The sequence below is a fragment of the Erythrolamprus reginae genome, chromosome 2 (genome assembly GCF_031021105.1).
Source record: "Erythrolamprus reginae isolate rEryReg1 chromosome 2, rEryReg1.hap1, whole genome shotgun sequence".
Taxonomy (NCBI): domain Eukaryota; kingdom Metazoa; phylum Chordata; class Lepidosauria; order Squamata; family Dipsadidae; genus Erythrolamprus; species Erythrolamprus reginae.
This window is the reverse complement of record NC_091951.1, coordinates 207363101-207434462: the sequence shown is the minus strand read 5'-3', so window position 1 is coordinate 207434462 and position 71362 is coordinate 207363101. Positions and strand designations below refer to the sequence as shown.

Here is a 71362-nt window from a genome sequence, read left to right as displayed (position 1 = left end):
TGAGCATCAGTTGATCTCTCTGCTAGCATTCTCCAAACAGGTGTCTTTCAGATGTGCCAGTCACGTTGGTTCAACATATTTGGAGGACACTAATTAAAAATGGAGGCCCATTGCTTGATGCTGTCCTTGCTACTCCCATAAAGTAGATTCTAATTACAAACCTTGGAAGAAGACACTCCATCAGATTGCACCACCACCCCACACACATTCCACCTGCCCCCAGCAGGATGCAATCCTAATATCTGCAGACCGGATTGGAGATTGAGGTCCTAACTATGGAATTCTCTTGACACAAAGCCAAAATTCCTGAGAACTGGAAAATTAATTATGAGTGTGATTCTGAGCTCCATTATTTCTCCCACCGATTAGGACCCACAGAGTTGGCCTTCTCCAGGTCCTGTCAGCCAGACAATGTCGGTTGGCGGGGCTGCATGGGAGGGCCTTCTCTGTGGTGGTGCCGGCTCTCTGAAGCCAACTACCTCCTGCACTTTCCTGGCCTTCTGGAAAGCCGTGAAAACCTGGCTCTGCCGAGAGGCCTGGGGCCATTGAGCAATACCACCTAGCTCCAGCTGGGGAAGAAATGATTTTATTCTTATTTATTTGATTCGACTACTATGCTGCCCAATCCCATGGGACTCTTAACGGTTTTAGTTGTTTTTGTATTGTTTTTAATTGTTGTATGCTGCTGAGAGTCCAGAAGGAGTTGGGCGGCTTATAAATCTACTAAATAAATAAGTAAAATAAATAAATTAGAGGCCCTGCCTTGGAAGTGGGGGCAGCAAGCACGGCCTCCTCATTTCACAGAATGTATTTTCAGTTGATTGTGCCCTGTCTTAAATCAGAGGGTGCATTGGTAATAGAATCAATAAAGAGGAAGTCACAGGCAAGGATATGATGGGAAATTATAGTGGAGCGAGAACATTGTGTAACTTTGAAGAGGCTGTGGTTTTTGCAACCTTCTTTGTGCTCCTGCTCCTTCATCCAGCTCGAATATCACAGAGGTTTTGGTTCGGAAAGTTTCTTGTTTAGCTGAATCAGTGAAAGCAAAACTCAGCGCCTCCTCCAGCATTGTTCCCACTGATAGCCTGACCTGGAGCACTACAGAAACACCGACATTCTCAAAAAATGCATGGCAACCTGTTCAACAGACGGCTGGCCTGCTCCACAAGCTTTGCTCAACCCAATTGTGGGGCAGCTGAGAAAGCATTTTTTTTCTCCTAGGTTGTGCTTTGCCTAGGTTGGTGCTACAGAAGCACACATCTCTGTACAGATTGAACTAGAAGAAGCAGCAGCCACAGGAGGGAGAAGCTTTGGAGGAAACATTCAAGCTGGTAAATGTGTTGAACCCTCTGAGCCCCACCCAGCTAGGAAGCGAGTTTCCGGAGCTGCCACACAGCCCTGGTGCTTTTGAAGCCTCTATATTTAGGGTTGCTTTTAACTGATCAGGAATACGCTGCTTGCCCTTGACCCACTATCCGGTTAGGCTGCAGTGGTGGGCCGGGAGTGTCAGGGCCCCCTCCCCAATTCCTGTGCTAGCCTCCCACAGTCTGGGAGACAAATTTGCAAGGGAAGAAGGGAGGGAGCAAATGCTCACCTTCCCTCTCCTGCAGAGGAACTGGGCACAGGAGCAGTGCTGGCATAATATCCCAAAGCCTGAACCTTTCCCCACTTCAGGTGAGTCTCGTTTCACTTACGGTACTAACCTCTGCTGCTATGTTATTTAGCACTATTGCTAAGGGACAAGGAGGGCTGAGGAAGCCCTCTGAGAGACCGTTCCCCCATCTTCTTTGATGATTCTCTCCTGTGGGGGACCCCCCCCTTTGCTATTTTCTCTATTTCCAAGTGGGCTTTGCTGTATGCAGGCAGTTGGCTCAGCATTGATGCTCCCCCAAAGAACAGCAAGGAGACCTTAATTTCCTTACAGTGTTGCCTCTCTCGCAGTGTTGAACTGCATCAGGATTTCTGTGGAACATGGCAAGGGGGACCGTCTTGCCTAAGCTGCATGGATGTAAGGATATGAAGCTTGCTAAAATATCTCCCATTGAATTCATCAAGAAATATACAACACTTGGTCTTTGAAGAGAAGTGGAGGGTATGCAAGGTGCAAAACTTTTCTCACTCAAATTTGGGAATTACAAAAGTAATTTCCAAACTATGCTGCACACATATGAAGAGATCTTTCTAATAATTAAAATTGCCATGTTGCAATTGATATTCCCCTTCTTCTTGGTAGTAGTCTGTTGTACCGTTCATTCATTCATTCTCTTTCTCATCTGTATGTTAGCATTTTAATATTTATCAGTGAGCAGAAAAGGGGACAGGCGTGTAAGAAAAGCTAATGCTCCATATTTACATTTAGAAATTATCAGAAGTGGAATTGCGTGGGTTTTAGTGAGGATAACATTACCTACTGTATGTACATGAGCTGGATGCCTACGGAGCCTGGTGCTTTCAGTTTTCCTATTGCTCTAAAAGCAGGCAACCTTTATATAGTATCAGGTCGTCTTTGACTTACAATAATTAGTTTAGGGACCAGAGTTACAGCGCTTAAATAAAGGGGCATGACTATTTTTCACATAACCATTGTGGCATCCTCATGGTCATGTGATCCTTGGCAATTGGTTCATATTTATGATGGTTACAGTGTCCTGGGCTCACGGGATCACCTTCTGGACCCTTCTGACGAACAAAATCAATGGGGAAGCCAGATTCGCTTCACCACTGCCATGGTTCATTTAACAGCTGTGGCAAGGAAGGCTGTAAAATGGGGCATGATTATTTAACATTCACCTAGCAACAGAAATTTTGGGGTCAATTGTGGTTGTAAGTTGAGGACTACCTGTATCATGAGCTGTACTGCAGGCCACTAAAGCTGACTGCTAGATCTGCAGGTCAGCAGTTCAAATCTCGTCACCAGCTCAAGGTTGACTCAGCCTTCCATCCTTCCGAAGGGGATAAAATGAGGACCTAGATTGTGGGGGCAATATGCCGGCTCTGTTAAAAAGTGCTATTACTAACATGCTGTTATGCCCTTTGTAAAAAGGGGCACACTATAAATAAACATTTATTATTATTATTATTATTATTATTATTATTATTATTATTATTAATTACTCCTCCCCTTCATATACATGTGCAAAATAGTGGTTGAAAAGAGATCCAAATCAAGGATTCATCTGATAGAGACAAATGTCTTCTATGCCCAGAGAAAGCAGAAAGAGATTCCAAAGACACACAAGTGGAATTCAGAAGCATCCAGTTAATATTCTTAAGTTATACATCAGGAATTAGATCTGTGGAATGCTTCAGATTCAATTCAGAAAAGGTGGTTTTAGAGAGCTTGAGAAGGTGACTTGCCTTTGCATGCAGCTTGTTTAAGCAGCAAGTACCTCCTATAATGATAATAATAATAATAATAATAATAATAATAATAACAACAACAACAACATGTTTAATAATAATCTATGTTTAAAAAACATCTAAAAACGTCATTAAAACAAATTGGATTGGAAGCATTTGCACGGAGGGACCTGTTAAAAGCACCAAGGCTGAGAGGAAAACGTTAAATGTAAATGAACTAGCTTACTCTTCCAATCATTGAAAATCATTACTGGTAAATTATAATCTACTTTTAAATTACTCCTGAAATAGGGAACATATAGTTTAATAGGACACACAGCTGTTCTCATGTTTAAAATGGGCAATAGATTGACTGTTAGAGTGCAATTCCCATAGACTTAACTCTTGATTATTCTAGCAGGGACAGGTGCCGGCCAAAATAAAAAGGGCTGATTGGAAAATCCTATTTGTATCCACTATTCTTTTATTAAAAACTAAGTTGGTTCCCAATATAGGAAAAACAACATTTGAGATAAAAAGTCGTAGAAATGTTATAATTAAGCCTAAAAGAAGACTGCTTCCCTAGGTGTAAAATTCTGGTGGTTCTCTGCTGAAAGCATGGTCCGCCTCCCTCCAAATAATTGTACAGTATTTTGAAATTACATCAGGGATGACGCAGTGTTCTTTCTGATGGGTTTTTCAGATTGCCTAAACCAATAGTGATTCTTTTCCAAAGCAAGATTCTCAAGAGAAAGCAAATCCTATGAGATGAAAGGGATGGAGTTAAACTGTGTTTCCCAACCTTGGCAACTTGAAGATATTGGGACTTCAACTCCCAGAATTCCCCAGCCAGCATTTGCTGGCTGGGGAATTCTGGGAGTTGAAGTCCAGATATCTCCAAGTTGCCAAGGTTGGGAAACACTGAGTTAGAAGAATGTCAACACTGGAATCATTTCCATTTAGATCCATTTCCATATAGAACCCTTTTTTACCTCAGGGTGGAGATCTTAACGGTGTTATTTTTAACAGCTGCCCAGGATCCAGGGACAAAGCGGGTTTCTTCACTAATCATGAGGAAGCACATTTACAGAATGGTTGCCAGGACTTTAATCAGTATTTGGAACAACACTTGCAGATCGGTCACAGGTGCAAAATCAAAGAGTTGATCAATTTGAATGCTTCTTTCTGCTGTTATCATCGTTCCACCTTCACCTGGAAAGATACACCTGGGCCAAGGTGGAGGCTGTTCTACTGGTAGAACGCGGCTGAGGGGACTTCCAGTTTTCAGAGTCTCCTGAGGAAGCTGTGCCTGCTAGTGTCAAGCCGAAGCCATCGTTTTGGAGGCTGACAGCTAGTTTATTAGCACTACTGCTTTCTCCAGTTGTCCACAGTGGGCTCTCACACCCTTTCGCTCTCAGGTTAGGGTGACTTCTAAGAAGGGGTAGGTGTCGTTTGATGAGGTGTATTCCAGGTAATGGTCGATCACCATCTGCTTCTAGTATGGCTTCTTGTACTTTCGTGGCCTTCCTGAATCTAATGCTGTCCAAAAGCAACCAATCAGACCAGACAAAGTTTTATATATAAAGTTCTTAAACAAGAACTAACCCGTCTGCATCATACGAGCAGTGGTTAGAGTGCAGTACTGCAAGCTGCTTCTGCTGACTGCTGTCTGTAGTTCACTAGTTCAAATCTCACCAGGCTCAAGGTAGACTCAGCCTTCCATCTTTCCAAGGTGGGTAAAATGAGGACCCAGATTGTTTTGGGGCGATATACTGACTCTGTAAACCGCTTAGAGAGGGCTGTAAAGCACTGTGAAGTGATATATGTCTAAGTGCTATTGCTATAGAATCCAGAGACCATGAACAGGAAGGAGATAGAACTCTTTCCTGCTATGTGCTGGTTTGGGTTAAAACTGTCCTATCTGCTCTCGTTAATGGGAGTCCCCAGAGTCCACCCCACTATTACAGCAGGACATTGTTGTCTAGACGTCTGTATAGAATGTTGGATTTCCTTCTAACCACCTGGTGTTTATTCCCTATACCCCAACTATATTAGCTGCACAAAGTTTGAAAAGATAAATCAGTTACAGGAACACTTAATGGAATCTGGAACTTAAATCTATATAGTTGCCTAACAGTACATAACTTTCTTGCATCATAGTTGTAAAGCAGTTTTCAAATGTGTATCCAGATGGGAATGTGATTGAAGAAACTTGGGGGGGCGGGGGCCCCCTGCGAAATGGCCTTTCCTGTGTGTTGGTGCCCCAGACATCAGGGTGGATTCTTTTGAATGATAGATAGCCAGCCTGTCTGGTCATCTCAGGACCCTTCCCTTGCAGACTGTTTTGCAATCCAGTCACCGATCCTATCTTCATCTCCTTTTTCTTTCTTTCTACAGCCGATGCTGCCTTCCAGCTTCTCCTTCCTTCTCCTGCTGCTGCTGCCTGCTGGGGTTCCTGGTGATGTGATTTTACCTTGATGTTCAGAATCACATTGCCAGGGATTTCCAACCGTTGGCAAGCTCCTCTGCCTGGACGGAAACTCCATAAACTGAGGCTCCGGATGTCATTTGCCGAGAGGAGTCCACCTGGAGAGTGCAAGGACTCACGGCAAGCCGCCCAGCTGCACAGACAAGCGCATGTGTATCCAGGAGAATAATTGGGCAGGGAGGAGGGAATTCCTCAGGCTGCATAGGGTAGGGCTTAGCTCACTTGTGAACAGTGTTTTTCTCAGCCATGTTCACAGTGGCTAAGTTCCGCCACTTGGAGTCCATTCTCTCCTCTGCGCATTCAGTCCTACCTCAGTAAGAGGGGATCCCAAATGAGCAGAAAGGAAAACACAGACACGGCCCTTCTCCGAGATTCAAAACAGCCAAGAGTTTCCTGCTTGATTACAGCGAAGAGCGTGAAAGAGCTTTTTCCATAGGGGCCCAAGCCTCCCGTGCCTACTGAGCTGATACTCAGTTGTTTTGGAAAAACTGGCTCAGTTCAGCAGGAACAGGAGTCCTGCCCAGGTTTCGCCAGGAGCCCAACGCTGAGCCCAGCAAAGGTCTTTCTCCTCCCTTCCCCACCTGCCCACCCAGGCCCTTCTGTGCAACTGGGGCCGGTGGGGGGTTCTCCACACTGAATCCAACCCAGGAGATGCCCCCCATCTTCCACAGCCTATATTGGACTGGATTGCTTGCTTTTTTTCCTCTATTACAACCTGGGGGGGGGGGCAGAGAATGGAGGTCTTCACCAAACCTCTGGAAGAATGAGGGAGGGGGGCAATAGGGAATAGCTGGAAAATCTCCCACATCACAATTCCCGACTTCTGTGCTTTCTTCAAGTAATTCAAAATGTCTGTACAGTACAGTATCGTAAATAAAGAATGGTGGACAAATGCACTTCTTGCTGTGAGCTTTTTCACTTCTATCTGTGAAATGAAGAAACAGATGAAAGTGGAGGATCAGAAAGTATGAATCTGATGTTCTAATATACCATAATTTGTATGGGGTGGATTTGATTTGAAATCTGAATGTATGCAGTGATTTTGCTGGGCATAGCTTAGTGCAACCTGCTACAGCTGTAGAATCTCCAAGATTAGGATGCCATAAACATTTAACATTAACATTTGTTCGTTCGTTCATTCATTCATTCATTACATACATACATTCATTTATTAGATTTATAGGCCACCCAATTCCTTCCGGACTCTGGGTGGCAAATACATAATTGCTTTTCAGCATATGAAATTATAACATAGTTGGAAATCATGTTTGAGCGGGAGCTTTGGAGAAAGAATTAAATTTAGAGAATTCAGAGTCCACTAAGAATGTTAAATGCAAAACAAGTATAAAAGTGGGCAACCGTAAATGTTGCCACATTTAGATTTGCGGTGCCATTTAAACAGACCTGTTGGTAATGGCTGTGAATCTGTGATCCCTATGCTGTGAAAAGTATCACCTGTCACTTTCTCAGAGTTGAAACTACAGTTCACAACAGGCAACAGGCCCTAGCTGATCTTGCTGGATTTTCACAAAGCTAAACAGGGCTGAACCTTCTTGGTTCTTGGTTGGGACACCACCAAGAAGTCCTAAACGAAAGCAAATGCTTTTTTTGTTACCAACCCCCTCCACCCCAAAGATACAGATGTCCATGGAATTAACATTAAGTTCCACCTAACGCAAAAGGTTTCAGCTTTTTATAGGTGATCAGATTGCTTTATTTCCTCATTGGGGAACCAAAAGTCATTATTCAGGAGAAAGCAAAATTTCCTTCCCAGAAACCCAGAGTGATTTGCAGGGCCCACAGAAAAAAAATCCCCTTTCCACCCCATAGCCACCCCATGCGCTTCCACTGCAAGTCCAGGCTTCGTCGGCAATTAAAGGATTAGCAGGGAGGAGCCGTGCCAAAGATCCCACCCCTCTGAGTCATATCGGAGTCAGCACTCTACCCATGAGGCCTGGATCCACACCCCTGCCCTGTAGGTATGAATGGTGGGTGATGCTGGAATGGGAATGCAGAAGCGGATCTGTTGGGGAGCCAGGGGCCCTTCCTTCCTCCACACGCGCCCCCGCATTTGGGGCCAAAGCATTAAGCAGGAGGCCAGGATGGAACGACGGTGGGCTGGGGAACTTTAAATATAAAAACACGGTGGGAAGAGGTTGGCCTGCCTATTGAGATCAGCTTTCAACCAGCCCAAACACTGACAGGTGGCATGATACGAAGTGGGACGATAATAAGGGGTTGATTTTCTTATATTTTTATTAATTTTTATAATATCAATAACAACACACAACAACACACAACATATAACAATGTGTGCAGTGTTTTTGTGCCCACAACCAGGCAACATTCAAACCCCTCCACCAAAATGGGGGCATATTGGCATTGGACCAGAATATCTCAGAGACCGCCTCCTGCCGCACGAATCCCAGCGACCGATTAGGTCCCACAGAGTGGGCCTTCTCCGGGTCCCGTCAACTAAACAATGTCGGTTGGCGGGCCCCAGGGGAAGAGCCTTCTCTGTGGTGGCACCGGCCCTCTGGAACCAACTCCCCCCGGAGATTAGAACTGCCCCTACTCTTCCTGCCTTCCGTAAACTCCTTAAAACCCACCTTTGCCATCAGGCATGGGGGAATTGAAACATCTCCCCCTGGGCATGTTTAATTTATATATGGTATGCTTGTGTGTGTGTCTGTTAGTACATGGGGTTTTTAAAGCTTTAATATTTTAATTGATTGGACTATTTGTGATTTGTACTATTTGTTGTGAGCCGCCCCGAGTCTTCGGAGAGGGGCGGCATACAAATCCAAATAATAAATAAATAAAATAAATAAATATTTTGTACATACCATTTTAACTCAAGAACAATATATCTATTTACATATTATAAAGTGATTCTAATTTATTCTTTTTATTATAGATTCTAATTTATTATAGCTTGGTCTCGAATTCTACTAACCACGTATCCTCTTACCTTGTCCCATAGTCCCATCGGTTCCTGCAGATTGGTTTCCTTGGCCGAATTCATCCTCTTATCCACAGTCTCAAAATGAATGTGATCCACCATGTACCGATACCAATTTTGTATTGTCCATTTTGTGGCATCCTTCCAGCCAAGGACTATTACTGTTTAACTTCCTATTAATGTCCTCTTGCACTTCTTTCCAAAAGTTCTGCACTTTAGCTTCAACCGCAACAACACAAGAGCACGCAACAGATTCAAACTTAATACTAACTGCTCCAAACTTGACTGTAAAAAATATGACTTTAACAATCGAGTTGTCGAAGCGTGGAACTCATTACCGGACTCAATAGTGTCAACCTCTAACCCCCAACATTTCTCCCTTAGACTATCCACGATTGACCTCTCCAGGTTCCTAAGAGGCCAGTAAGGGGCATACATAAGTGCACTAGTGTGCCTTTCATCCCCTGTCCAATTGTCTTTCCTTTATCTCATATATCACATATATTTTCTTCCTTTCATATATCTTCTCCTCTATTTTTACATTTATCTTTATATATCTTACTTCATGTCTATTCTCTTCCTATGTATTTGTGTATTGGACAAATGAATAAATAAATAAATAAAATAAATACCGGACATTCCCAAAACATATGCATAAACACCCCTTTATCTTGACACCCATACCAACAATTATTTTTAATATTCTGTTGAAAATATGCAAGTTGAGCAGGTGTGATTCCATGTGTGTGTGTGTGTATTTTTCTTGTTGAAATCACAACGCAAGGAAATCATCGGCTTTATTCAATCATCATGGTTCTTTATCCCAATTCCTTCCGATCATGCCTTCCGCAGGGAAACAGATTTGGAGAAGCTTTAAAACCATGGAGGGGGCATGTGCGCTTCTGTGTGTGCACATGGACAACATCCTTTCAGGTCAGGCTGGACTCTTTGTGATTGTTTTGGCAAGATAAGTGGTTTGCCATTGCCTCCTTCCCAGGACTGAGAGAAAGTGACTGGCCCAAGTCACCTAGCTGTGTGTTTAAGGTGAGACTAGAACAGTGTTTCCCAATCTTGGCAACTTGAAGATATTTGGACTTCAACTCCCAGAATTCCCCAGCCAGCGAATGCTGGCTGGGGAATTCTGGGAGTTGAAGTCCAAATATCTTCAAGTTGCCAAGGTTAGGAAACACTGGACTAGAATACAGGCAGAGGTGAGCTTCTAAGGTGGAACAGTGACGTGGCTCACCCTCGTGGCTCTGAGTGTTAGCGGAGTCCAGCACATGCGCAGAAACAAAAAAACACTCCAAAACACGGGTGCACCTGTGTGTCCGCGCACCAGTTTGCTATCTGCCTAGGTAGCGTAGCATAATTGTGCCGGACTCCACTAGCACTCAGAGCCACGGAGGTGAGCACCTGTCACCGTTCCACCTTAGCAGCCCACTTCTGAATACAGGGTCTCACCATTTCTAGCCTAGTGCCTTCACCACTACTTCAGACTGGTCTTCACAGTTCAGAAATCAGACAATCTCCCTGGAATTTTGCAGGAGTTTCAGATAAAACATCTTCCACTTGGAATCCTCCTGTGCCTTCCTTAGTTGTTCACCCAACAACAACAACAACAACAAGAAAATCTGCTGAAGGGGAAAAGAAACCCAAGCATGTCAGGATGATTTCCATGGCAGATTAACCCCTCGATCCTGAAAGGAGGTGTGTGAGAAATTCCTCTGCAGGAGAAACCAGGATGGAAACATTTTAAGATGTTGAGACTCTAGAAAAAGTGCAGAGGAGAGTAACCAGGATCATTAGGGGAGACTAAAACATATGCAGAACAGTAACAGGAATTGGACATGGCTAGTCTAGTGAAGAGAAGGACCAGGGGAGACATGTTCCAATATCTCAGGGGCTGCCACAGAGAGGAGTGGGGGGTTTGTCAAGCTGTTTTCCAGAGCACCTGAAGGTCAGACAAGGAATAATGGATGGAAACTGAACAAGGAGACTCAATCTGGAAATAAGGAGGAATTTTCTGACAGTGAGAACAACCAACTAATGGAGCAGCTTGCCTTCGGAGGTTGCAGGAGCTTTATAACTTGAGACTTTCAAGAAGAGATTGGACTGCCACTTGTCAGAAATGGGGCTGGATTAGATGACCTACAAGGTCCCTTCCATATCTGTTAATCTGTAAAATGCCTTCCAACCTTTAAGGTAGCCTTCCCTAAACAGAGGTGTTGTGAATACAAACTGCCAGACCTTTTGTCAAAGCATCCTGGGCTCCGGACCACATACTTGTCTCTCATGATGTGGACAGCAGGCTGACCCTGTTTAGCAGTTGTAATTCCAAGGCGGGTGGGGGAAGGGAGGACAGGCATCCGCCCAGCAGCTGATACAACACCCCCCCTCCAGAATTCTTGTCTGTTCGGAGCCCTTTGATGCATGCCTCGTCTATAAATAGGCCTGCAGAAAATGGAGCTATCCTGTAAGTGCTTCCCCCATCTCTCCAAACCGGAATCTATATGCCCTCGCTAGGACAGCCTGAGCAGAAATCTACTGGAACATGGGGAGGTGGAGGGAAGGAAAAAATGGGGCTTTTGACCGAAGGGGCTGAAGATCAGGGCAGAACAACAGAGTCTGGGAGTTTGAGGAGTTTCACAGCTCCGGGAAGGAAATCTCTGCTCCAAAGGCTGCCCTTTCTTCAGGACGGAAGATGGCTGTCTGGAGTGAATTCCATATATAAGTATTGCATTAAAGTCCTGACATTTTACTACCAAAAAAGCCAGAGGGGACTTTACATGCCTCTTGGGGCACTCGTTCCTTCTAGGCAAATTTCTAGTCTGACCTGAGCACCTCGTGATCGAAACAAGTCCTGGGATGATGCCCAGCATTCAAATAAAAAGTTGGCTTGGACAGTTCAGCCATATGCCAAGGACCTGATCCAGGAACCCCAGCCAGAAAAGAGCAATTTTGGGGGGGCATGAGGCTTTGAAGACATTCAGGGGGCTTCCAGAGAGAGGGACCCCATATATCGGGCACCAATTCCACCCTTTCTCCTAGCCAGCTACTGGTAACAAAACAGAAAGCTGAAAAAGGAGGGTTGCAATTGGAAGATAAGGTCATCTACAGCAGTGGGCCTCAAAGGGTTTGGGCAGCAGGGGCCAGTTTCATGGAGAGCGATTTCTCCATGGACCAGAGGTTTTATGGTTTTTACATGCTGCCTGCCCCATCTCATGGATGGGGCTTCGCTTATTTCTGGCCTGCCACAGACCACCCTTGATCTAGAGATCTAATAGAATTCCATGAATAAGAAAAGAGTAATTGCATGCACAATAAAAACTTGGATGGCTACACATTTTTCTGGGAATCAGATGGTAGCACTGGGGAGCCCAGACAGACCTGGGAGAATCTTTCTCACCCTGCACCCTCTTCCCCACTATCAATCAGTGATCAGGCGATCAATCAGTTTTCTTGCAAGGCTTCCGGGATGGAATACATGAGGCTAGAGCTATTTTAATCTACACTATTGACACTGCTGAGCAAGAACTGGCTGAAAATCCATTCCAGTTCAACACACAAAGCTCCATATTTCTCCATAGGTTAAAAAACAGTCAACCAAATTGACCGGATGATTAACTTGACCCTCTTCTCAGCAACTACATATAAACTGTGCACATTCGTGTTGATTTCATACCATGTGCATCCTCCTGGTTTTCTCCAAGGATGGTGGAAACTCTCTTTGGGTGATAGAAATGATCTCTTCGCTAATTCCCTCTCCCCATCCCAAATGCAACTGCCAGGAATGATCTTCTGAAGGGATGGACTGAGAGCAAAGTTTTAGAGCTCAAAGGGTAAGACATCCAAAGAGGCTTCTACGATAAGCAGAGCCTTTTTAGGAATGATTCATTCCCTGCTAACACCTACACAGACTTATCCCAATATGGACAACTCAGTCGATAGGCCGATGCCTCCTACACAAAGGCCAAGCTAGCCAGTGGACCCTTTGCTGCAAGCAATCTGAGCGGAGACATTTCTGTTATTTATTTAAAATATGTTCATCCTGTTTTTCGACTTGCAAGGCCTGTTAAAAGGAGGGGGGGGGATTCCTTACATCTTTCCATGCAACGTCCCCTTCTGCCTGTCTTTCCAGCTCATTTATAAAGTGAACAGCTCCAGAAAGCAGCCAGGAGAAAAATTTAAGCCCGACACTGCATGCTCTGTGCTTCAAAAAAAAGTGGCAATAGGAAGAAGACCTTACTGATTCTACACAATAGCTGTGGGAGTATGGGATTCTGAGGCCCCCAACCTATGTCCACCCAGAGTGACACACTGGCCAGAGACAGTCTGCGCTCCCAAAGGTTGAGGCATTTCTGCAAAGGGTGGTTTGAGATACCCCTGTTCCACCTGCAAAGGAAAGGCAGGAAGGAGCATTGGCCACAGACCACTGCCACAGAGAGGAGGGGGGTCAAGACGCTTTCCAAAGCACCAGAGGGCTAGTCAATGAACAACGGGTGGAAGCTGACCAAAGAGAGATTCACAACACTTATGCATTTCCAGGTTGAATCTCTCTTTGGTCAGCTTCCATCTGGGAAGGCCTCAGAGGCTGAGAGCCCAGGCAATCATCAGCCAGCTTAGCCTGATAGGGAAAAATAGGCCGTGGACAGGCAGGCAGCTGCACTTGTGCTCTAACAGGGAAATATCTAAAGAAAGGGAAAGAGTCCAGCCTGGTCTGCATTTTTTGTAACAGGACGGAGCAGCTGCAAAGACTTGCAACCTCCGACCCTCACCCAAAAATGAAAGAAATCGCCAGCTGGAAACTAAGGACAAATGCAGCCTCTAAAATCCAGTACTGCAAGCTACTTCTGCTGATCACCAACTGCCAGCAGTTTGGCAGATCAAATCTCAGTAGGCTCAAGGTTGATTCAGCCTTCCATCCTTCCAAGGTGGGGAAAATGAGGACCCAGATTGTTGCGGGCAATATATGCTGACTCTCTGTTAACCACTTAGAGAGGGCTGTAAAGCACTGGGAAGCCGTATATAAGTCTAAATGCTATTGCTATTTTTTCCTTCTCCGTCCTACTGCTCTGAAACCGAAAAGATTTTTTTTCCTGCCAAAGGGCCACGTCGGAATAGAGACCCTCAGCCACCCTACGGCCCCAGCTGCCCACAGCCCGGGAAATCCGTATAACTCCTCGCCTCAGCTCCGGAGCGACTTCAGTCTCCATTAACTGTCCAAACCCCTCCAGCCGCCGCCGCCCTTGCGTGCAACTCCGGCTGCCTGCCCCGCCCCAGCGGCGGATGAGACGAGCCCAAAGCGTGGGCTGCGGAAGAGGCAAAGCGGCTGCTCTGGGACAGCCGCGGGCGAATGCAGCGCCCGCCTGCACGTAGTGCACGGGATGGGGGTTTTGTGTGGGAGAGGCGCCCTCTGCCGGGTGGTTCCCGCCACTTCTGCCGCCAAAGACAACAAAGAGCCCCTCTGGCGTCCTCGCCGGGCATCTGGCGCTGATGCGCTCTGAAGGGGGGAATTTAACAAGAGGCTCTGGGGTTTTTTTAATTGGATGGAGTGGTGTGGAGGGGGGGGGGAGAACGACTTCTCGCGATGACTTCTCGCGTGGGACCTTCGGGCCGCTTTGTCAAGTTGAGGCAAAACTAACAAAGCGCCTCTCGAGAAAGAAACAAAAGCCGTTGGCCTGAAATGCTCGCCTCCATAACAGACGCCCTCCTCCCCTCCCACTTTTCGGTCGCCTTCGCGGCCCCGGAGGTGGCCGAGTGAAGAAGGCGCTTCGTTGGAGCCGCCCAGAATGAGGGGAGGGAGCCCCACCGAGATCCCCACTTCTTGACTCCAATCGGGAGAAAAACCACATGGCACAAGCACGTTCGGGGAGGCTTCCTCCTGAAAGGGCGATCGGGCCCCGTCTGAAACTGGGGCGGCCGGGTGTGTGTGAGAGGGTGTTTCCTGGCTTTGAGACCGAGCCCCGCGCAATGAAGAAACCTGAGGGGGTGGGGGTGCTCCCGTCCCTGCCCTACTGTTGCCTTAGTGTCGTCTTTTATTGTCTTTTAATCTTTTTACTTTTTACTTATGTTTAAATAAACTACTACTATCCTATCAATGTTTGACAAATAAAATAAAATAAATGCCTGGAGTAAGCTATGTGGCCTGAAGGTGATGACTGGCACAACTATTACACACACACACATACACAGAGTGTGTGCGCGCGCACACAAACTCATATACTGTAATGTATAGTCAGTTGAAATTCTTATTCTGGTCCTCTATTGGAGCAGGAAAAATACTTTCTCCTGATTGATTGATTCGTTGGTTGGTTGGTTGGTTGGTTGGTTGGTTGGTTGGTTGGTTGGTTGGTTGGTTGGTTGGTTGATCAGTTTCATATAAAAGGAACTGTCAGCCCGGGAGTCCAGTTGCCTCACAGGCAATATTGAGTAAAGAGCTGTAAGAAATCACTCTGGCCACGTGGGATGGAATGGAAACAGGCTGCAAAGAGATGATCCCTCAGAGTGGAATCACCGGAACTGATCCACAGTTGCTGCTGCTTCATTGACCATGAACGCCTCAGCTCACATTGGGGCTCACACTGGTCTCTTGGGAAATGGCTTTGTTTTGCGAGGGGTGATATCTGGGTGTATCGGTAGCATTGGCAGCTGGAGGTTTCTGAGAACTGGTAGCGGTGGCAGCATGAGGCTCTGTCCACCCACCTGGGTGTTGGCATTTTCTTGTTTAAAACCCTCTGTGCATGTGCAAAGGCAGGGATGGGCTACTGCCCGGACGGGTGAACACAGTGGGGTAGTAAAAATAGAGCTCCACCCCAGACCACCAAATTTGCAATGAAAGATGTTGAAAGAAAACGCAGGGCGTCCTGCATAAGCCACACCCACCACGTGGTAGTAAAAATTTTGGTAGCCCTTCACTGTGCAAAGTGTTCTGCTCATGCGCAGAGACTGAAAAAGTGCGCACACACTTCCAAACTGGTAGGGAAGGTAAGTAGATTTCACTGCTGATTTTTGCCCCATTACAACCCAGTTTCTGAAACAGGATTCCTATCTTGCTTGATTCGACTGCTTCCTCAAAGCCAATGACTTTACTGAAATCATTGACAACAGGAAAAGGGCACTTTCCCTAAACTTCTGCGGCCCAGAGATCTTTGAAATGGACTAGTTCTCCTCACTCCATTGACAGTTTAGTCTTCAGCATGGGACCTGCTGCAGAGCAAGCTACAGACTATGCACCCAAACCTTTGTGAATCGCATATCGGCATGCCTTCCACCCTCGGAATCAGGCTGAAGGTGAATCCATCAACAAATAAGTTGCCACCCTCTGAAAGGCAGCCCTGTATTGTGAGTTCAGATACTTAGATAACGCTCTCTTGGACAGTGGTCTATGGTGTGAGGGACGTCAAGTTACAGCGGTGCCTCCTTACAAAAATAGACTTCACCCTGCAGATGGCGCTTGACAAGACACAAGCAGCTGAAATATCCAATTAGTGAATGGCTGAGATTCAAAAGTCAAACAGCCCATCAACACCATCTTTTATTAATTGAAGACATGTGTCCATCCCCATTACAGTATCTGAGATCGCTGAACACTACTCCGCCAAGGACCATGCCATCGCCCAAGTGCTCAACTGAGTGTGGAAGGGATGGCCAAAGGGGCCAGTCAGTAGAGTCCCTTCCATACCCGGCAACATGAACTGTCTACTCAATGGGGCTGTCTAATATGGGGGAGTAATGTGGTGGTACTCCGGAAGCTGCAATCACAGGCAGTTTTGGAAGCTCTTCATGTAGACCACCCAGACTACTGATAGTTTGGGACAGATAAAATGCACCCTGCCTACCTAAAGGACTACCTATGTTAAATTGTTATTTTGATCATCACAATGCTCCATCTTGGTGGGGACATGTGTTATGTATTGTATATAGCAGTGATGGCGACCCTATGGCAAGGGTGCCACAGGTGGCACATGGAGCTATATCTGCTGGCACGCAACCTGTTGCCCTAGCTCAGCTCCAGCGTGCATGTGTATGCCAGCCAGCTGATTTTTTGCTCACACAGAGGCTCTGGGAGGGTGTTTTTGGCTTCCAGAGGCATTTTTATCCTCCCCCGGCTCCAGGGAAGCCTTTGGAGCCTGGGGAGAGTGAAACACGAGCCTACTGGGCCTACCAGAAGTTGGGGAAAAGGCCATTTCTGGCCTTTAGAGGATCTCCGGGGGGGGAAAGCTTTTTTCGCCCTCCCCAGGCATTGAATTATGAGTGTGGGCACCGTCCCCTGTAAGCTGCGTGTGCGCGCACCCCAAAATACCCCTGCGCGTGCCCTTTTCCATGGGTGTGCGCTCCCCATTCCCCTGCCAGCCTGTGGGGGTGGGGCAGGGGCGGGGAGGGGCGGCAGTAGGAGGAAAGGGCGCCACAGCCGCCCCTGCCTCCCCACGGTGCCTCCAGCCAAACGCGCCCCTGGCTTCTCGGTCCTGCCCCCCGCCCACCCGATCCGCCCCCTCTCCTCCTCCACCACCTCCTGCCTTGGGGCGCGACTTCTGCCGCAGCGGTGGCAGCTGCGGAATGAAAGCGCTGCCAGCCAGCCAGGGGGCTGCGAGAGAGGGCTTTCTCCGCGGGCTTCGGGAATGCCCGCCCCGCCCCTCTCGCAGCCCCTTCGCTGGGAGCGCTTTCGTCCCAGACTTCCAGCAAGGGGGCTGCAGTAGAGACAGGGCAGGCGTTCCCGAAGCGCTCGGAGAAAGCGCTCTCACAGCCCCCTCACCGTCGGTGCCTCAGTTCCGGAGCTCTGCCTAACAGCTGATCACCCTGCCGCCGCCCCACGGCTACTACCGCTGCTGAGAGAAAGAGAGAAAGGGTGGGGGGAGAGAGAGATAGCAAGAGAGAGAAGAGAAAGCAAGCAAGAGAGATAGAAAGAAAGAGTGAGAGAGAAAGAAAGCAATAGAAAGAGAGAGAGAGAGAAAGAGGGGGGAGAGAAAGAGAGAGAAATGACTCTTGATTTAAAGCATATGGTAAAAAGCACCCAAATAATAACAGAGAAGAAAAACCCCAGCCGTGTGTGTGTGTGTGTGTGAACTCTTGAACCATTTCCAATAGCTCACCTCTAATTGGAAATGGTTCAAGAGTTCACATACACACACACACACACACACACACACAAGGGGGGAGGAGACAGGGATGGAAAAAGAGAAGATAATAATAGTAATAGATATTGGTTTTGTTTTATTATTAATTTCTTTTAATAAAAAAGAAGGGAATTTTTTTCTTATTTATTTATTTATTTATTTTTCTATGCCGCCCAGTCCCAAAGGGACTGTCGCTCAGACACTATACTTTTCCACGCACACCAAAAAAAAATTAGAGGGCACATTGGGTGTGGGCACTCGGAAATGCACGATTGCGTGCGTGCACATTCGGCACTCGAGGAAAAAAAGGTTTGCCGTCACTGGTATATGGTGTATAATTGTCAGCTGAAGTTCTCATTCTGGTCCTCTGTTGGAGTGGGAAAATACTCTCTCCTGATTGGTTGTTTGCTTGATCAGTTTCATATGAAAAGAGCTGTGTCAGCCAGGGAGTTCAGTTGCCTCACAGGCAGTATTAAACTAAAAAAAAAATCACTCTGGCCTTGCCCCCATTCTTCGCCCAGAACTTAATACACACGCTGCATAATAGACTTTGATTCTACCCCTGAAGCCCTGATCTGCTCCCTTATCCTCAACTTTAGATAGATTAATACATAGACCTGACTACTGATTCTGATTAATTAAACAATCATGAAGGGAGTGTGGCTGTATACATGTGATTAAGCTCATGAAAGCTTACTCTAATAAAATAGTTGGAAAAGATTATTCTAGAATTAATTTTTAACTGGACTCGGTCATCTTTTTAGCATACACTACTGTTCAGCATGTATGTCCTTCAACCACAATAAAGGAAGTGTGCCTTAACATGGTTAGCATCACATCCAATGTATTCATACATGACTTGCTGAATATGCTTAACGAATGCATTTTGGATTTGGATAGCTCATACTAAGGTGGATTGAAGCATAGGCAGCTGAATTCATTTGCAGCCCAGAAATTTGAATATACCAACTTACAAGGAAGCTACTACAGCTAGTCCGCAACTTATGACCACAATTGAGCCAAAATTTGTTAAGTGAGTTTTGCCCCATTTTACAATCTTCCTTGCCACAATTGGTAAGTGAATCATTGCAGATTTTAAGCTAGTAACACAGTTAAGTGAATCTGGTTTCCCAGTTGACTTGTCAGCAGGCCGCAAAAAGTGATCATATGACCCAAAACACTGCAATTGTCATAAATATGAACCAAGCATCTGAATTTTGATCACACGACCATGGGGATGCTGCAAAGGTCATAAGTATGAAAAATGGTAATGCCACTTTTTCAGTGCCATTGCAACTTTGAAAGGTAACTGAAAAAATGGTTGTAAGTTGAGGACTATCTTTATAAATTCCTAGAAAGATTGGTATCCTATATGACAGGAATTACTGATCCTGAAACTTTTTATATATTGGCAGGACTGCACTTAGAAGGGGAAAGGCACCATAATATTCGGATTATGATCCCAAGATCATCAAGAGAAAGTAACAATTTTGAACAAGATTGAGTTCTGGGAGATGCCATATTTTTTGGAGTATAAGACACAACAGTGTGTAAGACATACCTTAGTTTTGAGGGAGGGAGGAAAATAGGAGGGGGTACCAGGAATTCATCTGGCTAGCATCCTTAGTCTGGTCAGCTTCAGCACATCATTTTATCCCCTGGTTAGGGCTGAAAAAGCCTTTTTCAGAGGGAGCAGGAATGAAAAAAAGCCTGCAAAGACTTAGGGTAGGGAAAAAACTTCTTTGGAGGGAATAGGAAGCCAGGGAGACCATGAGCACCTAGTCAGGACTGGAGAAAAAAGCTTTGAAAAAGATGCATTCAGAATATAAGACACACCCAAATTTTCATCCTCTTTTGGGGAGGAAAAAGGTGTATCTTATACTCCAAAAAATACAGTAAGTCATGATTTAATGAATGAAAATAAGTTCAACTAAAGGTTTAAAATGAGTTATTTAAAAAAATTCAAAATCATGTTAATTCATAGAATAAAAACAAATATCAAAACATTAACAGGAAAACAAATACCAAATTTGTCCTTCAGAGAAGATTGCATCTTAAACAAAAATAGCAGAGTGAAAATCTCTTGAGTATTTTGGTCATAGTAGTAATTTCAGAAATTTCACTGTGGGCCATGATCTAATTTTGGAAACTTAGAAAATATAATTTCAGTTTTAGAATAGACAAATGCCTTCATGGCTCAGGAAACTGGATGTAGAGGATGAAAATACAGTGTGTAGGATGGGGATCTTTTATAAGATTAAAATAGCTACTATGCTACAGGCAGTTCAAGAGGCAGGACAAATGAGATTTGAAAATGTTTCTTTAGATACTGTTTTTAAAAGAGTACTTTTGTTGGGCAGCTTCAGAATGCTATCAAATTAAATTAGGCCCAATATATGAAAATGCCCTTTATGTCAGACATTCTGTTTTCAAAGTTGGTGGCGAAGACAGGAACATGAGATCTTTCATCAAACAGGTGGGAAAGATCTGAAATGAAAGCAAAACCACCTTTGCCAGAATGGAATTATGCTTTTCCATAAGCTGGGAACTGAAATACGGTGGGATCCCAGTCCTATAGTGCAGTGTTTTTCAACCAGTGTGCCGTGGCACATTAGTGTGCCGCGAGATATGGTCAGGGGTGCCGCGAAGAAGGAAGCTCAGGTCCCAGTCTCGCAACTTTTTGCTGAGAGAGAGAGTGAGAGAGAGAAAGAGAGAGAGAGAGAGAGAAAGAGAGTGATAGAGAGAGAGAAAGCAAGAGAGAGAAAGAAAAGAGAGAAAGAGAGAGAAAGAAAGAGAGAGAGAGAGAAGGAGAGGAAGGGAGAGAGAGATAAATGAGAAAATGATTGAGACAGAGAATGAGAGGAAAGAGAGAGAAACAAAATAGAGAGAGAAGTGACTCTTGATTTAAAGCATATGATAAAAAGCACCCAAAGAATAAGAGAGAAAAAACCCAGGCCTCACCTGTTTTTGGAAATGGTTCAAGAGTGTGTATACATACACACACACACACACACACACACACAAGGGTGGGGAGGAGACAGGGATGGAAAAAGAGAATAGAGTGTCTTAGGGTGTCATTTTGTGTCATTTCGGTTGGTGGTGTGCCCCAGGATTTTGTAAATGTAAAAAATGTGCCGCGGCTCAAAAAAGGTTGAAAATCACTGCTATAGTGGACCCCATTCAAAGAAACAATATTTTACTATACCTGGTCAAAGCTCAATCTCTGCTGGGCAACTGAGGAGGCTGTTTTCTGGGAGAAAATGGATAGAAGGGAAGGCTTTGTGGTTAAATAAGGTTCAGGAGAGAAGTGTTTTTAATAGGAAAGTGAACATAAGAACAAGGGGGCACAATCTGAAGTTAGTTGGGAAAAAGATTAGAAGTAATGTGAGAAAATATTATTTTACTGAAAGAGTAGTAGATGCTTGGAACAAACTTCCAGCCAACGTGGTTGGTAAATCCACAGTAACTGAATTTAAACATGCCTGGGATAAACATATATCCATCCTAAGATAAAATACAAGAAATAGCATAAGGGCAGACTAGATGGACCATGAGGTCTTTTCTGCTGTCAATCTTCTATGTTTCTATGTAATAGCGTTGTGTAGGTTTTGACAGATTGCAAAAGGCTTAAAAGTGAAAAAAGGATGCGAGATGTCCCTGTCGTGTCATATGTGCTCCCATGTGTTCCCTCATATGTTTGGAACAAACTAACTTTCCTACGCCTACAGGTGACTCTACAACAGGGGACCTGATTTTGCAGCCTTCAAAATGGGCACGGGAGGTGGAGGAATGGACACAAATTGAATTTCCAGCCCAGTAGTAGTTTCCAACTTTCTTTCACGCATCTGCTAAAACCCTCTTCAACGCTGTTCCAAAGGATTGAATAATCTATTTCCCAAGTGGCCTTGTGCTTCTGCATTAAGGCCGGCCTGTAAAGCAGTGTTTCCCAACCGTGGCAACTTGAAGAGATCTGGACTTCAACTCCCAGAATTCCCCAGCCAGCAAATGCTGGCTGGAGAATTCTGGGAGTTGAAGTCCAGATCTCTTCAAGTTGCCAAGGTTGGGAAACACTGCTGTAGAGGATTCCCCACAGCCACATTATTTGGTAGTCAGGGTGGGGAAGCTTGATTTTGTTCACTTCGGGGAGATTTGTCAGACCACACTAGGTGAAGGTTTTCATTGGAATAGGAAGACTTGTATAAATAACAAGTTGTTGTTGCTTTAAATCCTGGTGGGAAAGGGTAGATTTTCTTCCACATGGCCTGATCTTACCAAGACGATTCTGTTTTTCCCACCCAAGTTCAGGAAATTGTTGTATGCATCATCCAAACAGAACTGCCTTTGGGGAAGATACAGCCAACATTTCCAAATGGAACCACAAGCTAGTAAATCCTGAGTTGGCCAATCAGAACATGAATCATCTGTGTTATATGGCATCCAGACTCACCTGATGACTTCATTTTTTATACCTACCGTATTTTTTGGGAGTAAGTATTGCATTGGCATCCTTCAGTCTCGAATGACCATAGTATCATGCTCTGGATTCCCCAGAGCATGAAGCCTGGGTAGGATAGTATTAGATGCACCTTTTCCACTCCTAAAAGAGGCTGAAATTTTGGGTGCATCTTATACTCCAAATGTAGCTTTTTAAAAGCTTTTTTCCCCCACCCCAGGTGCTAATGATCTTCCCAGCTTGCAGGCTTGTTTTCATTGCTACTCCGAAGTATTTTCCAGCCCTAAGTCTTTGTAAGCTTGTTTTCATTGCTATTCTCTCTGAAAAAGGTTTTTTTGCAGCCCTAACCAGGGGATGAAATTATATGTTGAAGCTGACAAGACTAAGGATGCTAGCCAGGTGTATACCTGGTAGGTAGATTTCCCCCCCCCTATTTTTCTCCCCAAAACAAAGGTGTGTCTTATACTCTGAAAAATACAGTAACCAACTTCCTGGCATGGAAGTTGGGTAGGTATAAATCTCAGTAGGAAATGGAATGAGAGAGAACTAGTTTTGCCTAACAGGCGTGTTTCTTTGTTTAAAAAATTTAGAAATAATTTGGAATGGAAATGCACATACAACACAGGAGAGATGAACTAACTTGGGATTTCAATCAACGTTTCCAACTCTCAAACTATCTGATTGTATGCAAAGGTTTATCCCTCACCCTACTCCCATCCCAAGTCAAATTGTGTTTTTCAGTCATTCTGTAACTGAATAGAAAAAAATCTCTCAATAACTCATATTAATCCCCTTAGTTTTCATCAGATTTGAATGTGCAGTTGGTTTGAAGGTAAAACATAAACAGTGAATATGAAGAAAATTCAGTTGCATGGAAGAACAGGAAGAAAATCCAAAAACAGAACTAGTTTTTAAGCAGGATTACAGGAAATGTTTGATACCTTTACTTTTGCAGAGGAGGCATTACAAGATACTGAGTAAAAGGGTGTCCTACCATCCTATTCATTTGCCATATTCATTGATGCAATATTTGAACTTGTAAACAAGTGGCACAAAAATAGTTAAGTATACAGTATAGTGAAACTTTCAGGAAGTTGTGCATTTAATTTTCATCATGAGGGTGTGTCAGTTTCTGTTGACTGAACATTCATTGTTGATTTTGCTTCAATAACCTTTCCTATATACACGTCATCACTCAAAAAACTGTATATTCTGTGTCATAGAGACAGCACAATATGGCATACTTAATGGGAGTTTTGTCAACTGTACCATTTTTATTTTATCTGTTTAAAATACTTTAAAATACTTTTAATTGTCCAGGTCTGGGGGGGAGGCTTGGGGGGGGGGCTGCTCAAAGAGATACACTGACACTGGATGAAGCTGCGCCGATTGATCAAAGCCTCTTGCCAAAACATGGAAGAATTATACTAATCACTGTTGTAAATATTGTCTAAAGTTGTGTAACCTTCTCCAAAAATGGTGCTTTTAAATCAAGCTTTTATTTTACTATTTTCATAGTTGAAAGAAAATAGAATAGCAACATCCAAGTGGTCTTCAACTTATGATCACAATTGAGCTCAACATTTCTGTTGCTAAATGAGAGTTAAGTGAGTTTTGCCCCTTTTTATGACCTTTCATCCGCTGTTAAGTGAATCACCAGTTGTTAAATTAGTAACACCGCTGTTAAGTGAACCTGGCTTCCCCATTGACTTTGCTTGTCAAAGTCACAAAAAGTGATCATATGAGCGCAGGAGACAGCAACTGTCATAAATGACAAGTGATCAAATTTTGATTATATGACCATGAAGATACTGTAACTTCAATACTATTGTACTGTTGTAGCTGTAAATGGTCATTACATGAAGTGTTATAGGTTGAGGACTACCTATGGTGTTTTCTGACCAAAGTCATCTCGGGGGGGGGGGGGGGGGGGAAGCAACACCAGGAAGCTTATAAAACAGATGGCAAAAATATGTGAGCTCCACACCACATCTCACATACTGTACTCACTCCTTTCCATATAGTACACTCACAATTTCTCTCTGTCCTTCGGCCCCCGACATCTTTCTTGGTGGACTAAGAAACAGTGCTATCATAGAATCATGAAGACTGCAGGAACCTGGTACACTTCATTTGGGCTGGAGACCATGGCGGTTATGAGAAGAACATGACCTGAAGAATTCATTAGTCCAAGACTCTTAAGTGCTCAGCCTTAAGAGATACTTGACAGATTTGGTTCAAAGGAAGGAAACACCAGGACATTGGATTGTTTTCCTTCCATTTGTTTTCCAGGAACAACCACATACAGTCTTTGAAATGGAATCAGCATTAGATTTGTGTTTGTAAACTAAGTTGGGAAGGTAATCTTGGTGGATATATATAAATCCAAGAAAAGGAAGAAGAAATCCGCCCTGAGTCTGTGGAGAAGGGCGGCACAGAACCCACCTCTGCCGTCAGGCATGTGGGAACTGAGATATTCCTTCCCCCTAGGCCTATACAATTTATGCATGGTATGTTTGTGTGTATGTTTGGTTTTTAATAAGGGTTTTTTAGTGGTTTTAAATATTAGATTTGTTACATGCTGTTTTTATTATTGTTGTTAGCTGCCCCGAGTCTACGGAGAGGGGCGGCTTACAAATCTAATGAATAAACAAACAAACAAATATCTAATAAATAAATAAGAAGAAATGTTAGGCAAATCTGTTTGATTTAAATATTTTACTTTTATAGATTGCCTTTCACTACTGTTCTATTTTCTCCACATTAACACTTTGTGAATGCTGTAAGAGTGGGAGAATCCACATCAAAAAGGTGACCCACAATCTTAACAAAATGATGAGAAATGATGGATATGGTGGTAAATGGGGCAGGGAAGGTCAAGACATCTAAATAACACCATGGACATGAATATTGCATTAAATAAGCCTTACTAGACAGTAATCCAAATCATCTTTAATTCACAACCTTTCTACTCTGTCTCTTTCAAAACCTAAAAAAAAATCTGTTGAGGGGAAAAAGGAAGAGCTGCAGAATAGATGGAAAAGGTTAGTTCTCCATCTAAAAGAAGCTAAAGTGAATGTCAATTCATAAAACAAGACTTTTGAATATTCTTAGCAATGGTGAAGGAAGTTGTTGTTTCTTAACATCACACAAGCCCAAATATTCTTGACTGGATTTCTTTGGGAACTTTTTAGTTTGATAATGGAATTCTCTTCCCCATTCTCACTCCAGCTCACAGCTCAGCTCAAACTCTTTTGAGTTTAAGATTTATATATTTAATAAATAAAGTAAGCCAATCAATAGAAGCAGTTGTGAGAAGTTGAAAATAGTAGCAAAATTATGGTAGGATTATTTGATTACAAATCTCACTTGTAAAGTTAGATGGCAGAGATAGCAGATGCATAGTTTTAAGTGCTGATTTTACTGTGACCATGAATACAATATCCTATTGCATATTGACATCTCTGCTTTTATTTAATTTTAACTGATTCTTGTTTTTGCTTATTTTTATTGTGTTTGGATCATACTCTGGGGGATGTTATTTTTTCCCTATGATTTAAATATTATTAAATAATAAAATAATAGTAATTTGATTTTTTTTCCAATTTAAAGTATATGGGATAGAGCAGCCCATTACATAAAAATTTATATGCATTACTATTTAGGAAATTATGATTGTTAGATAGTACCAATGCATTTAGGCAGTCTTTGAAGCATCCTAAAAACCAATTAAAATTATTTTAAAGTAATGTTTTGATTAATTTAAAATAGTTGATTCATTCTTGTCCAACTACTTGTTTTCTCTGCCCAAGCAGCTCCCGGTCCACCTAATAATTAAACCTGGGTGCTAATCATTACCTGCTATACCACTGTGACTAAGGACCATGTAACTTGGAAGTAAATACCCAAACTTGTATTGTTGAGTTTCATTCAAAGAGTATTATTAGAAACAAAGAGTTTGTCATTTCAGGACATTGTTGCAGAATTGACAGAGACCTCACCCCAACCCATTACCAAAAGAACCAAAAATCTTGAAATAGACAGTCATTTAGCTGATTAAATCAGTCTGTGCCAGGTCCGGTGGGGAGATTTAACAAAGAACACATCATGGTACAACTAACCCATGATCCACCCAATAGGGCAGGCATAAGAGGCCCTTGGCAAAATAGCTTTTTCTTGGCTTCTCCTATGCTGACCTGTCTTAGATGGGCTTCCTGGAAGGCGATTGGAAACAATCTGATGGACCTTCTAATTTTTTCAATGACCTGAAGCAATACTTTCAGAGCCATTGTGACAAATAAAAATGGCAGTGGCCTTCTACGAGGTACCATTGCCCTCAATCATAGCCTCAAAGGCAGGTTCTCCCCTCTATGATCATGGCGGTGATCCGCCAATAGTGGTTATTAAATAAATTATTAAAACTTATTTTGTTCCAGTGGTTCCACATTAAATATGCAGTACCATTAGTATGAAAAGGCTGCATGGTATTTAGATGCTGTACACATTTATCTCCAATACCTACTGATTAATCTTGGATTTTCAATCAAGAGTTACTGCATAACACCATGAATGTATCCAGCCTGTGTTCTCTCTGCCCATTTGCTAGGCTGAAGAAATTACACATGGGGCTGACTTAGATGAGCAGACTTTCCTGTGCCCTCTGAAAAGAAAAAAACAGAAACAAAGACCACACTGTATGTCCAAAAGAGAAGCCAAAAGGAAAAAAAAGTTGCCGTTTATGTTAAACCTTTACAAAATAATACAATAAATGATTCAATAAATAGAAAAAAATTACAAAATTACAGGATTTTTTTTAATACAGAAAAACAAAGAAATATCCTTCCCCCCCACCCTCCCTTTTTCAACTAACTGACTAGCTGGCTCCAAAGTGGAGCTGTGCAACACACCAACATCTCCACCAACACTAAGGACTGAGAGGTGCTGAGCACAGGACACAGCCCAACGCGCACAGAAAGGAGAGCCGCCTGGACCCCTTGCCTCTTCATATAAGATATATATATATATATATAGTTATATATATATTAACTTTTTAAACATAATCTTGTCTTCACAATAATCTAATTAGTAGCATGAGTTTGTTGTGGTTTGTTCCTGAGTAGGTTTTATCCAGCAGAAAACAAGTGGGATTTTGGAGCAAGGTGTTTGTGGAAGTATGGAACACCCTGCTAGTGGCCACTTAGAACTCCACCACCACCACCACCACCACCTTTGCTCCATGGGGAACATCAGTCATCTGTGAAGAGGCAGGCCAACTGCATTGGCAGCTCAACCAGTTGCTTAAAGTGGCAACGTTTCAAGGATGCCAACACGCAGATAACAATCCAAAAGTTGCAACCACAAGATCCTCAGCGCTTCCAAGGAATACAGAAGGTGCACTTCTTGGATTGCCTGGTAGAGTTACTCAGAGTGGCAAAATGCCTCGTGTCCCACTGTCTTGGCCCAAAAGAAGGGAGAGGTTTTGAGGTATGAACTGCCTATCTACCAGCAACTCCAGAGGAATAGGTCGCTGGAGAAGGCAGGGTAGGAATCCTTCAGTCGTAGGAGTCTGAGGGGCATTAACTGGAAACAAAGCTAAAGAGGGACAGCTACAGAATAGGACACTAGCCCCTTTGAATGTCCTGGGTCCCTCTCCCCCCAGTGCAAGCCAGGGTCTGGAGCCAGTCTGTGACCCCTGAGCACAGTTGAGAGAAAGCTGAAATACTGACAGATTTGTGAGAGGATGTAAGAGTGTTCGGGCGACATGTCTGACACAATTCGGGAGAGAGGAAGGGTCTCTGTCTATACAGCCAGGACAGAAAAGTGAGCGACTGAGTCACTCCTCTGGAGTGATAGATTATGGTTACCATTACGTGGATTAACATGGGGGTTTGGAGGAAGGGGAGGAATGCAATGTGCAACCGAGTTCATGCTGAAGACTGGTGCTCCTCTGGTCTCGTCCAAAGCTACCATTCCATGAAAAACTAGAAAAGTCCCTGGGCTGAGCACATCTAGCCTATCTACCTCCTTTGTGGAATCCAACCAGGTCAACCTTAGAACGTACCCCATTTCTGCAGTCTAATATTAACTCTGCTGCCGATTCTCTCAGCAAGAAACAATTATCAGCTCACTAGTCTTGCCTGAGAAAATCTTAGACATGAGGGATTTTGTACCAGCTGCTTGAATGCTAGGGGTGCACAAAGGCCTTAGGTGACATCCCAGTTCTATCAAGGTATTCTAGGCCCCCAGTGTCTTCTCAACAAGCAGAGGTTGTTCCTTCGGGTGCACAGAGGTGTGGGATCATAGAGAAGAGAGAAGAGAAGAGAGAAAGCTTTTGGAATTTTAACTAGAAAAGAAGGAGGCACGATCCTATCTATCTTCCTCTAACTTGCACACCTAAGTCAAACCTCCACCACCATTTGAAATATACGATCAGAACAGCAGCTGTGAAATTTCATGGGTCTTTCATGCCCACCATCTGCCAAGACCATGCTAAGTCCGGAGCCTTCAACAACCAAGGCGGGAAATTACTCCTACCTTCCTACAAGTTTAATACTGAAATCGGCAATCTTATAACAAGTTCAGGCTCAGATCCTTCCTGCACTACTGACAGGGCCAGTGAAAGAACTAGAGAGACCTTTTTCACAAGAGTCTGTGCCCAGCACCAGAGACGCAGACCCCTCGCCCCCTCCCTCACTTCTGAGGCTCCAACCTGAAGCCCAGCTCCATCAGTTCAGGTCTCCTTCTGGGGATGGGAGGAGAAGGCTCACACACAAAAGAGTTCCTGAATGTAGGCAGCAAATGCAGCCTCTGCCTGGCCACAGGTTCAGAACACGGGTGCCCCAAGGAAAACCGATCTTTCTGCCCTACCCTCCAAGCCAAAGTGCTTCTGATCAAGGGGGAGAAATGTCCCTCCGATTGCTCCCCCTTAGTCAAAGCATGTTTTCTCAGACCGCCCCCCCTAGCCAAACCGTTCCCGTACAAGCAACATAAGTTTCTTCTTGCCCTTGTAAGTTTGTTTGAGGTTGTCAAGGAACTGGCTAAAGCGGAGGTGCCCTTCGTGTGCCATCAGGAAAGTTTCGCGGGCTTTCCCCAAGAACTCGATGAATTCGCCATAGTGCCGCGGACTGATGTGGGTGAGGCGTGAGTGGGTGGTGCTGATGTAAGCGGCCATGGCGGCCTCCAACAGCTGGCAGAGTGGGGCCTTGTCCATGGCGAAGAGCTTCCCACCGGTACCCGTGCTGCCTGCCCCACGACGGCCTCCGCCCATGGAAGGAAGACCCGGGGGAGGAAGGCTCCAACGGTGCAAGATGTCAGAGAGCATGGGGGCACACTGCACGCTCTTGATGACAAGCGGGACGATGGCGGCCAACTCGTTCTTCCCCAGGGACTGGCTAAGGGAGCAGGCCCACAGGACGTCATTGAGCGCTGGATGGGTGTCCTGGTTGAAAGCAATGTTGAGGTGCGAGAAGGCCAGGGTAGCCAGCTTGTAGGCACGAAGAGGCAGCCCACGGTGCTCCATATACCGGGCTATGGTGAACAGGTGGGAGTGGCCCATGCCAGCTGAGGCTGCAGAATCTAGCACAATCTGGTAGGCTGCCTCGAAGGCTGCGTGGTTCTTCTCACACAGCGTCAGGGCTGGCAAGGCACAGTTTTGTGGGTCCTTCATGGCACATTGCAGCGCCAGTGTCCGGGCACAACTGCACAGCTCCTCCCGTTGCCCTGTGCTCAAGCTCAGCCTCAGCAGCGTGGCATGGGTGGTCCCGGTCACCGCCACAATAGTGGTAGCCTCGATAGGTGTGAAGAGCGTGTACCAATTCTGCATAATATTCATCAGGGCCTGGACTCCTAAGAACAGGGAAAGGGAGGGGAAAACTGGGGTTAGCCCCAAAAATCACCAAGTACCCCAAATCACTACAATATATGTTGTGAGCTGCCCCGAGTCCTCGGAGAGGGGTGGCATAGAAATCATCATCATCATCATCATAATACAGTAATACCTCGACTTACGAATTTAATTGGTGCCGGGAGGAGGCTCGTAAGTCGAAAAGCTTGTAAGTCGAAACATTGTTTCCCATAGGAATCAATGGAAAAGCGATTAATGCGTGCAAGCCCAAAAATCAAAATCAGCTAGCAGGGGAGGGGGCGGCGGCCGGCTCCGGCTCCCATCGCTGATGCAGTTGCAGAGCCAAGCGAGGTGGCTGCGGGAACAAAGCGTCGCGCCCCCCTGACGGCGTCCGGACCCCCCCACCCCCAGCAGAAGCCAAGGACCCCCAGAGTGGGGCAGCAGGTGAGGCGACCGCCTCTCCGCTCGCCAAGTGTCGCGGGGAAGTGCCGCTTGCCAAGTGCCGCTTTCCTGCTTCCCTTCCTTCCTTCCCGCTGATGCAGTTGCAGAGCCACGCGAGGTGGCTGCGGGAACAAAGCGTCGCGCCCCCCTGACGGCGTTCGGCGGCTTCCGAAGCGGCGCTGGGCGAAAGAGGGTGGGCGGCCAGCAGCAGAAGGCGAGAGGTGCCTCCTTCTCCGGCTCTCCGGCAGATCGAGCGCGCGAAGAGGCACCTCTCACCTTCCGCCGCTGCTGGCCACCCTCTTTCGCCCAGCGTCGCTTCGGAAGCCGGCGAACGCTGTCAGGGGGGCACGACGCTTTGTTCCCGCAGCCACCTCGAGTGGCTCTGCAACTGCATCAGCGGGAAGGAAGGAAGGGAAGCAGGAAAGCGGCACTTGGCGAGCGGCAATTGGCGAGCAGCACTTCCCCGCGGCACTTGGCGAGTGGAGAGGCGGTCGCCTCGCCTGCCGCCCCTCTCTGGGGGTCCTTGGCTTCTGCTGGGGGTGGGGGGGTCTGGACGCCCCCTTCTCCGGCTCTCCGGCAGATCGAAGAGGCACCTCTCACCATCTGCCGCTGCCCGCCCGCCCCCTTTTGCCCAGCGCCGCTTCGGAAGGCCGGAACCCTCCCTCCCTCCCTCCGCAGACCCAGAGATAAAGGAGGCGTGGAGCGAGGAGAGCCGCCTGGCAGAGCGCTTGCAGGCGGCGGCGGGGGGGGACGACAAAAAGCAGGCCAGCGCCCGGCTCCTGCCTCGGCTCGTATCCCGAATTTGAGCTCGGGAGTCGAACAAAAATGTCTCTCCCCTCCCAGCTCGTATCTCGAAATACTCGTATGTAGAGCAGCTCGTATGTCGAGGTTCTACTGTAATAATAACAACAACAACAACAACAATATTTTTTTAAAAGCATGGAGCTCATGTGGAGGTAAGCAAGGGAAAAGCCAGTCCCATCCTAAATTCTGGGAAACCTTAGAACAGGTGGCATACAGAGCCATATAGGAGAGCAGATGAGCAGCTGATTTTCAGCCTTGGGAAAAGCCATTTTGCCCTCTGGAGGCTTCCAGGAAGCTTCCCCGAAGCCAAAGTGTGTGAAAAACAGACCAACAGGCAAACCAGAAGCTTCCCTGAAGCCTCCAGGGTACAAAAAACAGCACAATGGGCAAAGCAACATCTGTTTTTCCTAACTTATAGTTTGCCCGTTTGCCTGTTTTTTCACTGTCCCAGTGCATGCGTGGGGGCTGGGGGGGGGTTGTGTGCATCTGCAGGGGGCAGCGGTGGGTGGTGCATGTATGCAGGGGAGAGGGAATGGGTATGGATATGTGTGCGCATACGTTACCACACAGCCCCCGCACGCTTTTGACACGCGAACCAAAAAAGGCTCGCCATCACTGATCTAGAAGGAGCAGACATCCGGTAGTCTCTTTCACTCACCTATCTCAGTGGCACAGCTGACCAACCAGCGAACCATTTCCCTACGTCGCCAGGTCATGGTGTTGAGCGTCATGCGCATCACCTAGGGGAGAAGCAGTGGGAAATGGGTGAAGTGATAAAGAGAAACAAAATATAGACATCACGCGATCCCTTCTGCACTGGGTCCAAAGAGTCTGCTGCTTGTGCAACCCAGCATCTGTGTCCATCGGTGGCCCCCGGGTGAAACAACTTCCTTGGAATTTCTCAACCTTGGCAGTTAGGAGATGTGTGGACTTCATTCCCAGATTCTCCCAACCACCTTGCTGGGGGAACGGGAAAAGCTGATGTTGGGAGCTGAAGTTTTCACATGTTTAAGCTGCCAGGGTCGAAAAACTGCTCTTAGGAGTAATCTGGAGGGAGAATTGAATGAATACATTGCTATGCCAGGGTCGCGCAGTGGTTAGAGTGCAGCACTGCAGGCTATTTCAGCTAACTGCTAGCTGTATCTCAGCAGTTCAAATCTCATCACCGGCTCAAGGTTGACTCAGCCTTCCCTCCTTCTGAGGTGGGTAAAATGAGGACCCAAATTGTTGGGATAAATATATACTGATTCTGTAAACCACTTAGAGAGGGTTGTAAAGCACTGTGAAGCCGTTTATAAGTCTAAAAGCTATTGCTACTGCTATGTCACGCATTGATAGGAGTCATTAAGAACAAAGACTTTAAAAGGCACAGAGTTAACCCACCTCAAAATGCTTTTCCCATCTATTTCAAAAAGAACTGAACAGGAAAATTAACTAGAAGATTGTACCTTAGTTTATGTGCTTGAGAGGGTGATTTATTGCTATATCAAATGGAATCTGTTACCAAAATGGTTCTATACATTTGCAGATTAAGCTCTTTTGCATAGCTCAAGTTTTTTGTTATTGGAACTTTCCCCAAATGTGTCCGCCAGATGTTTTGGTCTATCATCTTCCCCAGACAACATCAAAGCCCTAGAGAACCCCCACCCAAAGAGCCAGAGGCATAATTTGCTCAGGTGTACCCTCACCTGCAGGCCAAGCTCCAGAGAGATATTGAGCAAGGTGGTATCTGGAGGAGTGTTGGCTGGCGTGGCAGTCTTGCAGGCATCCTGGGCCAGTTTGAACAGCAAGGCAGGTGAATGAATATTCTGCTGGATGGAGCCCAGGACCATGCGCAGCCAGTTGGGGTCACCTGCAGGGAATCATAATAAAAAGTCCACAGCATGAGAGACGCCTGACCTGGAGCTGAAAAATGGGCCCCGGTCTTCCAACTCACTATTCTGAGGAACGGGCCCTTTCTGCTTTCAGAAGGGAAGAGGTTGAGAGCCCTAAGACCAGAGGTGGGCTGCTAAGGTGGAACGGTGACGTGTGCTTGCCTGCATGGCTCTGAGTGCTAGCAGAGTCCAGCACAATTACCCTACTGCACCTGGGCAGGTAACAAAATCACGCGTGGATACGCAGGAGGTGCGGTAGCATAATTGCGCTGGAGTACTTTAGCACTCAGAGCCACGGGGGCGAGCACATGTCACCATTCCACCTTAGCAGCCCACCTCTCCCTAAGACCTCTAACTTCTGTACTCCCACCACCACAGGACTGGATCTACCTTTAGCAGCTGTAAGCATCGCTGAGGCTAGCTCACACTGCCGAGTCTCTAGGTGACCCAGGGTAAACCAGCGGGGGAAGCGATTGGCCATCATGGAGTCCAGGGGATTCTGGTGCAGGATGTCATTGGCTGGTAGCACTGTCTCCAATACAGGAAGCCTGTGGAGAAATGAGACGGAGACAAGTTAGGCTGTCACCGTTCTAGAAATCAACCAACAGATGGAAGGAGCAGGGCCCAGAAAGCGAAGGCAAGCTCCATGCAATTCCATGGACAAAACGGTTAATGAGAAGGGAAAGGGAATCAGACCCAGGGTATAGCCCCACAGAAGAAATTCTTTGCCAGGCAAGCTGATCTGCAACATTAAGCAGAAGCTGGAAATAGCAGTCTGGAGGAGGAAGGCATAGAGTGGGGGAAGGCACAGCAAAGTGTTAAACATGCAGCAAGGAAAGCAGAGAGAAGGAAAGAGGGCAGGGGGAGAGGAGGGGATATGAGTACCTCATGGCTCTCAATGCCAAACGGTAAGCCAACTCGGGGTCATAGGGCAGCATGGCAGTGAAGAGGTAACGGGCAAAAGTATGCATGGGGACACTCTCTCGGAACACCACCTCACCAAATCCACTGAAAGGCCCTCCTAAGAGAAAAAGATATGTAGACGATGAACATCGACGGTACTACAACCCAACTCAAAGCATTCAGCTAGATGCCTGCACCATAGGAGGACAGGAATCTGGCAAGGTGAGGAGTCGTCCCTAAACAGGTGATGGACCTGTTGACATTGCTTGTGACCTACCAACATTTCCCGTCCTTCCGCGAATACATCCACGCCCAAAGGAAAAAGCATCCCACAAGCCCATTCATGCAGAAGGTTCTTGGAAGAAGTCAACACACCCTCAACTACCAAACTCTTCTTTCTGCCAGCTTTTCAAAATCTGGTTCTGGCCCACAGACATCACTTATAACTTCCTGCAATCACCATGTCCAGGTTCAGGCCTTGGAGACAGAAGTTTAATACAAGCACACAGCTTGCCATTTTAACACTAAGCCAAAGTGAGATGACTTAGTCCAGTGATGGTGCCACGGGTGCTACAGCTGGCACATGGAGCCATATCTGCTGGCACGTGAGGAGTTGCCCTAGCTCAGCTCCAATGTGCATGTGTGTGCCGGCCAGCTGCTTTTTGCCTCGCACAGAGGCTTTGGGAGGGTATTTTTGGCTTCGAGAGAGCCTCCTGGGGGAGGATGGATGAGGGCATTTTTATCCTTCCCTGGTTCCAGGGAAGCCTCTGGAGCCTGGGGAGGGTGAAACACGAGCCTACTGGGCCCACCAGAAGTTGGTAAACAGGCTGTTTCCGGCCTACAGAGGGCCTCTGGGAGTGGGGGGAGAGCTGTTTTTGTCCTATCCAGGCATTGAATTATGAGTGTGGGCACTCGTGCATGGGCGATAGTGCACATATACGCTCTTTAGGCACTCAAGGAAAAAATGGTTTGCCATCACTGGCTTAGACTGTGCTTTTGCTGCATACGGATGCTGTCTCTAGTGAGCCAGGTGCAATTTGTGTGTCCATTTCAAAACATTCCCAAGTTGTCTGCAAAAGGATCACACCTCCAGAAACGTATTTACTGAGTCATTTTATCCAGGTCCTTCGAAAAAGAAAGAACTCTTCTTCTCCACAGTGCCTCCTTTCTTGTCTTTAGAGACAAGGCATTACATCTCCAGAATACTTCACTAACCATCCAACAACAAGGCCGCTTGCTTGCGAAGCACAGGAACCAGCCGCTCGTCCAGCTCCATCTCGTCTAGAAGTGCGATTAATTGCTCCTCGCTGCGCACCACCTTATCCTGTGCATAAAGGCCCTCTGGCATGGACCGCTGCTGCCCCAATCCCAGCAGGGCCACCTCCAGGGCCAGCATATAATACGACTCCCCAGGACTTGAGGGCACCGGGATGTGCTGATAGAGGGCCTTCTTGGGCTCTGCTGGAGAGTCTGGAAGGGGAAAACAGAGAACAGTTGAATGGAGAACAAGAAACCAACAGCAATAGATGTACACAGCTTCCCGTACAACAATCACCTTTCCTCACTTCAGCAAGCTCAGAATCATTTCTCACAAGTGAAAGCAGTTCCTTAATAAGAAAACCATTGTGGTGGTGCTGCAATATATCTGTTTATACTGCAGCACCACATGCCACTCAAATTTGCATGCACTGCTCTAGGGAAGGATTGGCTACTTCAACCCAGCACTTGGTCTCCTTGTTCACCCCACAATACCTGGGAACAGGACAAGCCCCTCATCATCCATTCGACAGGCCTCCAGAAAGGTACGACAGAGACAACCAATGGGGTCCAGAGGGTGCCCAACCCATCCTTCCAAGTTGGTAATGTTGGTTGTGCCTTTGTGCAGGAGCTCTGAGGAGTAGAAAAAATGGGAGGAAATAATTCTTCAGAAGTCAACCCACATGGTGTGACTTCACCAGCTCCAGTTCCGGCATCTGAAAACAATTCTCTACACTGGGAAGCCAGTGGAGGTGGGGAAACCCCCACATAAATGCAAACATGATCACTAGAGGAATAAACTATGAAAAATCCATCACCTGTCACTCTGAACAAGAAGCCACTCTTTCTTCCCAGTATTTAAAGATCTCTGCTTCTTTACATAAATAAGTCATGCCTATACATCCCATGCTCTCCTTTGAAGCCTGACCTTGGAATGAGATGCCCACACCTGCGTAGGGATAGCCCTGGGGTTCACTAGACTCCAAAAACCTTTCCCTGGAGACGCTGTTAAACTGACCTCCCCAACCACCCACACCACACCACCCCCTTTCTTTCCCTGCCAGCCTTGCCTTTCTTCTGCTGCTTGTAGCTGTCCAGCTGATGACGTCGCTGCAGGCGCATGGCGTTGACAACGGCCACTGCCAGGCGCAAGGCCTCGCGGGGGTAGCCGTGGGAGCGCAAGGCATCAACCCGTGCGCAGGCCATGGGGAAGGCATCGCCCAGCCAGAGTGGATGGCCTTGGGGATCGAAGCCCAGCTTGTCACCACCGCTCTTCAAAGAGACGCTGTAGCAGTCGCTGCTCAAAATCTTCTGCAGGTGGCAATCCCCCCAGCGAAGCTCAGCAGCCTTGATGGCACGCCCAAAGACCGTCTGTCGAGTAGCGGCTGCCAAGGAAGAAACCAGTCACAGCAGAGGTTGGAAAAACTACGGAATCTTAAGTTTCCCAAAATCCTTCATTCATTGGTCCAGTGTTAAAATGTGTGTATGTAGAATATTATAAAATAAAATAAAAATTTAAAAAGTAAGCAATTTGCCATACACAGAAACAAATAAAAAAAATTAAACAAAAAAAATGCAGAAATCATCCAAGGGTGGACAAAAACAAGTAAATAAAAAAGTATAACTAATAGATACATAATACATTTTAATAAATGCATGAATATAATAAATGATAAAAATAAATGTTGGTAACTAAATGTATGTGCTTTCCATCTCACTGTCAAGCAACTCTTATGAAATTGGAAATAAAAAAGAAACATTCTTACTAAAATGTATATGCCACCTGACTCCCATGAACTCTGGGCAGTTGCATAACTACAGATATATCCCAAGTCATCTGATTTTGTAAATCTTTGAAAAGGAAAGCTAAAACTTTCCTTTTAGGTGGCACCGGCCACTGTTGCTTCTAAGCTGCGTGGGCGGGCGCCCGCACAGCCTTTAGGAAACCCCCCCCCGCAGAAATTTTTGAAGTGGCGCAAAGCCACGCAGTCCTGAATCGCTCCCTTCTCCGGCCAGCAAAGTCTGCTGCCTAGGAAAGCGGCGCATTTGAAAAACGCGCATTTTAAAAGCGCGCCGCTTTCCCAGGCAGCCAGCTTGCTAGCCGGAGAAGCAAGCGATCCGGGACTGTGTGGCTTTGCGCCGTGATGACAACAACGGCGCCGTGGTGGCTTTCAAGCGCCGCCCTTCGTGGTGCCCCACCACCCGTTCCTGCAGGTAGCAGTCAGGCGGGGTACCGGGAGGTGGCGCGTGGCCGGGCGCTGAGCGCCATGGACACCTGGGAGGGCAAAGGGGTGAATGTGGTTGCTGCCTCTTAGGCGGAGGCGAAGGCGATGTCGGAGTCCATGCTGGGGCCATGCGGGGCTGCTGATCCAGGGGGTCGCGGACCAGCAAGCCGCCCTCCACTCTCTCTCCGCTCTCTCTCTCTTTCTCTCTCTGTTGCTGGTTTGGTGCACGAGAGAGAAAAAGGAGGAGAGAAAGCAAGAGAGAAAGAGAGAGAAGTAAAAGCAAGAGAGAAATCAAGAGGGAGAGAGAAAGCAAGGAAGGGAGAGAGAGAGAAAGAGTGTGTGTGTGTGTGTGAGAAAGCAGGAGAGAAAGAAAGAAAGAGAGGGAGAGAAAAAGAAAGCAAGAGAGAGAGAAAGAGAAAGAATGTGTGTGAGAGAAAGCAAGAGAAAGAAAGCAAGAAAGAGAAAGAGGGAGAGAGAGAGAGAGAGCAAGAGAGAAAGAGAAAGAGGGAAGGAAAGCAAGGGAGAGAGAGAGAAAGCAAGGGAGAAAGAAAGAGAGGATAAAAGAGAGAGCAAGAGAGAGAGAGAATGCAAGAGAAAGAGAGAAAGCAAGAGAGAAAGAAGGAGGGAAGGAGGGAGAGAGAAAGAGCAAAAAAGAGAGGAAGGAAGGAAGGAAGAAAGAGGGATGGAGAGAGAGGCGGAAAGAAAGAGGGAGGGAGAGAGAGGGGGAAAGAAAGAGGGGGGGGAGAGAGAAATAGGGTGAAAGGGAGGAAGAGAGGGTTTTTTATCCAAACTTTTTTACCACCCCCCACCCCCCCGCTCAATGTTCCCCAGGATTTTGTAAATGTGAATAATGTGCCGCGGCTCAAAAAAGGTTGGGAAACACTGGTATAACATTCCACGTACATGAAGAATCTAGGCAGCATTCTTATAAGGTAGACCATTGCAAACTTCATCTCCCTATTGCAGATAACATCCCTGTCTCAGCTACCCACTGAGTGTGTTGGAGCTGGTGTTGAAGGCTTAGGAACTCTAGTGTGGGTTTCCTACCTGGGCTGCGATTTGGATTAGATGACAAGCTGCTGTTGGTTCCAACAATGTCACAGGAGTAGTTACCCTCCTCCAATGGACAAATGTCTAGTTTATTCCACTTCTTAAGAAGCTGCAGCCAAACTGCCCGCTCTTCCAGCTTACAATGTGGGCTGAGAACCACACATACCCACAATGCACCTAAAAAACAAAAAGGAAGTAATGTAAAAGGAGGTGATCATAAACAGAAAGTCAGGTGCAGAGCCAAAGTTACAAAGCCTGAAGTCTAATGAAATAACTGGTGTGAAAACTAAGCAGACCATATATGCAAGAAGTAGCATACTATTTAGTAAGCAAGTTGCAGCAGAATTCAGAAAGCTGGTCATCAGAACAAAGATTCAAAAAGGTAACAAAAAAAAGAGAATAGTTAAGCTGTTGGATTGGAGCAGGCAAATCTGGTTCAAGTCCATCCTTGGATCTAATGGCTCAATGGATGGCTGCACCCACTCTCACTCAGCCCAGCCTATCTTACAGCATTTTTAATGGGGTAAATAGGAGGAGGAAGGATTATATACACCACCCTTAATTCCTGGAGTAAAAGCAGATATAAATCTCTCTCTCCCTCTCTCCCTCTCTCCCTCTCTCCCTCTCTCCCTCTCCCTCTCTCTCTCTCTCTCTCACTTGTACACACTTTCTTTGTCTAAATAAACACGTTGGAATTCAGCCTCTTGGAGAGGGCAAAATTCTGTCCATGGAATGGTGGCTGAGATTTAGCTCAACTATGAAATGACATGCTTTTTCTTCTCCATCCCACATAATGATAGAGAAAGATAGGCTTTGGGTTTCATGGCATAAAAACTACAGGAATAAGATTTTGCATTAAAAAAAATATGACTATAAAGTTTGCATTTTACTATGGATTAGTTTTTTAAGACTTGATAAGACAACCATTAATAATCACGTGGTGAAAAACACCACCTTCGTGATACAGTTCCTGAAAGTTTATCCAAATTGACATTTGTCCCCAGTTTTCTTGGCTGGTATGGCTATTTCTCAAGTCAAGAGTTCAAGCATCCTTCAGTCTCTCCTTGAAACTTTCCCACAAATCTAAAATTAAGGGGGGAAAGTATTTCCAGTAAGTGACTGAAGAAGCAGGATTTTTTTTCAGCTGGAAAGCTTAACTGAATTGGAAAATTAATCAGTAACATTCTTTTTTTAAAAAAAACAAGACAAGAAAAACACACAGTATCAGGTGAATTAAGCATCATCTATTTAGTGGCAACCAAATTTCCTTGACTTCAGGCTCTATATTTTCGAACTTCTCCTGCAAACTTGCATTTTAAAACAAGAATCTCAATTGTGTATCAGCTTACTGAATTTACCTAATGCAGTGTTTCTCAAACTTGGCTGTTTGAAGATGTGTGGACTTCAACTCCCAGAATTCCCCAGCCAGCGTTGCTTGCTGGAGTATTCTGGGAATTGAAGTCCACACATCTTCAAATGGCCAAGGTTGGGAAACACTGACCTAATGTCACAAAAAGCCTTCTTTTGGGCAAGCCCTACACCTACCAAGTTCATCCCAGAGTTGCCGGCACTTGTCAGTCATGCCCGCTCCCTGCTGCCGCCAGAGGGCCAGACGTGGATCCTGCAGAAACTGCTCTGTCATCAGGATGAGCATCCGTGCCCCATTGGAGTCTCGCATTCGTAGCATTTCCCGCACCTGCGGAAAAAACAGAATTGACAGTCGGAGGAGAGAGGGACACCCTGCCTCCCAAAAAAACCCTAACCAAAATTTGTGGTCTATCAAAATAGCAAACCAATTCCCCCCCCCCCAATTGGCTGCCTTCCAGATATGAAGTCCCTAGCATCTCCAGAAAACCCAATCATGCTGCCAAAGGCAACAGGAATGATAATCTGACAGACCTGGAGGAAGCACATTGGAAAAGGCCACAATAAAGTCATGATGAAACACTGTGGAAATCTCACCTTCCATCTAGAAATGGAGCTTGACTTCCCTTTTCTGGCTGCACGGACGGTAAGATACTTTAGTACTGTGATGGCAAACCTATATCTGCTGGAACGCAAGCTGTTGCCCTAGCTTAGTTCCAGAGTGGATGTGCATGCCAGCCAGCTGATTTTCAGCTCACATGGAGGCTCTGGGAGGGCGTTTTCAACCTCAGGAGAAGTTCCTGTGGGGGGGCAGGGCAGACCATTTTCACTCTCCCCATGCTCCAGGGAAGTCTCTGGAATCTGGGGGGGGGCGAAAACAGGCCTACTGGACCCATTGGAAGTTGGGAAACGGGGAGGGGGGTCATGCACGCATGACCAGAGGGTGAGGCAGTGCAGGGGGAAGGCGTCCATGTGCACATGTGCAGGGGGGTGGGGCATGTGGGTGGCACTGAATTGTGGGTGTGGGCACACACACAAGCACTATTGCACTATTGCTCTTTTGGCACCCAAGGAAAAAAGGTTCGCCATTACTTCTTTAGTAAACTTTACATTTTAAACTACCTAGTAATAAAAGTATGGACAATTTTGAGAGAATTTTCTAGTGCAGGCTGCCTCTTCATTCCAAGTCTGCAAGCAACTCCAGCATCTACAGGCAGTCGAACTATAGCTCAGACTTGGGACTTCCCCATCACCCCTGAAAGATGAAGCCCCCATTTCCACAAATGGTCTTCTAGTGGAAATATCTTCCTGTTGACAAGGTGATGCTATTTCCACAGTGAGACACAAGGATCCTTGCTCTGTGGTAGCAGGAGAAGAACAGTGACATAGCTCTACTAATAGAGTGATGAGCTGGGTGAAAAACGAATGTCAGTTTTTACCTTATTGAACATGGACTGAAGCTGCTTGCTCGCTCCATAATAACCCCCATTGGACAGCAGCTGTTTCACTTGTTCTTGGATCTGCTCCTCATCCAAGTGCCAACAGTTTGCATCTTCAATGCCAGCACCAGCTGTGGGATCTGGAGCACCTGGGAGGAGATGGCCAAAGCATAAGATGCTACATATTACTAATCTTCTCCCTGATTTTGAGGGGCATTGTACTTTTGCAGAAATTATCTAGGGTTAATTTCTGCTTAGATATTACGCATGGCAAGTATTTTCAAAATGATTACGACGAAGTGCTTCTGGCATGTCATTCATTAAGTATACATTTATCAGGTATCTGCAGGAAACTGACAAAAAAGGTGCTACTGTTTTACAGAATCAATTTACTAAGATTAAGGCAGCAGCACGGGTTTTATACTTGCAGAATAGGCTGGAAAAGGTCAAGCTGTAACATATGACAAAAAAAGATATTTTGCTCACGTGAGTTCTGATGAATGTATATTGCTATCCCATAATAATAATGGGTGATTATTATGCTTCCACAGAGAAGGGGATGCATAGTAATCAATCTGTAAATTTTCATTATGAAGAGAAGTTATTTGCAATACCAATAAGTGATTATCTCAAAGGACAGCTAGATATATTTTAAGAAGTTTATTAAGGGTGAAATGGAATCAATCAACAACCTGTGCAGTTGAGTAAAATTTGCTTATCATAAAAAGCAGGACCTTACAAAAGCTCCAAGAGGAAATGATAAGAGCTATTGGAGTCAGTTTGGTTTAGTGATTAAGGCACCAGTCTAGAAACCAGGAGACTGTGAATTCTAGCCCCACCTTAGAGATGAAAGCCAGCTGGCTGACTATAGCCCAGTCACTCACTCTTAGCCCAATCCCCTCATAGGATTCTTGTGGGGAAAAATAGGAAGAGGTAAGGATTTCAGATACGTCTGCTACCTTGAATTATCTGATTAATGACCTGATAGCACTAACATGTGATGGCATGCTGATTTTGTGGACCCACTATTCTACTAATGGCAGTATGGTATTATTACACAATGAAAGATTAGTTTCTGCTTATAACTAAGACACTTTGCCAATTTGTTCATTGCTTCTGCAACCTGATGCCCTCCCAGTATACTGAGATCTAGACACATTCTGGAATTCCCAGCCAGATTTGACTACAATTGATTGGAATTATGAATGAGACTTGGAGCTTTTTCCAGGTGTCACTTAGGAAGCCTGAGTTCTGGAAGTAAGAGTTCTTTCCTCCTCTGTTTTTTTCATGCAGTCTCTTATGCAGGGTAGGGGGGGTGGGGAGACAAGTAAGCAAGGTCCCAACCTACAGCCATTCCCTGCCTCTCCCAGGGATGCAAGGCCAGCCCAACTTCATACCATGCACTCGGTTGATCTCGGAGCCCAGCAGGAGTATCTCATCAGCAAGCCTTTGAGCTGTCGGCAGCACTTCTGTGTGGTGGGCGCTGATCAGGTACTGCACAAACTTCTGTAGCTGATCCCGGTTCATTTGGGACAACGTCTCCGAGATAGGCAGGCGCAGCTCCACCTGGTGGGCATGCCGGATGCGATGCAGGGACAGGGCCACCACGTGAGCACAATAGAAGATGTCCCGATTGTCACAGGCACAGCTAACCGATGTGATTTTGCAGCGGTCAAAACTGATGGAGACATGGTAACTGTGCTCTGGCTCACTGGGGCCGGGTGGTTCTGTCACAATGCCACTCAGGTGGAAACCTGTGCATTCAGAAAGGAAGACAAAGGGCAGCAGTGAGTCTACAACTTGGAGCAAAAGCCCAAACCAATCTAAAAGGCTGACATGAAAGAACATTGCTTTTACTAGTAAAGTGGGCATGGGTGGATTGGGCAGTTAGGATGTCAAATCTTAGGACTTCGAAGCAACATCACAAAAGCTAACCTATTGCCCATTCTGGGAGAGTCATTCATAGAAGCATCAACACCACCTCTACATGGACAGAAACTGAAAGATTTGACCCCCAAGGGATTCAAGACTGCAGGGGGAATAGCTCAATCATAATACAAGTCTTTCTGAGACAGTATTTCCAATCTAGGCGGGTTATCTAGATGGGAGCTTTAGCGTGAAGATGAAATCATGCCCCTTCCAATTGGAAGCTTCTTCAGAGCTCCTCTCCTATATGTCTCCAACTGAGTACTTCTGGAAGGGGTATGGATAGGAGTCACAGACCGAAATAACAGGGGTGGAGGCAGAGGGTGCAGAATAGGGCCATAGGAGGGGCTGCTAGATTGCACTGACCAAGCAGATGAGTCATGTGTGATGAAAGTGGGCAACCTTACCAAACCAGTTGGGCAAAAGGCCACACACCCGTCAACTATGCTGTGTCATTTCAAAGAAAGGATCCTCTGCTAGTACTGCCAGCTTGATATGGGTGACTCACATTAATTACCTGATCTGGACCTACACCCAGGAAAGCCTTGCCCGCACCTCTGGGGTAGGAGAACCAGTGGCTATATTTGGAATAACTATCAATAGAAAAGGGATACAGGTGAGGTAGTCAAGGTAACCAACGCCCACATAATGGACATGAAAAACCAAAGATCCAAACTTTTCAAATTACTTTTATCCCAGCACAAGTCCAAGCACAAGAAATTATAATACAACACACTGGGAGATAAAAACAAAATCTAGGTTGCACTTAAACGTTCCAAGTAAGTTGGGGCATATTGGCTCAATAGGATAGATCTGAAAATATCAGAGATCACATTTACTGTATTGGTAAATACCAATACATTTACTGTATTGTTATTTAGTATTTATAGGTAAATTACTAAATATTGGCAGTTATAGACACAATGGCTAAAATAGCTTATGTTGTGCTAAAATATGTAAAACTGGGTGCGGTAACACGGGGGATCTTTATATGAATGATCTTTGGACATTTACTTCTGTTTTAAAATACAAAGAGAGCATGTTCCTAAAAGATTCTTGCACTTAAAATTGCAAAATTATATGCCATTGCAATTTCAATTAACTTTATTTGAGTTTATAAAGGATTGAACCCTAAGATGTTTTCTTCTCCTGAATCATACTTTTTTCAAGATGGATTAGATAGATATGTTCATTTACACCAATAGATTTTTTATACTTTAGTTCATTCTTCCAAACGTGTCTCCAATATAAGTTTCAAAATATGTCTTGAACTTTAATTTCAAAATGTTCTCAACTACCTTACCTGTCTGTATTTTCTATCCCATCAGAAAAAAATCAGGTCAACACTATTAAAATAGCAACAAAGAAGCTACATAGAACAGTACAAGAAAAGTCCAGCTGAAGTTGTATGTCCCTAAAAGAGTTTCCAAAGGACCAATCTTGGAACCTATTTGACTAATATTTTAATGATGAAATATAATGAAACCTAGAAGACAGGAAATTATAGGTTTTTCTTTCCCTCTGGATTTAGAATAAAGAAGATGAGTAGATGATTTCATCAAGCAGAATGAAAGAAATGGGAAGAAATCCACATATTCTGGAAATACCACATTTTAAATGATCAGTAAAGAACTCATATCGTGTCATATGAAAATAATAAATGAAGAAAGAAATGAATCTTGCTCGGGCACACAGTGACTATGAGTAAACAGTGTCATGTAGCTGCCAAGTATGGAGATGTCATTCTTGGTTACCCAAGGTGGAGTAATTTCAGGAAGCTTTGGGAAGCATTCATATTTTCGTATGGGCTCTCCGAAGAGCTCATCAGGAGGGCAGTTCTGGTCACCCATTTTCAAAGAAAAATAATTCCAACTGGAGCAGGTGCAAAAAGGAGCTAACTAGCATACTTAAGATTATAGAACAATGATTCAAAGGAAGCTAAGATAACGATGATGCAAAAAGATAATGAAACCAAAAAAACAACAACCACCCTACACACTAAAATGCAATTAATAAATTTAGACCAGAAACCTGGGAGTTGTGAACAAAAGATAGAAATACCTATTTCATAAAATTGACATTAAAATTGACATAAATATCACATTTATAAAATATTCAATTTTATTAAAGGACTTATTTCAATCTTTTGGCCACCATTTTGTACCTGAGTTGATCTTTTTAGCACATGACTAAGCCCACAAACCCAAACACTAGGACACAGAATTAGAAGCAGGAAATAAGATTTTAAAATTAATGGGGAAACACAGTGACTGTTCAATTGCTCATAAAATAGTGCAATATATCCATAATGCAGTTCTTACTGTTATTTACTGAGCACATACCGGTAACTAAAGGAAACAAGAGTTTCTGTAATACAGTGGTACCTCTACTTAAGAACGCCTCTACTTAAGAACTTTTCTAGATAAGAACCAGGTGTTCAAGATTTTTTTGCCTCTTCTCAAGAACCATTTTCTACTTAAGAAACCAAGCCCCGAAAAATTTCCCAGGAAATTTGAGAGCAGCACGAAGGCCCGGCCAGTTTCCTGCCATTCCCCCTTTAATCTCGGCCATCTCGGGCTTTAGGAGTCCAGAGCGAACGGAGCGTTTTCCTTTCTCTGGGCGCTTGGAGAGGGAATAAACCACTTTGCTGTGGTGACTGCCTCGCGCTGCCTCCCATACACCTGGCGTGAGGTTGCCTCCCGGGGGCGCTTCGCCTCAGCCAAATCAACTCAGCTTCAGCCAAACCGAGGAGTCACCACAGTGAAGGAAAGGCGCCGGCTACAAAGCGAGCGAGCGAGAGAAGAGGGGAGTCCTTCAGCATGGGAAGGAAGAGGAAGCAGGTAGCAGCAGCAGCCGCCTTTTGATCAAGAGCGGGAGGTTCCACCCTCTCGCCCGCCTGGGTTTCTCGCTCTGGCGCAGTGTATGGGAGGCAGCCTCATGCTGGGTGTATAGGAGGCGCGCACTCCTCCTCGCCGCCTCAGAGTCCTTCTTTTTTTTTTTAAGCCTTAAAGTTTTAGAATTGTTTGACTCCACTCACCTCACCTTCTTCCTTCAGCAGTGACTGTCCTCCTCTTCTTCCTTGTCCTCCTCCCACCCAAATTCTGAGCTTTTATTTCTTTCCTAATGGGTTTGCATGCATTATTTGCTTTTACATTGATTCCTATGGGAAAAATTGCTTCTACTTACAAACTTTTCTACTTAAAAACCTGGTCACGGAACAAATTAAGTTCTTAAGTAGAGGTACCACTGTATTAAGAATTTGCTCTGCTGGCAAACAAATAGGAGCCAAGCGCTGCAGGTTCATTCTAATTAAGAGATTGATTATATTATTTGGTATGGGAGAAACATAACAGAATTATGTACTTTAATTACCAAGAGTACACACTTTTTAAAGCTTGGTTATATTTTAAAAAAGGCATTTAAACCTGCAAATTCAAATTCTTAACAATTGTATTACTAACTACTAGTAAAAGTCCAAATAATGAGGGTTCCTTCTGCCTTAAAAAATCACTGCCCCAAAGTTGCAGGTTTTTACTGCTGCTTTTATAGACAGTGGAATGTTTACGTCGAAAGGGCACATCCCACTGGCAGTGGGGCCTTTAACAAGATTATTTCCAAGTATGAAAACTGATGCAATAAGCTGTGACAAGAGCTTTATTATTTGGAATTATACCATATCCACATTGGGGGGGGGGGGGGGGAGCTATAAATCCTCTCTCTATGTTCCTAGAGTTTCTTTGGAGATGGAGAAGCTACAAAATAATATAATCATAATAATGGATCTAAAACCAGATTATGTAATGATGTAGTACAAGAGTCTGGGATTCTGTCTTTTCAATTTTTGCACATTTTATGTTCCAGGATTTCAGTTTAGAAAGAGATCCAATATATATACTGTAATGTAATTTGAGGAAGCATTTTGTATAATGGTCAAATATAGAATGGACTGTGTGAGCTGTGTGTGTTATAGATGAAATAAATCTAACTTTCTATAATTAGAAACAATAATATATTATTTTCCTGAAATCAAACCACAATTTCAACTGCATATTAACAACCAATATTTTCTCAAGTTTGCTACTAGAGCAAAGCATTAATCTTTCTTTCCTTTCCCGTTTCAAGGAGCAACATTTACAGTAACATTATATCTTAGTGTGATTCATTTTTTTCCTGTCTCATTGGAATATCAGTAACCATGTTTGGATGATACATTTCCAGCTTGTTTCAATGAACTGCATTAAGAATCCCCTGGGCGTATTTGAAACTGACTCTATCCAAGTCCTGCTGTGCCAAAACAGGCCCAATGAAAACTTCTTACAATCACTGTAAAAATACTGTGGGCAATATTAGCTTTTAATATTTTAACTTTATTTTAGGGGGGGCTCCCCCCAAAAGAGTTTCAGAGTGTTCATAATATTCAGTATGCAAACAGCCTTGAAAAACTAGCTTTCCCCTCATTTAGAGCAGTTCTGGTTTTCGTTGCTGCTCGTCTGCTGAGAGCACACGTTGCTGTCTGCTTCCCTGAGTGTGTGTGCGCATTTCAGAGGGAATCGAGCCTCTGCGTTGCAAACTAGGCAAGGACCACTGAAAACAGGTGTGGAGAGGCAATTCAATCCACAGGCCCTGATCAGCTGGGCTTCAGAAGCAGAGATAAAGGTGAGTACAGTGTTCCCTCGGTTTTCACGGGTTTGAACTTCGCGAAAAGTCTATACCACGGTTTTTCAAAAATATTTCAAAAATATTAATTAAAAAATACTTTGCGGTTTTCCCCCCTGTACCACGGTTTTTCCCGCCCGATGATGTCATATCTCATTGCCAAACTTTCGTCCGCCTTTAATAAATATTTTTTAATAAACTTTAATAAATAAACATGGTGAGTAATAATCTAAATGGTTGCTAAGGGAATGGGAAATGGTAATTTAGGGGTTTAAAGTATTAAGGGAAGGCTTTTGATACTGTTCATAGGCAAAAATAGTGTATTTACTTCCGCATCTCTACTTTGCAGGAATTCGACTTTCGCGGGCAGTCTCAGAACGCATCCCCCGCGAAAAGTGAGGGAACACTGTATAACCCAGGGGTGGGCAGACAGGCCCACTTTCACGGATACAGAGAACCGGTCCTCTCTCAGTTTGGAGTCAGTGCTATCATTTCTAAAGAACTGGTCTGCACCAGAAACAACTCACCACTGGTTTAGGGTAGTTGGATTATTAAGGTGAAGCTTGAATCATTTGAATGCATAATGCAAAAAGTCTATACAGTCTCTAAAGAAGGTGTAGAGCTGTGATGGCAAACCTATGGCCTGTGCATGCTGGCTAACTGATTTTCGGCCTTGAGAAAGGCCGTCTTGCCCTCCAGATGCTTCAGGGAAGCTTCCCTAAAGCCCCAGAGGCAAAAAAATCCCCCAAGGGACAAACCGGAAGTTCAGAAGAACATAAGAAGAGCCATGCTGAATCAGGCCAAAGCCCATCGAGTCCAGCATTCTGTGTCACACAGTGGCCCACCAATTGTCCATGGGGATCTTCAGCAGAAAGAGAAGGCAAGACCCTCCCTTTCCCCTGAGCCCCAACAAGTGGTACTCAAGGGAATCCTGCCTGCCGCAACCAACATAGAGGCGGCACATGGACATCCATTTCAATAACCACTGATACACTTGGCATCCGTGAATCTGTCTAATCCTGCCTTGAAGCTATCAAGGCTGACTGCTGTCACGACCTCTTCTGGAAGTGAATTCTTCACCCTCTGGGTGAAGAAATATTTCCCTTGATTTGTCCTCACTTTCTTACCTATGAACTTTAGGGAGTGCCCCCTTGTATTGTGTGATAGAGAAAATATTTTTTCTCTATCCACCTTTTCTACCCCATGCATGATTTTATACACTTCAATCAAGTGTATAAAGAGGCTGAAGAGACCAAGGCATTACAACCTGGAATTCAAAACACACTTCTGCTTCAAGGAAGGTTCCTGAAGCCCCGGAGTGCAAAAAAACAGCACAATGTGCAAACCAGAAGTGTGTTTTCCCAAACTTCCAGTTTGCCTGTTTGGGCATTTTTTTCACCTATCAGGCTTCAGAAAGGCTTGTGTGCATGCGCGGTGTGTGTGTGTGTGTATGCATGCGTGGGAGGAAGGGAAGGGGTGTGGGCATGTTAGCACACCCACACCCACCCCTTTTCGCATGCGAACCAAAAAAGGTTCGCCATCACAGGTCTAGAGGCTTGAGTTAAAGGTGGGGGCGGGGGGGAGAGAGAGAGAGAGAGAGAGAGAAAGGAATAGGTGTGTGTTTATGTTTGTTTGTGTGTGTGTGTCTGTGTATGTTCCCAGTTTAGGCTTCAGAAAAAAAATGAATTTTAAGAGAAATGCAGCGTGGTAAATTATATGAAGAAACCATGATGGACTGAATGCAAAATATTTTAAAGCTTATTTTTCCATTTTTACCTAAGAATAGCTTTTGCAGCTGACAAGAGCTTGTCTTTCATCAGACACTTTTCTCACCACACATCAGTGTTTATAATGGGTAAAAGGATAATTGATAGGGCAAAAGTAATCAGCTCTTCTTTCACTCCTACTAGTGTCAAATTCATGGCAGCTTACTTTGTTGAACACACTCCCCTTTTTTTCATATTAAGTAAAATAAATTTCTTTTAAGTAAGTTTATTTTTGGCAATTGTAAAAAAAGATTCCATTTGGAGTGCTAGCTTATGTGATTTAGAATTTCAGATGCAAAATACTTTGTAAAATGCACCTGCTTTTAAATGGAATTGTGTGACGGCTCCAGCATGCCTTCCATTGAAAGCCAGTGAAAAAAGGGGTACGGGGCCAACTTTTAAGATAGATGGGATCAAACCAAAAGGCTCATATGTCAAATGAAACTCAAAAGAGAGCACATCAAATTTAGTAGATCCCTGGCATGATCCTGCATTGCCAATCATTGTCCTAACCCAGTAGTCGGCAACCCACAGGTCTGGAGCTGCATGTGGCTCTTTCATCCCTCTGCTGAGGCTCCCTATCGCTCAAAATATGCATTATAACTGCCAATGTGGGCAATTTATTAAGCTTTTTGACACCTGGTAGGCCAACCATGGATAAATCCAAGAAAATAAAAGTTTCAGAAGAAAACAATAGGCGTTGATTGCTTACCTGAACGCCTCTTCTCGTACGGTGAGTGGGTACAGCAGTCACGTGGGTTGCTCCTGTCCAATCCGATGGGACTGAGCCTAGTATTAAAAAATCCTGCTGGATCCACCCCTTCCCCAGAATTCGCGAATCCGTAGACTAGGCTCAGTAGTGAAGCTCCATAATGTTCAACTCTCATGTGTTAGGAGAAAGGTAGGAATAGAAGACATAGAAGACCACACAAAAGGGAGGGAAGTGACTGCTGTACCCACTCACCGTATGAGAAGAGGCGTTCAGGTAAGCAATCAATGCCTATTCTCCGTACTGAAGGAGTGGGTCCAGCAGTCACGTGGGACATACCCAATAGATAGGTCCCTAGGGTGGGATTAGATTGCTATCATGAGAGATAACGGATTGGAGTACTCTTCTGCCGAAGGCAGCGTCCGTTGAGGCGTAAGAATCGATTTTGTAGTGCCTTATGAAGGAATTTGGCGAGGCCCAAGTGGCTGCTTTGCAGACTTCCTCCAACGGGGCTTGAGTCGCCCAAGCAGCAGATGTAGCAGCACTTCTAGTGGAGTGCGCTGTAATGTTCTTTGGAATGGAGAGGGAAGCTGTCTCATAGGCCTTAGAGATGGTCCCTCTGATCCAACGGCCTATCACTGTTGAAGACACTTTGGATCCCATAGATCTGGGACGATAGGCCACGAAGAGTGCTTCAGACCTCCGAATGGGTCCTGTGCGTTGAATATATATTTTTAGCACTCTAGTAAGATCCAGAGTGTGCCATCTAATTGCCAGGGGGTGCTCCCGTTGGATACAGAAGGAAGGTAAGACAATATCCTGGGATCTGTGGAACATGGAACTGACCTTGGGTAGAAAGGTGGGGTCCAGTCGCAGAACCACCTTGTCCTGATGGAACTGACAGAGGTCCTGTCTGATAGAGAGGGCTGCCAACTCCGATATGCGTCGGGCGGATGTAATCGCCACCAGGAATGCTACCTTAAAGGATAGGTACCTGAGGGACGCAGATTTCAGGGGTTCGTAGGGTGCCTGAGTAAGGGAATGGAGAACCCATGGCAAGTCCCAGGAAGGATATCTGTGGATCTTAGCAGGCCTGAGGTTGGCCACTCCTCTGAGAAATTCTTGGATTTCCGGAAAGGAGCGGAGAGGCTGCCTGCGAGGCCCTGCCAAGACAGAAGAGATGGCTGCCAGGTGGCGACGGATGGTGCTGGTAGAGAGGCCTTGGTGGAAACCTTTCATGAGGAAGGAGATTATCCTGTGAATGGGGAGACACAGGGGAGATAAGCCCTCCTGCGAGCACCACTGATGGAATTTGGACCAAGTATGGTCGTATATGCGGTTGGTAGACCCTCTTCTAGACTTCAGGATGATTTCCACTGTGTCTGAGTCGTACCCTCGCAGGTCTAGGTCTCTCCGGATAATAGCCAGGCGGTGAGGTGGAACCACTCCGGATCCGGATGGAAGGAGGCCCCCTGCCGCAACATATCCTCCGAAACGGCGAGTCGCCAGGGGTCCTGGACGGACAGCTGTTGGAGGTCCGCGAACCAGGGCCTGCGAGGCCAGTGAGGGGCGATCAGAATTACTCGAGCCCTCTCCAGGATGATCTTGTGAACTACGTCTGGCAGAATTGGAATTGGAGGGAAGGCATACAGAAGACCTGGAGGCCAAGGGATCCTGAGAGCATTGATTGCCTCTGCTCCCGGGGATGGAAACCTGGAGATGAAACGAGGGAGCTGGGCGTTGGCTTCAGTCGCAAACAGATCCAGCACTGGATGGCCGAACCTGAGGCAGATTTGGTGGAACAGTGCTTGATGGAGATTCCACTCTCCTGGATCTATGGTTGCTCGCGATAGCCAGTCCGCTTGGATGTTGAGGCTCCCTGAGATGTGATCGGCTAGGAGCGACTGGAGATGTTTCTCCGCCCAAAGGCCTAACTTTAGGGCCTCCCTCATGAGGGCCTTGGATCTTGTGCCTCCCTGTCTGCAAATGTGGCTTTTGGTGGCTATGTTATCGGTAAGAATCAGAACATTCTGGTTGGAGATGTGAGGTTTGAATTGCTTTAGAGCTAGAGACACGGCTCTTAATTCTAGCCAATTGATGGGCCTGGAAGCCTCCTCCGGTGACCACGTGCCCTGCGCTAGTAGACCCCGGGCATGGGCTCCCCAGCCCGAGAGGCTGTCATCTGTGGTGACAACAAACTGGTCTGGGCACCGGAAGGGAGATCCCTTGTCTAGGGCTGGAGAAGTCCACCACTTGAGGGATCTGCGAACTGTCGGTGGAATGGCGATGCGACGAGTCGAATTGCTGTGGCCCGATCTCTGGAATGGTAACAGAAGCCACTGTAGTTCCCTGGCGTGAAGGCGGGCCCAGGGAACAATGCCAATACAAGACACCATCTTTCCCAGTAGGGAGGATAGGGTGACAATGGAGGCAGATTGTTGGGATAGGATGCGAGCGATGAGATCCAACATTCTGCGTTTTCTCTCAAGAGAGAGGAAAACCTGGGATATCTCAGAATTAATGACAGTTCCCAGATGTAGAATGGAAGTAGATGGCTTAAGGTGGCTCTTTTTGAAATTTATAGAGAAACCATGGTTCTGTAGAACCGACATGGTGGAGGAGAGATCTGCAGCCACTCCATCTTTTGAATTCCCATGAATTAAAATGTCATCTAAATAACATAAAATATGAATGGGCGTGGCCCGGATATGAGCCGCCAGGGATCCCAAGAGCTTAGTGAAGACTCTGGGAGCTGAGGAGAGCCCAAATGGCATAGCCCTATACTGAAAATGCCTGCCTTGAAAGGCAAAACGCAGAAATTTTCTATGGCCTTTGGCAATGGGGATATGGAGGTAGGCTTCCGTAAGGTCCAGGGAGACCATAAAATCCCCCGGATGCAGGGCGGCCAGGATGGAGGATAAGGAATGCATTTTGAATTTCCTATATTTTATGAATTGGTTCAATTTTTTTAGGTCTAAAATGGCTCTCCAACCTCCAGAGGACTTAGGGACCATGAAGAAAATGGAGTAGAAGCCCAAGCCTCTCTGGAGAGAGGGGACCGGCTGGATAGCTTTAATAGCTAACAAATGAGAAATAGCCTCCTCCATTCGGATACGGGATGTAGAGGAGCTGGGAGAAGGACAAGAAATAAAACGGTTAGGGGGAGGAGAAATGAACTCTAAACGGAGACCCCTTTCCACAGTATCAATGACCCAGGGGTCCTTACAAGAACGGTGCCAGGCGGAGGAGAAACAGGCCAGGCGACCGCCTATGGGAAAAGAGGGAGACTCACCATCTGGATTTTTTGGAGGCTCTGGTAGAGGAGGATCCCCTCTGGTAGCAGGAACCTCTGCCCCTGGAGTTTCTAGATTGGGATCGAAATCGAGGGGAATACTGACCTGGATTCCTTTGAAAGGCGAACCCTTGATCCTGTTGACGCCCTGTGCGCCGAAAGGACTGCGGTTTAGAGGCCTTCTTGGTGGTAGGTCCTAAGACCTTTTTCTTGTCCGTGGTCTCTGTGAGGAGAGGGTCCAGAAGGTCTCCGAAGAGGAGATTGCGTTTTAGAGGACCCATGGCTAACTGCCACTTCTGTCTTACTCCCGCCTGCCAAGGGCGGAGCCATAGAAGTCTTCTGGCCGTTGTGGAGGCCGCTACTGACCTGGCTGCAAATCTGGAAGATTGAAGAGTAGCATCCGCTACATATTGGGCAGCTGCGAAGATTTTGTTGAAATCTTGTTGGCCTCGTAGATCATCTGGAGGTAGATGTTGTTGGAGCTGACGAAGCCACAAGAGCATGGCTCTGGAAAAGAAGGATGCTGCTGCAGCACTTTTAATGGCCCATGAGTCAGCGAAGAAACCTCTTTTGAGCATTTGCTCAAGACGCTTGTCTTCTGGACGGAGGACCTCCTCTGCTTCGCCAGGCATGGCAGCAGCCGAGTGAAGAGTCTTCACCGGATCATCTGGCCTGGGACAGGCTAGGAGTTCCTCATAGGAGGGAGAGAGCTTGTAAAGCTTCTTGTCCTTGGAAGTGGGAGTGAAGCCAGAGGTTGGGTGGTCCCACTGTTTGAGCAAGGCGTCCTTAAACAATTTGGGCATAGGAATTACCTCATTGTCTTCCTGTTCTTCCATGAAATAAGGAAGATTTTCCTCCGGAGGGTCTGTGGAAGGAGTAGCCTGCTTTTCTTGCGCGGCTAGCCCCGTGGAAGCTCTTGCCTTAAGAAGGAGAGATTTGAAGAGTTGAGATGGAAAGATGGCAGCTGGGGCTGGAATCTTAATTTGAGAGTCCTCATCTTCCGACAGACGCTGAAAGGGGTCATCATCCTCTTCTGCATCCACGTCCTCATTCTCTTCCTGAGAGGAATCAGAGTCCTCCATGACTGGGGCTCTGTAGGAAGGAGAAGAACTCACGGGACGGGAGGAACGTGGAGGGGGATGAGACAAGGAAGGAACATTGATGGCCGAGAGTTTAGCATCAATGGTTTTAGTCAAAACAGACAAGATAGACTGAAACTCCGGAGGCAAGGAAGAAATATCAGCTGGAAAAATAGGAGGATCCCTGAAGGCCTGAGAAGGTTCTGGCTGGGAGGAATCCTCAGTAATATCTGGCTCCTCTGGACTTAAGCCCCATAGGTTAGGTTGGGGTGGATTTAGGTTTGGCTCATCCAGGGATAGCACAGGAACCCCAGAGAGAGGCAGGTTAGAGGCCTCTGGGGGGGTTGGATTCATATGCACTTGGGCCTGCACCTTTAAACGTTTGGCTGATTTATCATGTATTTTTTGTAGGGCTAGGTCCCTTCTCTTCTCAGCCCTGGTGGACTTAGCCAAAGAATGGGCCCCCTGAAGAAGAGGAGGAAGAGGCCTGGGGGATATTAGTAGATTCATCACCAGTAGGCCTAACCTCTCTGGGACCTTTAATAGTGCCTCTCTTGGGAAAAGAAGCCATAGTCTGAAGACGAGGCTTGAGCCAAGAAATTTAGGGGGGAGAAGAATTTAATGAGCTTCCCAAGAGGAGAGGTGACCCTGCTCCTAGGCCCAGGAGCGGCTGTGACTTAGGGGCAATCCGGACAGTACCAAGAGTTCGTGTCCCTAAATGCAGCGTGGCAGGCCTCACAAAACTTAACTTAAGTAAACCAAGGCACACTGGTTGGAGGCCACTTCCGTGGAGAATAGACCTGAGGGACTCACAGCTACTCCAGGGTCAAGCGGCGGACTGGAAGCACTGATGGCTGACCAAGAAGGGCAAAACCGAAAGTGCGAAGTTACTGGGCGCGAGGGCCTTCGCGCCAAAAAAACTGCTCCGTTTAATTTGCAACCGGAGGGAACTAAGTCCGGGAGACAATCAAGTCCCACACCGCAGGAGGTAAATAGCCCTTAAATCCTTATGTAAACAGTGGCTTGTCCCGGCAGGACCTCCAGGCCGAGAGGAATAAGGTTAAATTCCAGGCCGGCCGCAGCGACAGCACGGAGGGAAAATAAACCGCGAATGGCTGTGCCGCTCACTTCTCCCCCAAACTCGAAGCCCGATACGGCTGAGTAGATTTCACTGCCGGCAAGCTATAATAATAGAATAATCTTACTGTTTTTAGAAGAGAAAGATCGAAGGGAAGGTGTTTTGAGAGGAACGAGCGTTCACACGACCGCAGGATAGCGGGACTGAGCAAATTCTGGGGAAGGGGCGGATCCAGCAGGCTTTTTTAATACTAGGCTCAGTCCCATCGGATTGGACAGGAGCAACCCACGTGACTGCTGGACCCACTCCTTCAGTACGGAGAATCTTTAATTCAACTATATATGCTAGTTTTGTGGCCATTCAGGAAATAGTTAGGCACAGGAAGAGTTTTATGGCTCCCGATGTTTTCTTTTCTGTGGGAAACAGGTCCAAATGGCTCTCTGAGTGTTTAAAGTTGCTAACCCCTGCCCTAAACTAAAGCATTCAGGTCAGGAAACAAAAACCATCTGCTAAGGTTCTGTTAACTCAGGGGTGTCCAGCCTGGGTTAATTTTAAAGACTTGTGGATTTCAACTCCCAGAATTCCTGACCCAAAATGGGGAATTAACTGTGCCTGCTTAAAATGATTATTTTGAGCTTTGCAGTGTTTGAATGGCTAGAATGTACAATTAAATGAAACAGGCATGGGAGAGGATTTGCAATCTATGATCAGTTGTAGTTGAGCTGTCACTTAAGGAAGTTGGATAACCAGACACAGAGAACATCCCAAAGAGGTATCAATTGCAGAATCGGGCAGGCCTCAGTGTTGAGTGGCATAATGATTTCATGCATTTTCTAACACATAATTCTACCATGGGCTTTAATGAAATCTGAAGGCAGATTACAATTATCACTATTGACAAATCCTATCATCCCACTGAATTTCTATTACGTGTTTCCTTTTGCCGGTCTTGATATTATTTTGAGCCAATTTCACTGAAGAACTGGAAATCTGTCTCAGCTAAAGTAAAAGATTCCAAACTCTACTTGAAAGATACACCAAAGTCTTTTTCAAGTACCACAGTCTTATGGTCTCCAGGTTGGTTGTCAACTTCTCTCATTACTAGTTGGCATGTTTGCAGTTTTAAAATGCTGAATTTCCTCTCTCCCACCTCTCTACTCAGACAAGATAGACATTGGTTAATGTTCCATATTTACATCTAGCTTAAGAATTTAGCAATTTTTTAAACTGGATCTAGTGGTAATGGATAAACTCTTTGCATAACTAGTTATTGTATTATTATGTCTTTATATATGCTGTCAGCCGCCCCGAGTCCAAGGAGAAGGGCGGCATACAAATCCAATTAAACTAAACTAAACTAAACCTATTTTAATTTACCAAATCGTTCAGTTCATGGCCTGGCTATAATCAACACTAAGTAGGGGAGAAGGTCAAATACATTTTAGACAAGTCTTACATAACCCTTTAAACTTCAAATACCATATGTTGAGTCTCCATTCTCATAATTCCTGAGTTGTGTTTGTCTTCATATAGTCTCAAGGCAGAACCAGATAAATGGATGGAGGCTAGAGCTATCAAGAGAAACTAGTCTTGATTGAATCAAATGTGTGACTGTATAAGTCTCTTTTCTTTTTCTTCTGACAAACTACAATGTATAGAAAATTGAAGGTGCCCTGCTGTGAAAAAAAAACCTCCTTAGCCCCTACAAAGCCATAGCTACCTAATGAACCTCCTGGCTAGCCGAACTATCTAAATTAATACTAACATAGTTACCTCAAAACACCAAATCACCAAAGTTGCCCATGAGGTATATGGAGCTAACTTCTGAGTAAACTCATTCAGACTGCACCATAGAAAGAATACCAAGGTCCCAGGGCATAGGATGAGTCTTTAAACTATCTACGTGCTAATTTCTACATAATATATCTTATTTATCAAGCACATTTCAAGTATTCAATATACCGGACAGATTCATTCTTACAATCACTCTAAAGTAGGCAGTAGCAGCCTCACGTTATAAGAGGGTGGGCGAGTACAAGAGAAAAATGGATTGCTTAAAGCCACTAAACAAGTTTATGGCTGCAATGCAAGAGGAACTGGGGATTTCCTGCTATGCTCTAAGGCTCCCACTCTAAGCCACTTCATCAGCTTTTCACAAAATACTCTTTGTTAAACAACTTTTGAACATTTATAACCGTACTAAAATATGACCTTGGATTTCATGATACAATGCTATCTGTTAGGCCCTAGGAGTTTCCCAGAGCTCTGAATAATTCATGGAGTATTGCAGTGAACATGACAATGTTGGCCTTTCTTATTACTAATGGAAAAAGACTTGGTGTCAGCTTCAAAGTGAGGAGGGGGCAGGAAAGAAAGAGGATCGTGACTCTGCAATCCTATGCTAGCCATCCAGGACTAGAAACCTGTGCGCTTACCCCACAGAGCAATCTGTTGGTTGCAGCTGGTTCTGCATCTCATGGATAGATGGATGGCTAGAATTTGAGGTGCTAATTCTCCATAGATGCTTAAAAATCTGCTTGTTTGTTTATGTAGGAAGTAAAGGTAAGTGCTGTAACTTAAGCAGGTAGAATATAATGAGTTCAAATTGAAGCCAAAAGAAAGAATCAGTAATATTAAACAGCTATAATTCCACTGAGAGCATGTTTGATGTTAACATGTTTTATGGGGAAAACAGAGCCAATCCTAATGTTATGACTATAGGATTATCCTTGCCTATTTTGTTACAGAGCATCACAACATTCATCAATAAAAGTACATGCAATTTTAATAGAAAGAGACCTAGTTTGGTATAGTGGTTAAGGCACCCAGCTCGAAATCAGAAAACCATGAGTTCTAACCCTGAATTAGATGCCAACTGCTTGATCTTGGGACAGCCACTTTTCTCTAGCCCTGAAAGAAAATAAGGGCAAATCACTTCTGAAATCTTGTCAAGAAAACTGTAGGGACTTGTCCAGGCCAGGAGTCAAGGCTGAGTCAAAAGGTACCAAAAAACAACAACAAAAAGTAAATAAAAGAGTACAAGTTTTGAAGCGCTTCCTAGCACCTCACCCACCCTATGAAGCATCTTCATTAGTGAAATATTTATAGCACTTCCAAGCACTTCTGGAAATGTAAGTAGTTAAGAAGACAGAGGCTTTTATACTCTCAGAGCAAGGTATGTAGAATAAGTCTACTCTCCAAAGAAGTATTTCAGGGACTAGTTCATACACAATCTGGGAATTCCAGGGAATAGTTCTAGCATGTAGTCGATAATAAATTATAGGATAGGAAAAGTCCAAGCTGACACAAGAGGAAAGAAATCAATGTAAATATTGATATGAATCTCACCTCTCTATGGCCTAGAACTATTAGACAACTTGTGTTAAACAGTGGAGAAGGGCAACTTCCATATTTCTTCCTATATTCATGCAATGAATATACAGACAAAAACTAGCAACTGCTTTGCAGTACTTCGCAATGGAAAGACAACTCATGACCCACAGATTCTACCTCCGTCAGCATTTAGATGGGCCACAGAAAAGCAGCTGAATAACATGTTCTCAAGAAATGTATGTGGGCTGGAGGGGATACCAGATACCACATACCAGAACCACTACCTTGCTGTAAAAGGAAAACAGTCATTAAGTACACCAAGCCTGATTTACTTACTATATGCTTCTCTAAGACATTTCTTTTAAAAATCAGATTGCATTTTTAGATCTGTTTTCTTGGGAGCAAAATCTTTTGAACTCAGTGGGAGTTTAGACTAGGCATGCAAAAGAGTAAATTATAACCCATTTTAAGATCAACTGTGATATTTGGAACAATAAATAAATGTCCAGCTAACTATTTTCTTTAGAAGGACATTACATCTCTGGAGCTAAATGTGTAACTTTCTGGGTGAAGACTACCTTTGGTTTTTGAGTGATAAAGCAGGACCTTCACTCTAAAAGGTAATAGAAAGGGCCACAGCAAACACTAGATTTGATTTCATTGACATGTAATTAAAGTTGTAGTTAATTTAAGTACTCTCCAATGAGTACGGTATTTCATCATGCTCCTTCACATTCAAATTATAATTTAATAACTACTTTAGGGAACCCTGAGCAGCTTTGCCTAAAGCTTTCAGGGCAGACATGTGACTCTGCATCCTCAGGTTGTATATTTCTGCTTTAGATTCTTGGTTCCAAAATCAGAGGTCAGCTGAGGGAGATGTAAGAAATTCCCAAATGAACTCACATCATTATGGCAGTAGGCAAACTCAGAAACATTTATCCTCCAACCTGCTTTAATAGATTAAAAAATACAGAGGAGAGAAAAGCCTCTTTGTTCTACGCAGTGTAGGTGGATATTTTGGCCATTTAATCGGAGCCCATCCCACAGAGCTCACTTACAGAAGTTCATAAATAGGAGGGTGGCTGAGATGCAGAAACTCTATAACAATAAAGTCTATTTATTGTTAATACCAATGGAGCTATAGTCGGTCTGCAGTTAAAACACCCAGAAATTGCTTAACAGAAATCTTTGTTAAATGAGAGGAAATAAAATCCATTTTCACAATAGACCGAGATCTATTACCCTCCCTTCAGCAGAAGACCAATTAACTGAGTCAAATATTCATTCGCCCTGTAACCTCTTTTATAATGGGTCCAATAAACAGCCATTATACATGTTAACTGTACAAGGATAAAATCTGGAATATAAGGACTTTTGTTCTTATTCAAAGAAGACTAGCTAAAATGGTTCCTAAGATTGGGCAGTGGGGGTCGGTAAATGACCATTTTTAGATTTCCAAGTTTAGGAGCAAGAGTTGTCTCTTTCTATTATGTGTATTAACAGGGGCACGAGTGAGACTCTTCAGCGTTTAATTATAATTTTCCAGAACCACTATTCATTCTACATGGCTATATGGAGAAATTGCACACAGCTCTCCATTTGTAAAAACTCAAATACTACATTCACACATAGCATTAAACCATGATTTGCTTTATCTAAATTTGTTGAACAAGCAGCAACTGGCTGCTTGTACTGTATTTTAATTAATGTCTCGCAAATTCAAATGTAATACACCATGGTCAGGTTGATTATTTGGTAACAGAATTAAAAGTGGTTTGCCACTGTGTTCTTCCAAGATACTTTGTGGCTTCCCAGAATTGTCTACTGCTATTAGATTTCCTAGTGGTCTCCCATCCATCAGCTTAGCTTTTTTAAGGTCAACCAAAATTGGTCAAGAACCCCCAGCATGCATAACAATTCAGCATTTACATAGGCTCTACATACATGTATGGATATCCTTTTTCCCCCCAGCTGAGGTCAAAGAGTTCTGATACAGGGGAATAAATTCCTTCCAAGGCACATGCATTACAAAGGACAGCCCTTGCCCAACCAGTCAAAAAGCAGAAGGTGGACCAGTAATGGCCAATCTTTTTTGGCTCACCTGCCAAAAGGGAGGAAGGGGGGGGTATCACGCACACGCGTGCCCACATCCATAATTCCATGCCGGGGCTCCCCCATGCATGCATGCATGACCCACACACCCACTCCCCACACACAATGGCATGCCCGTTTTTCACTCTCCCCAAGCTCAAGAGCCTTTCTAGGAGCCTGGGGAGGGCAAAAACAGTCTCCCTCCGCAGAAAATGGCCCATTTACCAACGTCTGATTAAACTGGAAGCTCCACTTTTTTGCTCTCCCCAAGCTCCACAGCCTTTCTAGGATCCTGGGAAGGGCGAAACCAGCTTTCCCCCCCATCTTGGAGGTCCTCCAGAGGCCAGAAATGTTCCATTTGTCAACTTCCGGTTGGACCGGAAGTTCCATTTTTTTGCTCTCCCCAGGCTTCAGAGCCTTTCAAGGAGCCTTTCTAGGTGAAAGCAGCCTCCTCCACCCTCTGGAGGCCAAAAATGGCCCGTTTCCCAACTTGAAAAAGAAACCTTCCACAATTTTATAAATAACTACATGAAATTAAAAATCTAATTAAGTTCATTTCGGTGTGAATGTAAGTTGGAACTATAAACCCTTCCATTTATTTTTATTTCTCTATTCAAATTATGGAGCCAAGAAAAAATTCAGATGCATCATTAATGGTTTACAAAACAATCCATACAAACGTGGATATCTGTGCAGATTAGCACAGTCGCAATCCAGTGTGTAAATGATTTTCTTTTTTAAAAAAGGAAGTTACTTACCTACTTGGAGAACACGGTCAACAGCACCTGACTGTAGCAAATTTAAGCCACGATTAAAGGGCACACGAGAGTCTCGCTCACCCTCTGGGGGATGATAGCCAAGGGAAGAGTACATGCATATTTCCCGTTCACTCCGTGGGAAGGACCAGAACACTATGCGCTTCTGTACAGGTTCTGGGACACGGGAAAAGCGTTCTTCAACCTGTACAAGAGGGCGAAGAAGGAAAAGAGATCATTAGAAGTTCTAATCTACTTTGAACAGGGATCTGAGGTTCAGTCTTACCCTGAATTCAACCTTTGAGCCATATGCAATTCCTCAACCCCTACATTAACTAGCAACAGAGTGCTCCCAGACACCCTCTGCAACAAAACCACTTTGTTTTATAGAATCCAGGGGAAAAAACAAATTCCCCAAACTCATAAAACAATTGAATGCAGGCTTAAATATTTTCTCTTGTCAATTCTGATTCTATTTACATTATGCCTTTAGAGAGTTAAAAAGTGCACTGGTAGGCAGGTTGTCATCCCTTGTCCTACATGATGAGCCTGTCAGCTCTTCACAGCACAGACCTGATGCATCAACTGGGATCCGACCTTTTCTTTAAGATTACTTGAATTATGGTATTTCCTTCAACAGATCTTCAGAAGAGTTGTTTTCAAGTGCCAAGTTCTAGCACTGCTTCCCCACCCCAAGGCTTTTTATGATGGATTTCTTTGCTGTAATAACTTGATTTTTTTCCCCCTCCACCACTTTACTTTGATCAGTCTTGCTGTGACTGTCATAATGATCAAGAGTACTTTGGAGAAAACATGCAAACATGAAATAGAAGAACAAAGAGCAGCCTTTCCTGGGTCTCTCTTTATGGGGATAGTGTTCTTGTAAGGCATCTTAGGACCAGAGATAAATACTTCAGTTCCAAGATAAACTTGCACTCCCTTTCCACAGAAGCCTCCAAAGATCAGATTTCTATAAGATAAGGCCAAAACAGGCTTTCTTCTATGCATTATGCCGTATTTTGCCACTCTGGCATATGATTAACAAACCACGCTGAATTGCTAGATTTAGCATCCAATCAAGCATGCAGCCAAGCAAGGATCTGCGATTCAACCCTTCCTTCCCTTCCGCTTTTCTGAGAAGAAGGGCCAAATATTGAGCCACTTTTACTTCAGGTTGCGTGGGAAGAAAGAGAAAATATGACGGGAAATGGGGAGGGATACTGGAAACCACAGGCCTGTCGCGGGGCTGAAAGAGGAATGCAAAGGGCCAAGTGTCCTTCACTAGAGGCAAGAAACATAAAACCCACACAGTGGCCAGAGAACAGCTGGTTGCTCAGAAGGCAAAAAGGGAGCCATGCTGAGGTCTGGACTAAGCCTGCTTCCTTGAGCAGCAGTAGCACTCCTGTCTCTCAAAGCATTGTGGCTGCAGGGATAGAAAAGGGAGAGGACCAAAGAATTAAGCCTGGGAATTTCCCTGTCCCGTCTCTCTAGGAAGTCAAGCCCACTGTTAGGTTCAGCTTCTCCTTGTGGTGATAGCTCTGGTTGGTTAGGACATTTTTATTTGAAAGTAGCTTAAATCGCATGAGCTGTTGTGGGTGCACCTGGGTACACCCACACCACGCCAACTCTCCACGAGCTGCACTGACTCCCAATCAGTCTCCGGACATAATCCAACGTGCTGGTTATCACCCATAAAGCCCTACACGGTATAGGGCCAGACTATCTTTGGGACCGCCTCCTGTTGCACAGCTCCCAGTGACAATAAAGGCCCACAGGGTTGGCCTTCTCTGGTCCTGTCGGCTAGTCAGTGTCAGTTGGCGGGGCCGTGTGGGAGAGCCTTCTCTGTGGCGGCTCCGGCTCTCTGGAACCAGCTGCCTCCCAGGGTCCGTACTGCCCCCACCCTACTGGCCTTCCAGAAAACCGTGGAGACCTGGCTCTGCCAGCAGGCCTGGGGCCATTGATCAACTAGATCCAGCCACAAAAATATATGAATGGTTTTTTAAATGGGGTTTTAAACTGTCTTTTATATTGGTTTTAGATATTGTGCACCACCCAGAGTCCAGAAGGAGTTGGGTGGCCTATAAATTAAATTAATAATAATAATAATATGGGAAATTGATCTCTTACTCCTTGGCCCCTGAACTGAACTGTTTCCTGCATTAGGTCCAGCCACCACTCTTTGGAAAGTAATATCATCCTCTGGGGGGTAGAAGAATGCCCACATGGTTCCTATAACTGCTCTTCCAATCCATCAATGTACAAGTGGAAGTAGATTTGACTTTTTTTCTTTTTTCAGCAACTGCTGGAGGAATGCAATCCTTAAACTTAACAGAGGTTATTGGCGTTGCAAAGATATTTACAAAAAGGGCAACAAAAGGGAGGGCAGAGGAGAAACAGCATACACTGAGAAAAGTACAGAGGGTTAAGAACTCAAGGATAGGGAAATGGTCTTTTATTTGTAGGTACATCTAGAACATTTGAATATTTACTCAGCTTTAACCCATTTTCCATTATTCCCTACAACTTCCTTCCAATTTCATTCTGCCATGTTGGTTTCAAGTTACTACATATATATATCTATCTCACTCCTTGTTGCAACTTGGGCCTGTGAGAATCTTTGGCTGCTGTCTTTCTAGCACACTTTTCTTAATTTTCGTCTCATTTCTTCAGGCTTTCATTTCTCATTCAGCCTCTTTCATATCCAACAAGCTCATATCGGAAAGGCTCAAAGCCAACAGATAACCATCAGACTCTGGAGGCTTCTGGCATTGCACTGCTCCTTATAAGAAACTGACGGAAGATTGTACCACTTGAAGCAAGTTGGAAAACAAAAGAATTTGCAGCTTTTGTTTGCTTTGTTCCAAGGACAGCCATGCACACAGGACTACAAGGGGAGAAGCTTACCCAGGACATCTTAGCTCCTACATAGCATGCTAGCTGGAAAATACAGTATTATGGGAGTTGCAGACCATGATGGAGAAGGACGATTTGAATAATCACAGACTCATTCGGACCATAAGTTCTGCTAAGTCATGAATTGGTTAAGCACTGCTTGTTGAATGAACAAAATTGGCTGGATTCATTCGCATAGCAGTAGGCCATACCCCAATACAACACAAACATCTATACAAGCCCACCTCTGGATAGAGGCAAAAGAAATGGTCTTCAAGCAAGCAGGAAGAATGGCTACTAAGGCAATGGCCAGATAAGTGGGCTTGAGTCCATTCCACTAAACTTATTTGAGAAAATGTCTTGGTCGGGCATCTAGGGCTGAAATCCACATTAATGCTTGTAATGTTGAAAAAACATATTCTGCATGCAAAAATGCTAGATTGGTTGCTTATTTTATCATTCAATCCAATTCAGGTGTTTGATAGGTCTACAAGTTCTACACAGGTTCTACACAAGAGGAAGGGGACTATGGATGCATGTCACTGTTCTTGTCCCACTTAACAGAGGAAGGGTGGCCATATGTCTACCAAGAAAAAAAAATCAACTAATTTCAAAACAGAATTTTCTACAGGTTTCAGTCACATTCCTATAAACTGACTCTTTGATACAGAGAAATGCTCCTAGAAGCCAAAACTTTATCAAGCCTCCTTAGGCCATACTTGACAAATTCAATCTGTGTAAAACTAGATTCTCTGGAATATTGTATCACCCATAACGCACACATCCACCTCAAAATGACACTGTCTTTCAGCAATCTTCTCTATGTAATCACCTTGACTTGGTGAAGTTCCTTCCTCTTCAATCAACTCAGATGTCTTAACTGAACCCTCGTATCTTATCCTGGCGCTGAAATGTTCTGCTATGACTGTCCTTCTAAAATCAGGCTTTGCCAGCAGCCTTCTTTCATTCTTCTACACACAACTTCCTCAGCTAACACTGTATTCTCCTGGTGCTATCCTCATCGTCTGTGCTAATACCAGGAGCAACCTTCCCACTAGAGTTTTAAGAAAAAATCATTTTCTTCCATGCTTCTACAGAACTATATTTTACATATTTCTCTAAAAAATACGCTACAAGTTAAACTAGCTTCACATTTCCCAGCATTTGATCAATATTCAATTACATTCTGGTCTTATACAAAGCCCAGGTTCTGTGTTTTCTAAGAAGAAAAGGGAACACATTTTTTCTATGAAGAGTACTGCCAGATTGAAATAATAGTGTCGCATATTTAATATTAATGGCAAGTACAAGAGAGTAGGAAATCTAAATTTTAACTACATATTCTTCTCCCATTTGGAAAAGAAATATGGAATCAAATCTGACTAATCTGAAGGTATAATCATTACTACCAAATTACAACACCTTCTGCACTAACCTCAATGAAATAAACATGTCCTGAAAGCCGCGGACATATCTTTCATTGAGTCCAAACAACAGAGCATCCTTGCTGATTTCAACTAATGATTTATCAAGGGCACATTCTGTATTCTGAACTGCATCTCAGACAATATTACTTCACCCCTTGTTACAGTCAGAGTACTTCCCTTTTGCTAGCACAGGAATAGGTTCAAAGAAAGAATACCATAAAAGAAACATTGCAGAGATTTTGTGGTTTCATAGAGATGGAAGCAAATAAGCATATACCAAGGCTGACTCCTCAGTGAACCAGGGTGCAAATGAGTTCACCTTGCTCTTTAGATGGCAAGTAAGTCCCCTTAGGACAAAAACATTGTTTATTTTATTTTATTAGAAATGTCAGGAGAGGGTATTTACAAGGAGTTTGCTTCTAAAATGTATAATTTCTTTAAATGAGGAATGTTCTTGGATTGAAGAGCCTTCCATCAAATAAGCTGCATATCTGCAGCAGAAAAAGCCAGACACAGACATACTGCTTGAGTGAGGATCCAGACAAAGGTAATGGCTATTACTTTGCTAAATTCAAGTCAAAGTTGTTGCAATTACAATGACAATTCTCCTTAGGATGAGGCCTCAGGTTAAAAAGGTGATTTCTTCTTGAAAGAGCTTCTGATTCAATAATATATTCAACCACTCCACTCAAAATAAAAATTGCATTTCCAAATTGAAAAAATTATACAGCAGTCATGCATTTCATCAACTTCCTAATTCTCTTCCCCAACCCCATTTATTCTGTGTCATAAAGTTGTTCTGTCTGGTGGAAAAACCGATGGTGCAATGTGGGACAAAAAGAAAAGCAGTCATGTTTCTATTCTTATTCTAAATGCACGCACTACTGGAAATGCAAAGTTACGCCAACCCGTTAAAGAACCATCATGCAATTTGGATCCCTCAGAACTGTTTGAACTCTCTACCTTGCTATATCAGAAGTATCAAAGGCCCTTTAAAACAAAGTGTGGAACTTTGCCCCGTGAAACCTCTTTTTAAATCACCGTGATGGAATCTTTCCCAGGCTAAATAATAGTAACCACCACACTTTCCAAACCAGATATCATCTGCATTCTCTCCCATTTCAGGTGTGCACATGCTTTGACTTGGGAAGTTTCACCTGCTGATGTCAGTGACAAGCGACTCTTGTTGGACTAGTTTCTCAGCCCAACACGGAAATTATGCTCTGGTGTCTCCTTGTATGAACTGTAGCTGCTTACAAGGAATATTCTGCTCGATGGAAAGAAATAACTAAATTCTGAGATCCAAGAATAATGGGTAAGCGTGATTCTATTCAGTTTTGAGAAGGGGGCAGAGAAGGATGAAGAGACAAATGCACACGGAGCAAGCAAGCCAAGCCTCTCCCCACCCACCTGTAAGAGTATCGAGATTTTACTTTCACTTGGGTTTTGCCCAGACTAGCCCCAGATCTCCCAGCTACATCATGTCTGCTTAGTTTCAGCTATCTGCTATTTCTCATGCTTTGTTCCAGAAAAGGCCTTGGGAAAAAAAAACTGGTTACCATAACCACTTCCTACAGACTGAACGACATAAGGGCATCAGCTTGGGAAGAGACAGCCTGGTAGAGGAAAAGAAAAATTAAGAAAACTTGTGGAAAAGCACAGGAGGAAAAAAACACAAACAAAAGTTGAACTAAATACATAGGCAAAGGCAGCAAAACCAAAAGATATTAATTGAAAGCATTTTCTCCTACTGCAATCCAGTCCATCAAGAGACCATCAGAACTCACATTTAATAAGAATCAGACCAAAAACTGTGGCAGAACAGGAGTGGCTCATCATGTTGTCAAACAACAAGCAAGCTATTAAAGAGGGGTTCCAAGGAAAAGATTATCAATTGGGAAATAAATGGAGAAATCAAGCATTTAGCAATAACAATAGCATTTACATTTATATACCACTTCATGGTGCTTTTACAGCTCTCTCTAAGCGGTTTACAGAGTCAGCATATTGCCCTTAACAATCCGGGTCCTCATTTTATCCACCTTGGAAGGATGGAAGGCTGAGTCAACCTTGAGCCGGTGGTGAGATTTGAACTGCTGAACTACAGCTAGCAGTATTTGTCACCTGACAAATAAAAGATCCACCATAGTCTGGATAAAGCACCTGCTCCCTTCCCTTGCACAAGCTGTTTTATAAGGAAGTCTCCACACAAACACACACACAAAATGATCCCTCAAATGACAAAATGATCCCAAATACAATTAAAACCTAACCCCCAAGGAAAGGATGCTACAAACTTACAGAGAATGTAAAATGAACTATGAATAGCCCAGCAACAGGAAAAGGGGCAGGAGGAAGGGGGGGAGAGAATGTGGTTTTCCCTGCAGCGAAAGAAAAGGAGAGTCCCTAAGAAAATTTGGGGAGTGGGGGGAGGATGACAACCAATAGAAGGAAAACTAGTGAGGGAAAGTGGCCGATTAAGCTAGGCTTTGTTCCAGTTACTGACCAACCAGAGAAAGAAAGAAACACAGAAAGAAAGACAGACAGAAAGAAAAAAAGACAGACAGAAAGAAAGAAAGGAGGGAGGGAGGGAGGAAAGAAACACAGAAACAAAGACAGACAGAAAGAAAGAAAAAAAGATAGAGAGAAAGAAAGAAAGGAGGAAGGGAGGAAGGAAGGAAGGAAACACGGCCTGTCCTGCTAACAGCATCTTGGAGGTGCCCAGCGCTTCTTTCCACATTGTGTACCATGGCTCTTGTTCTGCACCTATGTTTTTCCACCTTGGCCTATTCTCGAGAGGGTCAGACTGCCCTGGGAGAGATTTTAGAAGCCGGCATTTCTGGCTTAAGCCCTGAAGGAAGCGGTCTTCCCCACCAGCGGATGGAAGGGAGGAGGGAGAGAAGAGAGAAGCCATTCAAAAGGAGTTCAAGCGTGGGTCGAGGACCCTCTCCGGAGGGTCTGCGTGGAGTGGCCCCCTCCTTCCAGCAGCCCCCCTTCCACTTGGGGAGGGGGGAAGAGCCGGAGTGGCACAGTGGTTAGAGTCAGAGGTAGGCTGCTAAGGTAGAAGGGTGATGTGTGCTCGCCCCCATGGCTCTGAGTGCTTGCGGAGTCCAGCGCAATTCTGCCACTGCACCTGGGCAGGTAGCGAAATCGTGCGCACACGCGCAGGGGCGTCCCTGCGTGTCCGCGTGCGATTTCACTACCTGCCCAGGTGCAGTGGCAAAATTGTGCTGGACTCTGCTCGCACTCAGAGCCACAGGGCCCAGCAACATTCCACCTTAGCAGCCCACCTCTGGTTAGAGCACAGCACTGCAGGCCACTTCAGCTAACTGCTAGCTGTAGTTCAGCAGTTCGAATCTGACCCCCAGGCTCAAGGTTGACTCAGCCTCCCATCCTTCCGAGGTGGCTCAAATGAGGATCCGGATTGTTGGGGGGCAATAGTCTGACTCTGTAAACCGCTTCGAGAGGGCTGTGAAAGCACTGTGAAGCGGTATATAAGTCTCAGTGCTATTGCAGGCAGCTTGGCGCCCCAGCGGCTCGCTTTCAAGGAGGAGCAGGCGGTTGAAAGAGACTCTGTGGGGCTCCTTCGCCAGGTCCAGCCGGCACCGCAGCCGCGGAGGTTCTGCCCTTCCTCTCACCTGCTCGAAGGCCCAGGTTTCGGCCACCCGCCGGGCGCTCAGGTCCAGAAGCGTCTCGACGGCAGAAACGGGGTAAGCGGAAGGCGGGGAGGACGAGGTGGCGGCGGCGGCGGCGGCGCCTGGTCCCGGTCCCGGGTCGGGCTGCTCCCCAGGGGCGCCGCACCTGCGCTTAGCGGGCGGAAGCTCCATAGGCCCGGCCGATCCCCGGCCTCTCCTAAGCCACCTTCCCGAAAAAGCCACCAGTGACGGCCCGGGCCCAGCCCGGTCAGTTGGCCGTTTCTCTTTCTGTGGGCGGCGGATGCGGCCCCTTTAAGGAGCTCCCACAACAATGAGCTCGACGGCTGCTGGTTCCCCGGACCTCCCTTTTCCCTTCGCCCGCTTTCTATTGGGCGGCGTGCGAGAGAGTGGCTCGCGCGGATTGGCCGAGCTTGCTTGCCAATCAAAGGAGGAACAATGCACGCCCCCATGTTGTGGGGCTTTAAAAAAAGAGAATAGGAGCCGTCTGGAAAAAAGGGTGTCAATCAAAGGTCGGGAAGCCTCCCCTCAGCCAATCAGGCAAGACGGCAGACCAAAGCCCTTCAAGATAGGGTTCTACGTGGGCGTGTCCTACGCCGCGATCCTTCCATTCACAACATTCTGATGCCGGCTGGGAATGGCAACAATGCAACGAGCTGGGGGGCTGAGCCGCATTCCGTCCGGCCCAGGCTGTGTCTCTCTCTACCCCGCCCGTCGCTTCCCCGCGTTCGTCTTTGCCGGACCCGCTTCAGCGGAACCTAGAAAATGAGGGTGCCGGACTGAGTTAATGTGGCTATTGCATTTTAATATTTGCGGGTGAAAAGCAAAAGACTTATACTAAACATAATAGAACAAAAACTTGCCAATTGAGTTGTCACAGAGGGTGAAATTATGCTCACAGTCTGATGCCGAGAAAATTTTAAAGCGTGGTGGAAATTCATTCCTCAGAAGCAAACTCCTCTTTAGGTAGTGAGCCTGTGGAAAAAAGTTTGTGTAGGACAGTGTTTTCCAACCTTGGCAACTTGAAGATATTTGGACTTCAACTCCCAGAATTCCCCAGCTGGAATTCTGGGAGTTGAAGTCCAGATGTCTTCAAGTTGCCAAGGTTGGGAAACACTGGTGTAGGATACAGAATTTGTCCTCCTG

General features: G+C 45.1%; 1 protein-coding gene across 1 annotated transcript; it reads right to left on the bottom strand.

Annotated features, from left to right (window-relative positions):
• Positions 1–27061: 27061 nt before the first annotated feature.
• On the bottom strand, positions 27062–70560 carry ZSWIM4 (zinc finger SWIM-type containing 4). Its single transcript, XM_070741506.1, has 14 exons — positions 70202–70560; positions 62248–62449; positions 42954–43310; positions 41557–41705; positions 40298–40448; positions 38750–38929; positions 36548–36862; positions 35973–36110; positions 35436–35690; positions 34203–34338; positions 33708–33865; positions 33132–33295; positions 32102–32183; positions 27062–30200 (listed from the first exon to the last, which is right to left on the bottom strand). Exons 1-14 carry the CDS (start codon positions 70388–70390, stop codon positions 29314–29316), a joined length of 3363 nt encoding a protein of 1120 aa, XP_070597607.1. The 5' UTR covers positions 70391–70560; the 3' UTR covers positions 27062–29313.
• Between the last annotated feature and the right edge of the window lie 802 nt (positions 70561–71362).

What these genes read in the sequence shown, in the direction of transcription:
- ZSWIM4 (XM_070741506.1), bottom strand. Translation starts at nt 70,390, where the DNA reads ATGGAGCTTCCGCCCGCTAAGCGCAGGTGCGGCGCCCCTGGGGAGCAG. An exon ending in TTCAGTCCATGTTCAATAAG is followed by an intron (nt 40,449 to 41,556) that starts GTAAAAACTGAC and finishes TTTTTTCCGCAG; the next exon opens with GTGCGGGAAATGCTACGAAT. An exon ending in CTACAAGCAGCAGAAGAAAG is followed by an intron (nt 36,111 to 36,547) that starts GCAAGGCTGGCA and finishes TCTACTCCTCAG; the next exon opens with AGCTCCTGCACAAAGGCACA.